Source organism: Tinamus guttatus, unplaced genomic scaffold, assembly GCF_059628265.1.
Source record: "Tinamus guttatus ecotype Peru unplaced genomic scaffold, ASM5962826v1 Tinamus_guttatus_pri_ptg000182l, whole genome shotgun sequence".
NCBI classification, from domain to species: Eukaryota; Metazoa; Chordata; class Aves; order Tinamiformes; family Tinamidae; genus Tinamus; species Tinamus guttatus.
In genome coordinates this window covers 315,950-388,038 of record NW_028288716.1, presented here as the reverse complement: position 1 = coordinate 388,038, position 72,089 = coordinate 315,950, and the positions used below count along the sequence as shown (strand labels likewise).

At 37.7% G+C, this 72,089-nt stretch overlaps 3 protein-coding genes across 4 annotated transcripts; 1 reads left to right on the top strand and 2 right to left on the bottom strand.

The window, feature by feature from the left end:
* Positions 1 to 13,831: 13,831 nt before the first annotated feature.
* Positions 13,832 to 17,346, bottom strand: FGF6 (fibroblast growth factor 6). Its single transcript, XM_010221323.2, is given in 7 exon segments — positions 13,832 to 13,954; positions 13,957 to 14,031; positions 16,033 to 16,085; positions 16,088 to 16,126; positions 17,010 to 17,193; positions 17,195 to 17,247; positions 17,250 to 17,346. Coding segments are annotated over 7 exon segments (624 nt in total).
* A 12,526-nt stretch (positions 17,347 to 29,872) lies between these two features.
* On the bottom strand, positions 29,873 to 51,890 carry FERRY3 (FERRY endosomal RAB5 effector complex subunit 3). Of its 2 annotated transcripts, none has more exons than XM_010221324.2 (14): positions 51,724 to 51,890; positions 50,955 to 51,149; positions 50,502 to 50,647; positions 48,965 to 49,146; positions 46,412 to 46,511; positions 46,207 to 46,328; positions 42,827 to 42,933; positions 41,838 to 42,035; positions 39,214 to 39,342; positions 38,070 to 38,138; positions 36,131 to 36,333; positions 32,290 to 32,347; positions 31,005 to 31,072; positions 29,873 to 30,106 (listed from the first exon to the last, which is right to left on the bottom strand). In XM_010221324.2, exons 1-14 carry the CDS (start codon positions 51,764 to 51,766, stop codon positions 30,014 to 30,016), a joined length of 1,713 nt encoding a protein of 570 aa, XP_010219626.2. In that variant the 5' UTR covers positions 51,767 to 51,890; the 3' UTR covers positions 29,873 to 30,013. The 2 variants fall into 2 exon arrangements, with proteins under 2 accessions (XP_010219626.2, XP_010219627.2); XM_010221325.2 differs by having other exon boundaries at positions 39,235 to 39,342; positions 51,724 to 51,889.
* Positions 51,891 to 52,771: 881 nt separating this feature from the next.
* Positions 52,772 to 60,441, top strand: RAD51AP1 (RAD51 associated protein 1). The gene is made up of 8 exons (XM_088523354.1): positions 52,772 to 53,091; positions 53,346 to 53,395; positions 54,730 to 54,856; positions 55,648 to 55,757; positions 56,744 to 56,818; positions 57,810 to 57,965; positions 58,877 to 58,990; positions 60,236 to 60,441. The coding sequence occupies exons 1-8, from the start codon at positions 52,772 to 52,774 to the stop codon at positions 60,361 to 60,363; spliced, it is 1,080 nt and encodes a 359-aa protein (XP_088379480.1). The 3' UTR covers positions 60,364 to 60,441.
* The last annotated feature ends 11,648 nt before the right edge of the window (positions 60,442 to 72,089 follow it).

Below are 72,089 nucleotides of genomic sequence, written 5' to 3'. Positions count from 1 at the left end.
TTTTTTAAATACTTTAGTGGTGAAAATACATTAGTGGGTTTTTTTTTCAGTCTGTTATTAGAATCCAAGAATTTATATTTTCTTGTGTGTTTTGCTCCCTTCCATGCAGGGATCATGCATCATGTATACAGATACCTCAGAAGCATATATAGGATAGCATGTCCTCTTGGAAGTTGTCATCTGGAGTTTTGCTGGTATGATATTTTGTATTCATCATGATTTTTGTCTGTGCTTACCTTTCTGCATTCATTTAATTTCTCTCTGGTGTCTTAGCCACAGAGATCTCTAATGTTTTTGAAAAATTTATTCAGTCATCTCAACACATGCTGTTGTGACCAGCTGTCTCTCTCTATTTTTATGTGGTAGACAAGCAAAGACTACTTTCAGGTGATTAAGTTGTTGGGCATTTTCAAAAGTTTCTCGTGAGGTTGGTAACATTCCAGTGCTCTTATATCCTTATGCTATTGCAGCAGCGGCAACAATATTTTTGTAACTTTTACCATGTATATTGATATTTATTTTTTGTTTGCATCATTCTTAGATGTTTGACCAATCAAGACTCTTTTTTTCAGTCCCAAAAGAATTGTGCTTGTTTTAGAGGGAAGAAAATGAACAGAATTTAAAGATCGAAAATGTTTCAGCAATCTTAGAATTTATGCTTTTCTTTAAATGCCACCTTAATTCAAATAAATAATTCAGGGAAGCAGATTCTGAAGAACCTCTTAAGCAAACCTGTTCTGAAGAACCTCTTAAGCAAACAGGACAGAAGGTGGGTGCTGTGAGCAGCTGGGACACATGTCCCACCCTGAGCTTGAGGCATGCTGGTGGAAAAGGACAGGATTGCCCTGCCCTTAGCAAGGGGAACTGAATACAGACCTTTCGGCCATAAGAGTTGCCACATGTCCACATTTCCCAGGTTCCACTGTGGAGCCACGGCTCAGCCAGGGTCAGGCAACACAAGACACAGGGCTTTTCTTAGCATCCTGCAAAGGCGGTGGGAATCACTGACAGCCTAAAGACAGCATAGAGGGTGGCTTGCTGTTACCACTAATGAAGAGAAAGGTATGAATCAAACAGCCTACTTTGCAGGCTGAAATGTATTTTAGAAAATGGTTGGTGTTCTGCACTTTCCCAGACCCAGTTACCCTTTTCCTGTCAGGCCCTCACCCTTTACCTGCTCCTTCTGCCTTCATCCTCTTTGCTTCAGGGACAGGAGAGGTCTGGCCGAGCTGGTGGATCTAGGAATCAGTGGTGCCAATCAATAATACCATGTGGGCTGCAAGTGCTAGTCCAAGGCATGCAGTGACCAGTGGACACAAAATACCAAATATCTGTAAGTGAACATAATCAATTTCTTTGTCCAGTGAAGTAAATATGCAGTTAGAAGTTTTGTAATTTAATTAAAAAGATCATTTAACTAAAAATTATACTCAAAACTGTACACCAAGGGAACTAAATTATGATAACCGGAGGCACCTGAGTTCCGACATTTCCCACATTTTGAATATTTTACCTTTCAGCCTGAGGCTGAAATGCCTGATTTTTTGACCATAACTTTCAGTTTCAAATCTGTCAAACCCTGAGGCTGGCAGCTGCCTGTCGCCTGCTATGCAGTGGCTCACAAGGTACCTCCCTTCATTCATTGCTAACACTTCAGTCTGCAACCGACAGGGCAAGTGCAAGCTTTTTGAACACATGTAAATTACTACTACAAGAAATTCACTCTTAGTTACCTTTTGCAGACTCTTTAAAAGTGCTTTATGCACCTTCCAAAATTTGCAGGTCATTCCTATGACTTTCCTACTCCATATAATGAGGTTGCTCTCCATGATCCTCTGACAAGTAAAAAGGCACATCGCTCAGTGTTTGACTATTTTTCAACACGTAGACACACATGTAGGGCTGTTGCCTAATAAAGCATTCTGACCTATATTTAAACAGGTGTGTGGCTAGTCATTTTACAGAACCGTTCTGGCTAAAGACAGGGAGTTGTTCACCTATCATGAGCAGGGAGATGTTCACCCCATGGCAGGGAGCTATGTGAGCATGGAAAAGATATTGCTTCTGCTGTTACAAGGTAGCCAGAATGACCCCCTGAAAGCCTCCTGCTTTCTGCTTTCTGCTGTTTCAAAGATCACAAGAGAATATGGCTTAACAAATACTAAGCAGGTTCCTTTTTCACACTTTCCTCTGCACTGCATCTCTTCTAAGAGCTCAGAGACTCAGGGGCACGTTTCCTTTCTTCCTTCTTCCTTAAAATCACTGTAATAGCTGGCTCTGGGACAATCACGGCTTCAGTGTTGGAAGTACAAGGGTGGAGTGTCTCTCTAGTAGTTATTCTTGGAATAATGACACATCAGGATAGTGATATGTACTGTGGATGCCCTGTGTGCATGTGTGTGCATGAACCTTTGCCAACACTTTACCCAGTGTTGTTAAACACATCCTGTGTGACCTTATTTGGACATCCCATCCTTGTCACACTGCCCACGACTTAAGCAAACATCCTGGCTGGGCTCACCTACGTGAAAGAAATGAAGTAAACACAGCCCACTGCATCTGAGACCACAGGGTGTAGTAGCGGTTTCTTCAGCTTGCCAAATGAATGATCTTGGGTCTTCTATTTTTTCCCTTCACCTTTTCTCCATGTAGTAGATGTTTTGGGAAGCCATTTCCAGTTTTAAAGTGATAAATTAGCTAGGCAGGCAGACAGTGATTATTGCTGGAGTAGCTCTTGGACACCTATCCTTGTATAATGCAGAATATAGTCTTCCTGAGACATGCTTGTCTTTTCTTCTTGGGACTTTACTTTCCATGCAGAAGGGAAACTGAATTTGCATTTTCGTAGGTGTTGTGGAATAAAGAATGGTCACAATCTCTTATGGGAGCTGCTGATACTTCCTATTTTCAAGGAAGTGTCCCCTGGGGACAGAAAGACTCCTTGGCTGGGAAGGAGCTTGGTGATGGGTAGATGAGAGGATGGATGTGGGCCTGGGATGACAGAAATGAAAAGAACTAGCAGAAATCTGGGGCTGGATCCTGGCGTAAGAGCATGTGGGAAGCAAGTAGTCAAGGCAGGAGATGAAGGTGTGAGAGGGTACACCAAGAAAGCAAAGGAAATAGGCAGAAAATGGACCCATCAATCAGTTGTATCAGCTGTAATACAGCAGCTTGTACACAAGCAAACTTTGAGGGCCAAGCACTTTTTGTGCTTGAAGGTCACAAGTGGCTGCACTAAGCTCATTTTCTTAGTATATTCTAGTAGTAAGTTCTCAGATAATCTGTGGTTTTAAAAATGCATGTTTAAAACATAAATTTTAGTTTTTCAGTGTGCAAATTGTAATTTCATATCATGTAGTGTAACACTGAAGGAGAATTTCAAGCAACTTCTGTTCCTACACGGGTATTTGTATCATCTCTCAGGCTTTTTAACTACAAAACTAGACACCACAAGTCAAGCCCATTCGCTCACATGGAGATCTCTGTATGCTTTTGTTGAATATCTTTGGTTGTTTTTGCTACTGTTGTTTTGCTGTTTCTGCTGCTGTTAGGATCCTGGTCTGAACACTTCAGTTCAAATCACTCTGTATAACACAAAATCCACATGCCCAATAGTAAGAACCTATATCTATCCCATGTTTCACTGTATGACCTATTCTTCCCTCCATTGTTCCTTCCATTGTTCTCTATATACTTTAATGCCACTTAATGTTCTTGTATAACATTTCACTCAAGGCAGTAATGCTCAGCTGAAGAAGCCTGATCATGTGAAAGTCTCAATCAAATTTTGAGCTGAACCACCAAACAGTGGAAAACTAACTTACCTGATAAACCGAACTGGCTATTTTGCCCTCATAGGTGTGAAGTGAATTATGGACTACATACTGTCTCTAAAGAAATCCAGCAGAGGTCACTCTAGGATATAGAACTTACCAGGGCTGGCAAGAAAACTGTAGGGCATCCTGAGATGTGAGAAGCTTCTGAAGAAATAAACGTGTGCTGGGGGAGAGACAGCATGACTTTGAGTCTACAAGATACTGTGATAACAGCAGCTTTGGAAGGGTTCATTTTGGCCACATTATAGGCCAAAGCCTAGTGTTTTGGTATTTGTGAAGCATTTTGAATGTTTTGCTCTCAGAGTATCTGTTGCCTTTCAGCCCTTTTCAGTTCTTGCTCAACCCGGAGAAAAAAAAAAAGAAAATGAAAAAAGCTTCTTTTTTTATTATTAAGATTTGAAAGAGAAATATTTGGTTATTTGGGTTTAAAGGTTAAAGGAGATTTATATTTCTTGATGCTGTTAGGATTAGGGTTTAAGGTTAGGTTAGGTTAGAGTTTGAGTTAGGCTAAGAGTTAAGGTTAGTGTTAGGGTTAAAGTTTAGAGTTTAGGATTCAGCATTAGGTTTTAGGTTTAGAGTTATGGTTAGAATCATAGAATTGTTGGATCATTATGATTGAAAAAGACCTCTAACATCATGAAGTCCAACCTTAAACCATAACCGTCATCTCTGCTAAACCATGTCCCTAAGTGCCTCATCTACACTTTTCTTGAACACTGCCTGTGATAGTTACTCCACCACTTCCCTGGGCAGCATGTTCCAATGCTTCGCCACTCCTTCCATGTAGAAATTTTTCCTAATATCTAGTGTGAACCTCCCCTGACACAACCTAAGGCCATTTCCTCTTGTCCTATTGGTAGTTATTCTAGAGAAGAGACCGACCCCTAACTCACTACAACCTCCTTTCAGGTAGTTGTAGAGAACAATAAAGTCACCCCTGAGCCTCCTCTATTCCTGACTAAATAATCCTGGCTCCCTCAGATGATCCTCGTAAGGTTTGCGCTTCAACCCCTTCACCAGCTTTGTTGCCTTTCTTTGGGCACGCTGCAGTGCCTCAATGTCTTTCGTGTACTGAGGGGCCCAAAACTGAACACGAAATTTGAGGTGCAGCCTCATCAACACCCAGTACAGGGGGATGATCCTTAGTCCTGCTCAGTACACTATTCCTGATACAAGCCAAGATGTCATTGGCCTTCTTGGCCCTCTGGGCACATTGATGTCTCATGTTCAGTCTGCTGCCAACCAATACCCTCAGATCCTTTTCTTTCATGCAGCTCTCCTGCCACTCTGCCCTCAAGCCTGTAGTGCTGCATGGCTTTGTTGTGACCAAAGTGCAGGACCCGGGCCCAGCACTTGACCTTGTTGAACCTCATTCAATTGGTCTTGCCTGTCCAGATCTCTGTAGAGACTTTCTACCCTCAAGCAGATCAAGTCTTTCTCCCAGCTTCATTTTCTATGCAAATTTGCTGAGCATGCACTCAATCCCCTCATCCAGATCATCGATAAAGATATTAAAGAGGACCAACATCAACACTGACCGCTAGGGAACACTGCTCATGACAGGTCACCAGTTGGATTTAACTCCACTCACCACTTCATCTTGTAGATGGGCATCACATTGGCAAGTCTCCAGTGGTCTTGGACCTTCCCCCATTGACCAAGACCTCTGATAGATGAGGGAGAGTAGCTTGGCAATCACTTCCACCAACTCCCTTGTCTGGCTCCATAGACTTGTCAGTGTCCAAGTGGAGTAGCAGCTCACTGTTTTTTCCTCCTGAATTGTGGGGGGTTTCTTCTGCTCACTATAGGTGGCTTCCAGCCTGGGGGCCCAAGTACCCTGAGGATAAATGATCTGTGTATCAAAGACAGAAGCAAAGAAGGCATTAAGTACCTCAGCCTTATCCTTATTCTTGGTGGCAGCGTTCCCCCCTGCTTCCAATAAAGGATGGAGATTCTGCTTGGCCCTCCTGTTCTTGTTAATGTATTCTAGAAGCATTTTTTTTGTTGTCTTTTACAACAGTGGCCAGACTGAGTTCCAGACCAGCTCAGGACTCTCCCACTCAATGCCCTAAACAGTCTGAAGTCTACTCTCCAGAAGTCCAACATTAACGATTTTGCTGACACCCCTCCTGAGTTCACCAAGAATCGAAAACGCTGTCATTTCATGGTTACTATGCCCAAGATGGCCTCAAACCACCATATCTCCCACCAGTCCTTCTCTGTTGGCAAAGAGCAGATCCAGCGGGGCTCTTCCCCTGGTAGGCTTACTTACCAGTTGTGACAGGAAGTTATCTTCCATGCACTTCACGGACCTCCTAGACTGCTCCTCCCTGACGTGTTGGTATTTCTAACAGACTGATATCTGGAAGATTGAAGTTTCCCACAAGAACAAGGGCTGCCAATTGTGAGACTTCTGCCAGATGCTTGAAGAATTCCTTGTCAGTCTCTTCATCCTGGTTGGGTGGTCTATAGCAGATTCCCAACAGGATCAGCCTTGTTGGTGTTCCCCCAAGCAGAAGTGCTCGCCTTTTCCATTACACACTTGAAGCTCCAGAGTTAGGGATAGGGACGGGGTTAGTTTTGGATTAAGTTTAGTATGGGGGTTTAGGGGTAGTCTGAGAGATTAGGGGTTAGGATTTGGGTTAGGTAAGGGACGGTTTAGAGTTATTTTTAGGGTCTAGGGTTAGGGTTATAGTTATGATTTAGGTTAGAATTAGGAGTTAGGGTTTAGCATTAGGGTTAGAGTTAGGGTTTGGATTCAGGTTAGGGCTTATGGTTAGGGCTAGGATTAGAGTTTAGTGTTGGGTTAGGGTTAGGGATAAGGTTTAAGAATATGGTTAGGGTTTGTTTGTGGTTACTGTTAGTTTTAGCTTAGGGTTATGTTTAGTATTCAGTAAGGGTAGGGGTAGGTCAGGGTTAGGGGTAAGACCAGTTTTAGGGTTTAGGGTGTAAGGGTTAGGATTTAGGGTGTAGAGTTAGGATTGGATACATTTAGGGGTTAGGTTTAGGATTAGAGTTAGGGTTAGATTTGGGATGGGTTAGGGTTAGTCATGCTATTTAGATTTAGGGCTGGGGTAGGGTTTAGGGTTGCAGTCCTATCTCAGTTATCTAAAAACGAGAAAATATTCTTATTTCTCCCTTCATTCATGTACCTTAACAAGGAAGCCTGAAGCCCTGCTTCTTCTGTTGAATCATTTGTGAATCCAGACCCAATTACAGAATCACAGAATGATTAAAGTTGGAAGGGATCTTTTAAGATCATCTAGTCCAATCCCAGCTGCACAAGCAGGATCACCTAGACCACATTGCACAGGATTGCATCCAGGCAGGTTTGGAATATCTCAAGAGACTCTACAACATCTCTAGGCAACTTGTTCCAGTACTGTCACCCTCACAGTAGAGACATTTTTCCTCATATTCAGGCAGAACTTCCTGTGCTTCAGTTTGTGCACGTTACCTCTTGCCTCATTGCTGGCCACCACTGAAAATAGTCTGGCCTCATCCTCTTTGTGCCCTCCTTTAAGGTATTTATACACACTGATAAGGTCTCTGCTCACCCTTCATTTTTAAGGCTAAACAGACCCAGCTCTGTCAGTCTCTTCTCATAGGACAGAGATCCAGTCCCCTGATAATCTTCATAACTTTACACTTGATTCTCTCTCTCGCGAGATTCTCTCTCTCACTTTTCACTGGGAAGCCCAGAACTGGACACAGTACTCCAGGTGCAACCTCACGAAGGCTGAGTAGAGGTGAAGGATCTCCTCCCTCAACCTGCTGGTAACACTCTTCTTAATGAACCCCAGGATACCATTAGCCTTCTTGGCAACAAGGGCACATTGCTGGCACATGGTCAACTTCTTGTCCAGCAGGACTGCCAGGTCTGTAGGGCTGCCCTCCAGCCAGTCAACCCCAGCCAGTACTGGTGCATGGGGTTATTCCTCCCTAGGTGCAGGACCCTCCACTTGCCTTTGTTGAACTTCATGAGGTTCTTCTCTGCCTATTCTCTCCATTCATGCCAACTATCCCACTACGTCTGTGTGATTGCAGTGAGATCATGGCCCTGTGACAGATCTCCAATTCCTCCTGCTTATTTTCCATGTGGTGTGCATTGGTTTACAGTCATTTCAAGGTGGTAATTGAGCTACAGCTTTCCCAGAAGGGGCGCAAGAGTACCTTCCATAATGATCTCATATGCTCTTCCCCAGCTTTATGCATTGTGATCAAGGCATTGAGACTTGAATCAAGTTACACTGACCGTCCTGTCCCTGTAACTCTCCCCTTCCCCAATTTTTTACTTTAAAGCCCTTCTAACCAGGCTGGCCAACCTATTGGCAAAGACACCTGTACCCGGCTTACTGAGGTGGCTCCCATCTCTCCCCATTAGTTGTCAGTCTTTAAACAGGATCCCATGGTAACAGAAACCGAAACACAGCCAATTGTCCTGGCTGCAGGGCAGCCAACTGTTAAATTGGAAAATCGATCTCCTCCTCCTTTAATTCCTTCCCCCTCACTGCCAGGTTTGAGGAGAAAACAACCTGGACTCCTAGACCCTTCATCTGTATCCCTAGAGTTCTGAAATCCTGTTTGATGGTCTTCAGTTTCCCATGGGAATCATTAATGCCCACATGGAAGAGCTGCAGTGGGTAATAGTGTGGAGCTTTGGCTCCATGACATCCCTTATTCACGCACTTGGCCAGTAACAAAACTCTCTGGGCAAGACAGGCTGGCACATCTGCTTGTATCTGCTTGTATCTGCAGCAGGGACCCACGCACAACAAGCACATACCGTTTCTTCCGGGTGTTCCTGCATGGACAGGTTCTGTAAGCCATGTTGCTTCCCTTGAAGCCATGCCATGTACTTTGTCAGCCAGGATGGGACTAAACCTATTCCTCAACAACAGGTCATCAAGAGGAGGAAGGCCCTTACTCCTGCTGTGAGAAACAATGAGTTGCCAACCTTTATCTACTTTGCAACCATGTACAAGCTGAGATGTCACAAGGCACAGAGCTCTCTGGTGACTGCACGGTAGCAGGAGGCTGAGATTCCTGTAGCTGAATGGTCTCTAAGAATATCCTGTCTATCTCCTCATCTTGCCATATACTACACAGCCTGCTGACTTCCTCCTGTAATTCCTTTACCTGCTGATGCAACTCTTTGTCCAGAGAGCAGCGATGACAGGAAGGCTGACTGTCAGCCAAGGCCTCGTGGAGAGGCACCAAGCACTGCTTGAGACCTGTAGAGCTACATCTGCTGTCAGAGGGTCAATCTGTGTCAAAGACTCTAACAGAGCTTATGTAGAAGCTCAAGCACCTACTGGGGACTGTGCTCTACTGCATGTTGTAGCAATAAAAAAAAAAAAAAAAAAAAAAACTTCCTGTTCCTTCTGCACGAACTGCTGCATTTACTGTGCTCTATGCCACTCTCTAGTACTAACTTACAGGGTGATTGACCCACCCTTGACAATGGACATATGGATCAAACACCCCCAATTCCTCAGGGTCATGAGGAACCAAAAAAGCTCATTAACAGTAGCTCTACCCAGCTAGAGCTACTCCCAGAAGTCATCCTTGACTAGCTCCCCTTTCCTGTTACCAGCAATCACCCTCTGTTTCCTCAGGGTCTTCCACTAAGGTCATCAAATTTCAAAGTTCTAAGCAGAGCCCAGGCACAGCTGCTCAAACTGCTGCACTCCAAGGCATAACAGTTTTTTATAGGGTCACTTTCCCAAGAAGAATGCCCTCTGTAATTAAATGTCAGGAATCTGTATCTTTCCTCCATTGTGTCAACAAATGAGGAAATGAAAAAAAAAAAAGACAACACAGAAGAGATTTGTTTATTTATTTATTTCTATTTATTTATTATTTATTTTATTTATATATTTATTTATTTATTGTTTATCTATTTTAATGAGTACAATTTATGTGGCCAGTACTGAGCAGCATTCTCAAGTCACTGATATACCTTTAGATCATGGTCTCCAAATGTCTGCCAAAGATACTGAATATCCTCTGCTTTCCTCAGCAACAGTGGGAATGAAACTTAGCTTTTATCTATTTATGTATTTATTTTAATTATCCTGTTTTAGCCAGGCAGAATAAGATTCCTGAAGGGCTTGCTCATCTTGCCAACCTCATTAGGTAATGAGCAAACCCAGTGGACAGCCAGGAAATCAGTGGTGAGGATCATAACAACATGATTGCTATTCTTTCATCAGGAAGGGCCCAGTCTGCATGTCTCAGGGTTTGTCAACTTGCTGAGTAGGCTTTGAAATTGTGCTTAACACTTTGTTAAATCACTGTATGGTGAGTGGACAGTCTACTTATAGAAAACCCCTCTTGCTGGGCTGTAATTGGCTCTTCCTGACAGCGCATTCATTTTACACTCAGTTTTTCATAGACACAGGTATTGGAAAAAAATCTGTCTGGTATCTTCATTTGCATTTTTGTCAGTTGCTGATTTTATTTTTTTATCTTTTTTTTTTTTTCACTGTTCTCCCTTTTTTTCTCTCCACGTTCTCTGTTCTCCATTCTCTGGATGCTTTTTTTCTGGGACATCTTTTCCCACCAAAAGAAATACTGTTGACTCCACCTTTCCCATGAGGAACCTTTGAGCTGCTCATGGGGTTTTGTTCTTATCCAGGCCAATTCAGATACTATCGTAATCAAGTCCAGAAAGCATGCTTGACTGAGGGGATTGGCCCAACTTCTGCAAGGCTGAGGTTAACCAACATACAACAGGATCAAAAACCTTTGATTCTGTAGCGTTTTCCTGAGCTATGAAAATCTCTCACCCAGCTTGGCCCAGCTGTCAGCTTCTATTAACTAATGCTACATTGTTTTCTGACATAAACTTTCTTGATTTAAACAAGTAGGGTAAATATTTCTAAAAACAAAATGCTTTCAGGTATCATTTTTCAAATTTCTCCATTTACATGTTCTAAAAAACGCAAATACCTTACCCGAAAGATTTTTGCTTCATTGAAAGTCATTTTTTCCTGGGTGAAATGATTTGGCTATATTTTTCATGAAATCCTGGAACATTATCTTCTATTCTACTGCCATTCTACTGCTATTTTATACCAAATAGAATCATTTATTTTAGAATGAAATTAGTAAGAAGGGATGTCTGAAGCCCTGTAGGTCAATTCAAAGCCATCTTCAAAACTAGAACTGATTGCTCAGTGTCTTGTCCAGCTGAATTTTTTAAATTTCAACTAGAAAACTGTACTGAAGTTTCCAGATTCTGCATATTCAAGCAACTATGTATCACTGATTTTTAAAAGTGAATCAATGCTATAATGTACAAAACAGTATTCCCCAGAATACTTTTCTAAACCCTGGATTACAAAAGTTAACATATGTCTGCAAGGTTGGATATTTTCAAGTTTAATGTCTGCCTAAAGCCTGACTTTCTTGGTAAGTTTGAAAAGAATGTCTAGTTTTTTTTTTTTGTTTCCTCAGGAAATAGAGGAAATGGCTGAAGCTTTAGTATCAGAGTTCTAGACAAGCAGAGCTGGCTCAGTCTCTAGTAGAGGCTACAAGAGGCTAACTCTTGTATGATTTTAGAGATTTTGCTGGTGCTGTACAAGTACTTGTACAATGTACTTGTTTATATGTATGCGAAGGTCCCCTGTATGTGCTTTTCTGTTCCCCCCCAGCTCCCTCCCACCCCGAAATGTATTTTCAGGAGGTGGCATACTGCCCCCTGGCAACAACCATCTCTAGGCTGTCAGTGCCACAAAAAGTGCTTTTTTTGTGGAAGACAAGCCCAAGACTCTATCACTTTGTCATCACTTAGAATCCCACAGCAGTATTTGTAATAGCATAGTGCTCACTGAGCTCATGGAAGAAAATGAATTCTTAACATACCTTAAAATTGCTGTAAAATTGGCTTTTATTTTGAAAAATGCTGTTTCATTTGACTTTCCCACTCAAGGTGTTCCACTCTGCTAAACAGCATTTCCTGCCATTGGTATTTCCTGGAATAGTTTTAGCAGGGCAAGCAATGAACCGTGAAATTTTATGTCTTTTAAAGGGTGTCTTGTGGTTTTAAAGAGTTTCAAAGTATAGACTTTGATGAGTAGGATCAGGGTTTATGTTTGTAAAAAACTTGGCAAATCTCTGCATTGGAAAATGTTTAGTAAAAGCAAAGTCATTTCATGATCAATTAATGTGCTAGTGATATGAAAAGTCACTCATCAGAGTTATTTGATTTCCAAATATTTTAAGTTCATAGAATCATAGAATGCTTAGGGTTGGAAGGGACCTCTAGAGATCATCTAGTCCAACCCCCCTGCATACGCAGGGACACCTAGAGCACGTGGCACAGGACTGCATCCAAGCGGGTTTTGAAGATCTCCAGAGAAGGAGTTCTGTGACTTCACAATTAAAATTTGGGGTCTGCTGTACAAGGATGTGACAGATACTCACATAAGGAGGAATGTAAAGCCAATCATAACTAAGGAATGGTTTTATCCTTGTATTCAGGACCATGAGACTATGAGGCCCATTTTTTTGTCTCTGAGATCTAGCTGATAAATGACAAAATAGTCACCAGAGGGCAATAATATTAACTACAAATAAAAGAGTACAATAATCAGCCTCAGGAGATCAGACTCATTTCCTTCTTTTCTATGAAACTTCCAGTTTCTCCACAACAAGCATGACTCTCTCTTGACTTCCTAGGGAAGAAATCTGAAGTTACCAATAGGTCCTCTGGTTCAAGAGGTGAATAAAAATGCTTTTTTTTTCTTTTCCCAATATAGCCACTCTGAAGCAAATGAAAAAACAACTGTTAATAGGGATTTGGAGTTAAAACACTGCTAAAAGGTGTATAAAAGTTTATTTAATAAATTATTAACATTAAACTATAGTGCACAGTATACACACACACACATATATAAAAGCAATTTCACAAACAATGGATGGGACTGTTTTGTGTTTCTGGCAAATTTACGGTTTCAAATGTGAGTCAATACTGACTCACAATACGAGGTATATTTTTGTGTCGAGAAACTAATGAGAACTTTGGCACTATTTTATATGCAACATAAAATTTTGGAATTGAAATAGCTAATGAAGTATACAGGAGACTCTTCTTTTACGGTGTATGCATCTCGGCATCCTTGAGGGTTACTTTAGAGCCTGATTCCATTCCAACAAAGACTAATTTCTAATGGTGGATTTGTCTGTGGATAAAGATCCTTATAAATTGGTATCAACTCCATTGCAGTATCCCGTATGAGCAATATGAGGAACATAGCCTGGTATGGGGCATTCACTGCCATGCTTTCAAAGCTTGTAGATGAAATATGCTTCGAAGGGCCCACCGAGGAATTATTTGCAATGTTCCGTATTTTGCCTTGTATTGTGATACTCCTCTACTTTCATGAATGTGTCTTTATATAGACATAGAGCGATTTTTTGAATGAAATTTCACTTAAGAATTTACAACACCATGCCCAAATTTCTTTATGTAGTTTCTAAATAACTTACATGCAGTTTACAAATGGGAAAGTAATTTTTCTTTTTCTTTTCTGAGCTAGCTCAGCAAGGTTATCCTGAATAAACTCAGCTGGGGTGAACTGCTGAGATAATGTCATCTGAAGACTTGGCCTATGATATGTAAACAACTCTCTGTGAAGGGTTATTGTCTGAAGTCAATGTCAATGATTGGTTAGATAATTATCCACAGCCATTCAATGACTTCCAAATACTTTTTTCCCTTTGCAGTCTAGCTTGCATTTTTATCAGTTCAGAATCAAAGCAGCACACAGCCAAATAAAATTTGTACTGAATAGAAGCAGGACAGTATTGGATATGCTATGTGATGGATCCAGTACAAATATTCTTATCCAAATATATACATACATATTTTATAAACATATATATATATATACTTTCAATGAACAGTATAAATATTTCACCTGTGAGATTATTCCCATGTACAAAATGGAACAGTTTTTCCTAGGATTTATCTTTTGTTTTGCTTATGTTCACATTCTGGGCAAAAAGTGTGTCACTGTCATGGGAGGAGAAACCTTGTTTCTTCTCTTCACTCTCCTATGTTTGCCGAGAGCTATGTAATTCATATTTGATGACTGATATTGATTTGATATTCAGCATTTGATTTATATGCATTGTAGTTATTGGGCAACGAGGTTTCCTTGAATTTACATTTGTCTTGAAAAACAGCCTGCGGCATATGGAGAGGGGAAAAATGATAAATCAGGTACAATAAATATTTCAGAAAAAAAAATGACTTTTGTAGTATTTTTACAGAAGGAGAGGTTGTCATAGAGTGTAACAGATGGTACCATAGTATTTGTGCCCAACAATAAATCTCCTTCCTCAGTGCTAATTTGATGTCAGATGAACTCAGATGCTACCTGTCCACATACTGGACTGTGCACTTCCTATGACTGAGCAAGTTAATTTCTCATGAATCATGTATCTCTCCATTTTCTTTGAAAGCAAAGATTTATGTCAGCATCACACCTTTTTGCCCAAGTAACACAGGTTTATTCATGCCTCCACTCTGCAAGACAGTCCTGTAATTTATAGAATAATAATATACTTGTTAAAACCTTTGGTTCTCTTACAAACAACTTTCAGGGAGAGCTATCTACTTGAACAACACTTCTGAATAAGACCTCATATTAGTACTATATCTTTCTTGTATTTAACCAATAGTGAGATACTTTATTTGACAACAGGTTCTAAGCCAGGAAAACTGATATATTTTTCTGTGTGTCACATCACGTTAACTCATGGAGAGGGAGCTAACTGGGAGAGAAGGTGCAAAAACAGGAGACAAGCACAGAACACTGATGAAAGGGGCTGCTCTAGTTGCATTAGAGGGAAATCAATTTTATTCCCTGTCATCAGAGGCCTGTCATATAAATGTCAGCAAAGCTGTTGTATTTCTACATCTTTGTAATACTGCCATTCAATGTTTATAACAGTTTAAGTTAGGACATTTCATTGTGCAAGGGAAAATGAGTATCTATTAGAGCTTTCTAAAATGTCTTTAAAAGTAAGAAAGACTAAATTGAAACTGGCAAAAAAAAATGTAAAGGAGCTCAGGGGACAAGACCCCATATTTCTTTAGAAAGATCAAAATCAAGGAAAGCATTTGGGCTTGGGCTTGGGTCTTTCAAATTAGGTATGAATGAAAGAATTCTCCTAGACTGGAGTCTGAAAATGTCCTACCTTCATCATCTGTGAAAACAGGAATCAGTAATGGTCACAGGTCCTTCACAACATTGTCTATTTAATTAAGAAATAAGCACATTATTTCTAACAAGCAACTTAAATGCTTTTCTGACATTATATCTGTTTCAAAAAAAAGTGGTTGTTTATTGGCAAAAAGCAAGACAAATTTAGTCAGTTCCATTAATTGTTTTGAGATAAACTGTTTTCACTTGCTGCCAGAGCCAGCCTCTTTCAAACACGTTTCCTAACAAGTGCTGTTTTCTACTCATTGTCAAGACTAGAAACATTGCTGAAGACTCCAAATTAAATTACATTCAGGCAGCCTAGCTAATACTTCTCAGACAAAGATGATGGTAATGATGTTTCAGTATCACCCGGCCAATATTGTTAGTAACTATTACTGTTTTTTTCACTCTTAAAATATCCTCCAGTGCATATGTGGCCACTGTAGGACAATGTAGGGCAGTTACTTATTCTGCATGGTGCAGTTTTTTTTTGTTGGCAGCGACATACGTTCATTATTTTATTAATGCGAGCTAGCAGAGATATGTCTAACTGCTCCTCTCCCACACACTTGGGTATGTGCACACATATACGCACACAAATTGCCTGTTAGATTTACAGAGTACATTATTTCTCTTCATGTGTAATACAATGTTGGCATTAACAAAATGGATCTTTACTAGAGTGTGTTTGCGAGAGTTAGCCCTTTGAAGATGAGAGAAGCTGTCTAATTAATCATCTGAACTATTTGCAGAATACATTCCGAGGATGCTCCAGTACCACCTTTTTGGAAAATTTTGCAATAACAGACCTTCAACAGCCATGTCACTTGCTACATTGAATAGCACTATGACAGCAGTTTGGGCAGGCTCACTGTAATTGAAGGGCTATTTTCTCTGCTTGAAACTAGAGATTTCCAGGAAAGGGAAAAAATTAAACAACTAGGGAGCTTTGAAAAATTCTTTGCACTTGTACTCACCATTACATATAGCTTCCCGTTCATTGCAATGAAGAGAATACTTTTCACACCAGAGTAACAATACCTTTCTTTACAGTGGATGTTTCAAAGAGACCTAAAAGGTCAAGAAGTTCAATGACAGTGTTTTTACAGAATTTACAGCAAATCAAAGGCAATTTACATATAACGGATTCAGTTTAAAACCCTAGTGAGCATACCTTTTTTATTTGTTATAATTCTCTCTCTAGTCCAGAGCAATAAAAGTACACAGAGAAGATCTTATTTTTTCCTACATGCTATAGGATTTTAGAATAAATTCTCTGGAATCATATTCACTTGCTATGGATCCTTTTGCTCTCTGATCTATCAAATATTGCTGGGCTCTCTGATTCCTATCATCTAATATGTTGTAATTATAGTGTGTTATTGAAATCTAAAGAGGCATGCCTTGCATTTTGAAATCCCCTATGATATCTTAGCTGCAAATGATATGTATATATACTGTTTTATATGTTGTCTTCAGGAAATTCAAAAAGATAGGGCTAATGCTTGGCTTTTAATCTTACAGAGCAGTACCCTCAGAACAAGCAAACCAGGAATAGAACACCAAAGTACTACAATTCAAATAGAAAGTAGACTAGAATTAAAAAATCATCCTTTGGCCCTGAGAGCACAATGAGACCTTTGAGAATTTAAAAGGCAAATGATAAGGCGAGGAGTGTAGTAAATGGAAATGCAGCAGAGAAAATTTGTAACCTGGTTTATCTTTTCTTATATGTGCAGTAAAACAGAGTAAAAATAAATTGGTATTTATCCAGGCATCTGTGACACATTTCAGCCTAGAAGGTACTAAAGTTTATTGATCTTGGAGACCTCTAAAGGGCAACAGATATAGCAGAGATTAATAATATCAAGTAATAACACTTGCATTCTACAAAGGGTAATTACTAGAGTTCACAGCCAATTAAGTGTCTATTCCATTTGTGGAAGCAACTCACTGTATGGGTTTTCATTGTGAACTCCACTTATCCTTCCATCTGGGAGGATTTGAAGGTGAAACCCGATGCCCACGTTGCAGTAAAGCCTTAACTGCCTCTTGATTCCTACCAAATAGTTACCTTCCCAGTTCACATCTGACTTCTCCCCTGACTTCCCAGCAATGGACCTGGACAACAGAGATAGATTGCCATTCTCTTTCCAGCAATGTGCTATTAGTTTTGTTTACCACTTGGATCAAGCAATCCCAACTAGAAAAAGGAGAACAAAGGCAAGAAATGTCCAGTGAATGCTGGCTTCGCAAGACATAGTGATAAAAAGTCTTTGTGCAGTGGCCATCCAGTTCAATTCCTGGGCAGGTGGTCAGAATTAATGTCCCTAAAAATATCACCTTTTTTTTTCCTCCGTTCATTATGGTGGCCGAAACTTATTTTTGGAAAGCAAACAGAGATTATTGACTTGAAACTAAAGCCTGAGAGCAGTTCAGCTGGAGGCAGAGACAGAACACAAGGACTCAGACTGGTGGGGAATATGTTTTGTAGATCCCACTTGCTGGTGGGCAGCCTTAGGTATATTTGACTGACCCATCTTTATAGTGTGGGAGCTGTCCCCACACCCCACATCATCACTCTGACATCAACAGCTCACCAAAGGTAAGCTTGCCACAGCCGTAACAGTAACTCGCTCTCCTCTTTGGTTGACTGAGGTTTGATGAATGCTGTTATTCAAGAACAGGCGGAAATGAGGTTTCATTGGCTGCTGATGCAAAGGGACCAAAACAGTCGGCTACTCAGAGGTCTCACAGATGGCTTCCTTATTTACAGAAGAATGTGTAAAGACAGTTATGGACCTCACCAGTGAACAATGAAAACTTTGCCAGTCATTTCCTTGGCAGAATTATCACCGACTGTATATGAAGATAGTTCAATATTTGGGGAGAATTTTCTTTAAGTGGCTCTGGTCTTTTGAACACTTTTGCAGATAAACAATTGTGTTTGTTTTTGCAAGATGGGGGCTTAGGTAATGAACCAAAGAACTAGAAGCCGGAAAATGGTCACTCTTCCCTACTGTTTCACTATTTCATTTGCTTAAGTCTCAGTGCTTACATTCTGTAATAATGTATGTGCATCTTCATTTTTATCTCTTGCAATTTCCTGAGAGTGACCACCTCATTTCCCCTCATTTTACATGATGCTATTTTAGCTTCTTCAGAGCAGTCTTAATTAGTTTTTTGTCTTAATTAGTTTCAAAGAACTGTATTAATACATTAAGAGGAGAAAAATGGCTGTGTTTTATGCAGATCTTATTGTTAATAAGTCTGGCAGCTTTTCAAACTACTGACCTTGCATGATGTATTCCAGCAGAAGGTTCTGCACATTAATAAGGAGAGTACGTGTAAGCATAATTGAACCGAACAAAGCAAGCAAGACAAGAGTTTCATATGAACAGGGATGTAACATGATGCTTTGGATGCTTACATGCTCACAAGCACAGTGAGTGAAGAGGAGGCAATAGCAGCCTTGAGGGAGATGAATAATTAGATTCAGTGATTTATAAAATATTGCTTAATCTGTCGAGAGCAGCTTGGCTATAAAGAAAAATGGTGAACCACTGCACCAGGTCTTGGCCTGTGTGAAGTGGCCATGTTAAAGCCTCTCTGTCTTTGCTGAAGCAGTGCTGCAGTTATCTTTTGCTCACAAAGAAAAACTTCAGATCCCTTTGTCTGCTGCCTTTTGCTTTACCTTATGATTTTTCAGCTATGCCAAGTGAATATGTAATTGTTAGAAAGGAATAATACTAATATTTTACACACTTAGCACAGCTGCAGTGTCTTTGTAAGAGGCCAGGATCAATGAGTAACAAGGCCCGGGACCACAGTTTTACGGATGAAGTATTGATTTCCTCAATTGAGTCACAAGATCTGCTCATTTCCAATCCATGTGATTATTAAAAAAAAAAATGCTTATCTTCTCAGAGCCATCACTGTCTTTAAAATATGCATTGTAACGTTTACTTTCTAACTGCCTTCCTTTCCCCTTAGGGAATGTTTAAAGTTTAATGCAGTTTGTTCATAATCAGTCTTTTTTTCCTCCTGTTATCGCACAAGTGAGGCAGATTTGTCACCACAGAGATACTCATGAGTTCAGTGGGAAGGAGATCAGGAAAGCTAGCAACTTAGAAAATTGTTTAAAATAAATAATCACTTTCTCATTCCAAACAAGGGTTATCCTCGAGTTTTAACATGTGAATTTCCTACAGGCAGGCACAAATGACAGAACAGTTCTCTTGTAGTTTTTGGCGGGAAGAGAGAACAAGGATCCACTCCCAAAGGAAACCAGGGAGGTGTTAGGAATACATGAATACCGTTTTGCTTGAGAAAAAAAATCTTGGTTTATTTCTTCCATGTTCGGTTTATACTCATATTCCAAAGATGATATGTCAGGCACAGACATGCTAGACATGCCCCTCTTTTTTTTTTTTTTTCCCCTCATTTGTTATCACAGAAGCTAGTTCACAGCACACGAGATATCTTCGCTGTGTTTGCATACAGACAGGGTTATGGCAAGTCTTACTCTTTACCACACAGCCACAAATTATTTCTTGAAGCAGAACTGTTCTTAATATACCATCACGTAACAGAGCAGAACCTTCATCCTTTATAGATTCATGCAAAAGATCTGGCCTAGGTTTAAGCCTGTTTAAAGCTTGGCATAGAATGACAGGAAGCCCTCCAGCAAAAGGAAGCGTGGTCCAACTTCTCTCCCACTCTAAGGACTGGCAGAAGGTAGGTCACCTAGTCTGCATAATTGGTTGGTGCTGAATAGAAAAAAGGACAGCCAAAGCAGCTTGTGAGTTCATCAGTTTCCATAAGACAGAGTAATAGATCCATTGCAAACCTCCTGATTCCCAAGGCAGCACTCTGCAGACCAGCCCACACAGTGTCTCTCATCACCTTCTCACCTGTTCCCACTCTGCAAGGCCAAAGTCTGGGCCCAAAATGTTGAACTTAAAAAAAGAAAAAGGAGAATTGTTAGCTGCCAGTCTCTGCTCTCCACAGAGATCTGTTCAATGTTGTTTGCTAGAAGAGTGGAAAGTCATGTAACAAGTTTAGTTAGATATTAGTTATGTTCAGAGTTTCTCATTAGAGCAGCATCAGGGACACTGCAGTAACAGGGACACAACTAACAAGTGCTGCATTCAGGTAGCATCATTATTAGGAAAACAATTTTGTTGTTGTCGATGGTGGTATTTTTGGTCAGGACGCCATGTGTCTAGATCTCTGTGTTTCTCTGGAAGAGAGCCAGGAGATTTTCTGAAATACACTGTTAAATGTTAAAGATTGACAATTTCTAACATCATGCTAATGGACAATGCCATGGTCAGTATGGGGGTGCTAAGCAGAAAAAGTTGAATGAAAAAATATCTGACAAAGACTAATCAGATGTGTTAAATTGCTTTTATTCAGGTATGTGTTTATTTTGCAGATAACAACTTTCTTAAAATAGTGAATTCAGCAGTGAGGCAACAAGCAACATTTTGGAGACAGTCTGGGAATGACAGCTTGGTAAGGGGAATTATATGGTGCTCTATTGCACTGCTAACAAACCCAGCAACTATCCATGTTCCTCTTGCCTAAGCAGAAGACCAGCAGACCTTCCAAGACTTTAGCTGGGATGGAAGGTTGAAACTGCAGTGACAGGGAGGAAAATATTTTTTAAAAAAGTTTTATTGCTGATGAAACCTTCTATAAAATAAGATTTTCTGATTTCGTGATTTTTAACTTGAGAGGCATTTCTCAGAGCACTTGCCAGGTAACTGAGTCTTTCTTGTTCTGTGTAATGTTAGGTCAGGTGAAGGCTTTCTCTTGCATCTTGACACAAGCAAAGTTGGCTCCAACACTTTTGTCCCTTCACTGATGCTTTTTCAGTTCTCAATCTCTTGGTCTGGGTACCTCATATTTGAAAGGAGAAGTCTGAATCCCAGAGATTTACAAAAAATAATTCAGTCATCTGACCTCTTTCCTGGTTTTGTCAACACTAAAGGTCTGAAGCTAGAGACCCAGCTTTCGTAGTAGGTATGAGTTGCTATTAATTTTCGTAGGAAAGATACTGTCTTTTGTCCCTCTCCTACCCCACATCCATTCCCAACTCTGTTGACTGGGAAGGAGAAGATAGAAAGATGTTGGGTTGATGTCTCCCAGACTCCTGACCACAGCTGTTTGTAGGTGGGAGTAAAACTATTCAGATCACCTACTCCACAGGGATTAAAGTCTCATCATTAAGTAGAAGAGAAGACTTGCACCCAAGTCTAGCAGACATTTATAGCACACAACTGGATTGCCTGCAAGGTTAGGAAAGGCAGATCTTCTTTGTGTGTTGTCTTGTAGTCACCAGAGCTGAGGACTTCAAAGCTGTGTAAGGCAGATAGATGTGTAATCTTTGCTGTTATGTTCCTCATCTACAGGGGAAGGCTGAAGAAGTTACTAGGAAGTGTGAGCCATAGCAAGGGTCAATATGCAGAGTCTTCTTCTGGGGAAAGAGTGCTCAGGGCATTCGGGGTAGGAAACAGCTCTATATTCAGAAACTTGTGTGAGAGTGCCTGTGTATCTGGGTTAGTCCTGTGCACTGGGAGTTTAAGCTCAGTGCAGTCAGCGAGATTCTAATTTATGCAGTCAAAGAGCCAAGTGACTGATCCAGGCAACCAGATAGCAGGTGTCGTTTTTGACATGAGCTGAAACATTGTCTGGGCAGCTACCTTCATTGACAAGGTCTACACGTAATGAGAGCAGAGACAGATAGAGACACTTAAATGGAACTATCTTTCCCTTGAAGGGAATCCGTGCCCTAGCTCCCAGCAGCATCCCTGGCAATGGAGCAGTGAACAGACTGCAGATAAAGGTATGTGTGCTGGTTACCAATCAAGGCATGTTGTGTGGGTTTCAGCCATATTGACAGGGAGAATGTCTGGATTACCAACATATTTCCATGTATCTGGGATGCAGGAGCTGAATAGTCACATTTTTATTTCCCCTGCAAAGACAAGTCTCAATTGGACAGGGTCAGGCTGTGATGGGCACATAGCAGTAAGAAATAAAAACTTTTAATTCTTTCATGTAACTTCTCTTGACATCATTTTCCCTACTATAATGCACTTGCCATAGCATGGGCCTAGTTTAAGACTGCTTTGCAGCTATTTCAAGCATCCTTTCACTAGAATGAATATTCCATGTCAGATTTAAGAACAGTTCGTCTTATGCACATGAGACTGGTGGTACAGAGGCAAGTATGGAGCAAAACTGAAATTTCCTTTTTGATCGGATAAACAGTGAGCATATGTTCGCAACTGGAATGTGTGCTCAGCTTTCTTTAGTGGAGTTTCAGCACTGACCTTTTGCTGCATTCTTCCTGTTCTACTAAAATGGTCCTGCGTAAGCAAAATGATGTGAACCTCATGCAACTCCAGATGTCTTCTCCAGCCTACCAATTCTCCTACTGTTACAGAAAGTATGAAGTTTGGAAATGTTGTAATTTAATGTATAACAATCTATCATGAAAATAATGTTGTGAAAAATAATTGTGCTTCCACCCTGATAAACCAAAACTAGCCATAGAAGTGCATGTAAATGGATCCTGTATTGCTGTACTTCATTCCTGTATTCTGCTGTTTCTGAATCGTGTTGCTATCTCCAGCTTTCCCCATTCTTACGTCATCTTGGTTCCTCTGTTTCTCATCTTTGTTATTGCTCTGCTTTATTTTTCTAAGTGGTTGACAAGTCTGCTTTATGTATGATTCCAGTGTAAAAAATAAGATTATTTGTGCAGTAGGTAGGTGTTCTTTCATGATTTGGCAGGCTGGGATGACTGGGAAGAATGCTGATTACAGAGAGCAGTTGCATTCATAGAACTACTTGTCATAACAACTACTGGCATGGAAAAGAAGATAGAGTAACACAAGCCATTTTGTGCCCTTATATAGTTGCACTGCGTGTTGGCCAAGACTTTCCAAGATTGCTTGTGATTCTAAGGGCCCATATTTCCAAGATGCTTTAAACTTTAAACTTTCACACTCAGAAATGAAGGCTCCATGTGTCATTTGGACAGACAGGAGATAGAAAAAAGGTTTCTAGGAATTGTCCAGAAAGACTGATCTTCCAGATCACTCTTTAAGTGTGTCTAAGTATAGCATTAATTAAAGGTTACTTGAAAGCATCTTAGTATTGGTTTCAGTCATCTTGTTGAACTCCATAGGTTAATTTTATCTATCTGCTTTGTTCAGTTGCTCAGCAGAGATTTTTATCTTCGCAATGTATTTCTATTCACAGAATCACAGAATGGTTGAGGTTGGAAGGGACCAAATTGCAGAATAATTTCCTTTTACTTTGGCAAAACCACAGGACCTACCATTTAAGTTATTACTGCAACATGAAAAACTCAAGGTAATTCTGAAAAAAAGAATTTAGCTTCTGTTTTGCATCCTCTTACCTTTGACTTTTGAAGGTATGTGTTTTTAGTCCTCAGACAATAGATTACATAGAAACATTTCAGCATAATTACCTACTGGTCTTCGATATTAAAAAGAACAAATAAGTTATATGTTCAGTTATGAAAAGGGAAATACTGGCAACATAAGGGAAAACTATTCGTTCTGACTAAAATGGTACTGAATTCTGGACATTGTAAATACCGTACTGGTCTGCCAGACTGTGTCTTTCTCAAATAGGCTACTACATCTATTATTCCAGCTTTTCCTATCTATTCCCAATAATAGCTCTATCTATTCTAACAGTTTTCTAACAGTGTTCCAACTTTTTGTTCTTGTGTTGCAGAAAAGTAAATAATGAGGTAAGATGACATAAACTGTCCTTTCTGTTTGATCTGCACCTGGCAACTGTACAGAACAGTAGCATAAAAATGGCAATTTATGGAATAAAGCCACATGTGGAATCCTGTTTGTGTTATAAGAAGCTATTTGTGATGAAGAGGAAAATGATGTGATAGGCTTAAGGTTTTTTATTTGTATATGTAGTGCAGTGTTGCTTGGAAGGATGACATAACTCAAAAATATTCTGTAGAACAGTTTGAATAGTTGATCTTGCCACTAAGAAAAGTGAGGAAGGCCTGCCCTTGTTCAGATATTTTGACCTGCTCATAGTGGCTGATGTAACCTGCAGGTGTCCTTTACAGAATCTGAACTGAGGTTATTAGAAGAAAATAATCAAAAATAATCTTGGTTTGTCAAGGACATACCTAACTGAGCTTCAGATTATTGCTTTCAGTTACATGATCTGTGTTAGTTTGCTTAGATGATGACTGACAATAAACGGGAGGAGAAGAATGCAAATTGTTGAGAAACAGATCTGTGGACCTTGTTCTGATCAGACTACTTTTACCCTATCAAAATTCCAGAAGCTTCACTGTACACATCACTGCTTGAGGAGTGAAGAACCAAATCAGAGATGTTTTCTTCTGAAATTGTTCAGTATATGTCCAAATAGAATATAAATTAATGAAGCACAGTTGGAAGATGTTATTTTATAACTTTTCCCTCTGTATGAGAGACAAGTGAAGCCAGCATAGAAGAGAATTAGGGAGAAGAATTAATCTAAGGAAGAAATTATGAATAACATTAAGTCCTGATTTTTAAACCTGCTGTGAGCTTCATGTTCATTTATGTGAGCTCAGTTCATTTAATCTGTACATTGTGTTTCCCTGTTATCAGATTTAAGACTAATCATGCTTGTATAGCATTTTTCATCAACAGTATCCTATGTGCCATAATTAGTATTATTTCTTGTCTGTATTATAACCAAAGTAAAAGTGCAGTGCTATTCCCTGGTATTCAGACCAGATCAGAAATGTAAAAGGATGGTTATCCCCTTCTTGTACCTTTGCATCATTTAGGTATGGGATGTAAAAGTTGCACAAAAAATAAATTTCTTACTTCATCCCTTGTACTAGATGTAGAATTCAGCATGAGATCACAGAAGAACATATCATGCAAATGTACAAGCACATATTCCTGGCTACATAAATATTCTAAAGGAATGTTTAAACTTTAAGTTGTGTTTTTTCCACAATGTTCAGAAGTAGAACAAAGGAAACATATACCATGAGGAGCAGCACTCAGTTACAAGACAAATCAATCATCAGTAGCAACATAATGATTAACTAAATAACCTGGTAAAAGTTGGTACACTTCAGAGAAAAAAGGGATCTGCCTGTAGGAATAAGATGGTATTATATATGTGAAGATGTCATCACAAAAGTATATGCTGTCTTGCTCTTTGCTTAAGCTGCTTGTTAGCAGAATTGCTTTGAAAAGCTGTGCTACACAGAAACCAAAGAGGTTTAGCAATTACGGTTAGCATAGTCAAGCAGATGGGATATGGTGATCTTGCATAAGCAGTGCTCCCCTTTATGTTCTCCTGCTGGCAAATGAAACTTGCAACAGAATGGAACAAATTTTAACAGAAAGGAACAAATGTTCCTTTTAACAGAACAAATGCAGCTTCAACAAGAAGACTCCTGGGTCAGCACAAGTCTACAACTTGACAAAAAACGTGTGTTTGAATTCCCTAAGATAGAAAGACAAGTTGAACCTTGGTCTTCTATCTTCAGTGCTCAAAGTGGTAGGCTTTTATGTTGAACTGAGTCTCTTTGTATAGTAGGAACATTTTAGACTCTCAGAATATCTACCAGACTGAGCCTAGAGGCTCAGTGCAATGAAAAACACCTAATTTGTAAGTGTTGTGCTAGCTCATTAAATAATCCATAGGGGCAACAGACACTCTGCATTCATCCTGTAAGTCAAAAGCCAGATTTGGACAAAATCTTGCCCAACCAATTGGAACTAGTCCTATTTTCCATATATTGACAGCAACTTCTCACATCATGTCCAACTGGTGGTATAGTGGTTGAGAGATATTTGAAATGTGGATACAGCAGTACGGGTCTGTCAAACTGAGCAGTCTGCAGACACTATGTTCTTTTAAGCAAAGATAGTCCAATGCTGCTCTATTTTGAAAGGTTCTGCAACTAGTTGCTTGGAGTTGAGGATCTGCAAGGTTTAGGCTTTCACAGGTGGTGTTAGCCAATGTTTCAACTTGTAGTGCCAATGCTATGGTAGCATTGTGGTTTTATACAGAAGCATTGACTCATTTTGTCAATACGCTATTTCTGTGCTCATACAAACTTTGTTTCGAGCAATGAGTTTTTGGCCTACCATGGAATTGGTCCTTCTTTAAATATTGGACAGATACTAGGCATGGACAAGGTACATTGTAGCCCTAGCCATAGGGGAGTCCTATATGTATACAATACAAATATCATGTTTGGTGTATTTTAACAAATGATCTTCCCTAGGGAGAGGGAGAGAGTTGGTTATACCCCAAGGCAATGTCCTACAGGGAACTCCTGCTCCATTTTCATAGTGTTGTATGAGTAACTCCTCCTGATTCAGCCCAGTCTTGGACTGCCTTGGCAGTAAAGTGTCCACCGTTATCACTCCTTTGGTATAGATAGAATGCTGAACCGTTTTTGTAGCACCCCTACAGTGGTATTTCCATTAGCAGTTCAGATGGCTGTGGCTCAGATCAACCTAGAAACTATATCTCCTCTACTTACCTTTTACCATTTGAGGACTTTAGAGGTTCTACGTAATTATTTGCCATGTCTGCCACAATTGTTTTCCCCTATTTAAATCCTTCTCTCCTGTATGTCCTCTCAGGGTGTGTAGACATTTGGCTACTCTTACCTAGTTCATTTAATCTCTAACCAGCTCTCTTATCACTGTCAATTTATCAACTATTCCATTCCGCAGTAAATTGCAGTAAAGATTCCATTTGAATGATGGGCTTTTACCCATCCTTTACCCATACCCAATCAGCATTTTCAATCACCAGTTATTGGGGAATGTATTTTCGGGCTTGTCCATTGTCAATTTGCTTTTCCAGAGCATCATTAAGCCTATCTAAAAACTTCATATATGATTCATTTGCATCTTGTCTTATATTTACAAAAGGCTGTCTTTGTTTACCAGCCTCCAGGATGACTTTAAGAGCACGGAGAGCAAGTGTCTTAACTTGCTGTAAGCCCTCGGTGGGAATTCCTGCTTGTTCTGTTGTAGCACTGTTATTGCCCCGCCCCCCCTCCATTAACATGTCCACAGTAAAGAACTTATTTTTGCCAGCCGCTGGTTTTCCTCCTCCTGTGCTCGAGCAAGCTGTCTCATTTTCGACTCCCACATTATATATTGTATATCAATCATAGTCAGGCAAAAAGACGTTTTAAAATCATGAGGAGTAAATACAGATGTGTGGCAAAGTGATTGTATAAGGTGGGTGGTATACGAAGCGCCAAGGCCATGATCCGTCACTGTGCATCGTATATACTTAATAAGCTTAAACAACGAACCTTCCCAGCACGGATTCTGACCCGCTGCATGTTCCCACATCCCCCACCTGTTGTGCTCCTTGTTTTACTGAAGCCCATTTATCATGCAGATCCGGGGGTTATAAACCTGTCTCCCTCTCAGGGTCAATAAGACCCGGGTCAAAGGGATTATCGTCCGAATCATCAGGCAGCAGTATCGGTTACTAATATATAACGATATTAAAAAGGGTACTTTCTATCATACTGATTCTTTATCTTTGTACACTGCCTTTGTATGTTTTCATACAGCAGTATGTTTTCACTTTGTCTGACAGTAGGGAACAATTTGCTGAAAATAAACTTTTTTCTAGTTTTTCTCCTCATATTTATCTTAGAGTACATAAGTATTTATTGATGAAGAGTATCAGCCTCATTGCTGGGGTGTGTAACCCACCAGATGAGCAAACTGGAGCGGTTGAACCAGATTACAGACTGAGACTGGCTACTCCCTACAGAGGTATGGGACTCATTAAGGGATGCTGGGGAAAAAAAAAAAAAAAGAAAGAGATTGTATGTAGTTTATTACAGGATGTTTAGGAGAAAGGCAAATGCAGGAAAATGGTAGAATCAAAGTGGATTGAAGAAGAACAAGCATGGGAAAATAGAGGGAAATGGAAAAGAAGCCAACTGCTAAAAACAGTTTGCTGATGAGTACACTTATCTGAACATGCCCTGTGCCTAGTCACTGTACCTGCCCTGTCTTCTTATTGAACTCAATTTCTAACTTGTTTTCCTGGACTCTCTGTTCTGTATGCATATTTCTGCATGGAAGTTTAAGTGCCAGCCATGGGCCAAGGGCCCTAAAGTCAGCATGAGGTAAGTTAAGTGCTACAGCGTTGGACATGTACATGGCATGAATGCTCCAGCAGTGGCTAACCAGCATTAAGAAAGAAGTCTGCTAACTTCCTCCCCTAACTCCTTTACCTGTTGACACAACTCCTCAACCAAAGAATAGCAGGGGAGGTGATTGTCAGCCCAGGATTTAGAGAGGCCCCAAGCACTGCCTGAAGCCCAAGACCTGTGGAGCCACATGTGCTGTCAGAGGGTCAGTCTGCTTTGAAGCCTCTAACGCACCTGATGTAGTGACTCCAGCATCTACTGGCGACCATGCTCTGCATCATCGTGACCATTTCAAAAAAAGATCCTCTCTTGCACCCTTCTGCATATTCTTTGCGCAAACTGCTGTATCTGCTGCCTCTGTTAGCTGCACAGCAAAAGATGTTTTGTTGATTTCACAGGGACTTTATAGACATTATGAACTGAATTAATATTCTGGTTCTTTATAAAAATTTTAAAGATCTAACTTTACAATTTCCCCAGAACAGAAATTTATAATCTTCACATTTATCAAAGTAAACAAAAATCACATTGAAAGAAGACAGCAAATCATTTGATTTTTAGTACACTTCCAAGAACTGCAGTTTGAAGCACAAAATTTTGACAATATATAGAAAGAGATTACAGATTCTAAGCCTGCTCTGCCAGGATCCCCAAGCTTCCTACAGAACAGGACTGTGGAGTGCAGAAATCCACTTGGGACCTCTGCTATCTCAGCTGCTTGGCTGCAGACCTGACTGTTTTGGCAGGGCAGGGAGACCCTGAGAACTGCAATTAGAATTTTTCCTGTAGTCAGTCTCCAGGTTGAAGGATTGTTACCTGGGTCTACATCTGACTTTAAGAAGCATGAAAGTACAGGCCAGCAAATTTGCTTCTTCCCCTTTCCTCCAGGTTGTGGACTTTTAGTTTCCTTTCTTTCTGAATGGATTAAAGTTTGTCTTAAGATGTTTTATAGAAGCATCTAATTAAACATATCGGAATTTTTTTCACTGAACCACTTAGCCATAAAAGATACAGACATTGGGCAACAAAATATCATAGAATCACAGAGTTCAGAACACTATAGCATTCCTACCGAGTTGTCCATTCGACAGACTTGTCAACAACAATTATCAAAATAAAGCTTAAAATAGCATACTAAAACTAGCAAAAAAAAAAAAAAGATTATAATCGTTGTTACAACCATATTACTTTTGGTGATTTACAAAACACAGGAGGTTAATGCATTTTTGCATTTTGTAACATTAAGGGTAAGGTAGTGGGGTTTATTTGCTCGCCACTGTGACCTTGGAAAGACAACTGCAACAAATTATGTCTAAGTTATTCTAAGGAGACATTAGACAGTCTTTTTTTAAAAAAAAAAAAAAACGCTGGATAAATTCAGAAAATGCTTTTAAAAAAAATCTCAAAAGCACACTCCCACTAACAGAAGATCCTATTCCTATTACAAGTACTTAAATTACGGCAATCGTTTATGTTTCTGTAATTAAAAATTAGTTAAATTCAAAATCTTCCAGAAAAAAGTGAGGAATTCCACATTAACACTGCACTAAAATAGACTGCAAGAGGCAAAAATCAAATGCCAACATCCAAATAGAGATAGCATACATGTTTTATTATATTATTCTTAAAATTGCAACACATTGTCATCAATCACAGCCATCAACCTGCAGAACATCTGCAGAATCTCGCTAATCTCATCCTTTTACAACATGGTTCACCTCATTGTTGCACAAAATTCAGTGTTTAGAGGTGAGAGTCAATGTTGAGGATACTCGGAAGATCTGTGGAAGCATATTACTCAGCTGGTAAAACATTTCCTCAGAAATTGTCTGGAAAAAAAAAGTAAAAATACATCTTTGACTTTTTGCTGCAGTTTGAGGGAACTTTCTAAGCTTTGTTTCATGATATTTATTAGTGTTTCTGCTTTTCAAAGGCCAGCAATACTGTTTAAAAAAATACAAATTATATTAATATTTAACACACTTAGAGAAAGACTGACCTAGAAATCCTGCTGGTAAATTTATGTGTATATGCGTGTATCTATCTCCAGTAGGCTTCCCATTCTAGTAATTGATTATTTCTATCTAGCATGATAGTGCTGTTTACTGTTACCTACATGACTTCTGCTCTATGAATTCCCAAATTAGCTTCAAGTTCAATACTTAGTTTACTCTTGGCTTCTCCCTTGCTCAGTGGTTTACTGCTTTCAGAACAAATAAACACAACTTAGTACTGGTCACCATTGGAAAACTTTCTGTTTCTGAAGATCAGCTATAATCATGAATTCAATTATTTCAGTGTCTTAATTATAATTAAGTTGAAACTACTAATGTCATTAATGATTTTGTGGAAGCACGATTGATCTCAATGTACTATAGCTTTCCATAATGCCAGATAATATGACCAATTAAAGCCTAAAATTAAGTATTGCAATCACATCTCTTCAGAGGAAATAATATCAAAAAGTATTTTTTCAAAAGTTATGTATTCATTGCTAGGTAGATTTCCAATTTGAATTTTTGGTACCCTCAGAAGATTCTACAGAATATTCAAAATATCTACAATTCTTTTGTTCCTGTTTTATAGTTATGGAACCAAAAGCTCAATGATAAGTTCACATACCAAATGCAGGGTGTAACAAATAAATCAAACCTATGATGTGCTCTGAAATTTGAGTTCTTGTTTTGGTAAGTCTCCTAGATTAGATATCAACTTGGTTTAACCTACCTGTGGTACCAGGAATTGTACAGTCCGAGAAATTCCTCCATCCCATGAGGCCATTTCCATCATGAAACCTAAAATCCCAGCATTTTTATTATGTATTACATATATTTGTTTTCTTTCAATGACACTACTGTCAAGCAAAAATAGTGTTTTCATATACAATTAGAATTTTAACCACTTTTTAATTAGCAATGTAATTAATCACAGAAATCACACTTGCCAACCTGACTGAAGTCTGATCTTACTGGAGAATCTAATGTTAGGGAGAAAATCAGTAAAATGTTGAGGAAGCAGAATATCCAGTCCTACTGGACAACAATTTGCTGTCCAGCACAAGTCAGAGGTTTCTCTGCAAGTGACTCTTACAAGTTCTTTCAATAGCTTACTTTCATTGGGAAACAGCTTTCTCCTTTAGCTCTGATCTGATCAAATCCACATGAGGTACAGCAAGTCTGAACATGCTTTTGCCAAATGTATACTGACACTCTAGCAGCAATAATACTGATTCTTCATTTGGCATTTCTGTGTTAAGCATTCCCAAACTATAGTCAATGAACTACAAGGTCCCTAACTATAGTCAACTACAAGGTTCACAGGCATACACTAATGACAAATACAAATATTTGTAAAAATGCTTCTTGTTTAACAAAAGCAACTACATGGATATTACTCTACTATGCATCACAAAAGGAAGAAACTACTGAATAGCTGGTAGAAAGTACATAATTCAATTAACATCTTAGATGCTATAAATATTGTTCAGAGTATTTAAGTGTAGAACACAGGAATGCAGTAAATAATAAAACAACTTGTGGAGTTAGAAAAATCAAACTGGATCATGAGAATTTCTGAGCAAAGAGATGAATTAGCATTTTCAAAAAAAATGGAGGGATCATTCGCTGTTTGAGAAAATGCAAATATAAAGGACTGAGAAGGATACAGGAGAGAACTAGCAGATCCTGTCCTTCTTCAGAGATTGATGAAAAGAATGGTAAGGACTTTTTTTCCTCCTTCCAATAACTATTTTATGAGTTGTAAAGGTACTTTCAAAATATTTTCAGTCATCATTATGATTGTCTAAAATTATTTCCCGATGCTTAAAGCAGGTCCATAATAGTTAATATACTAATATACCAATATTAACAGTTAATACTAAAAAAGATATATTAGATTGCGTGTTTTAACAAACAGTAATCTCATGTAAAAAATACTTTTGGGGTAAAGTGTATGGTTGAGATGTCTTCAAGTGCAACACAGAAATACAACTCAAGCATTGACACTAACATACCTTTGACACACTTGAAGACAAGCTCTGCCCTCCTCAAGCACCATGGAATAGTCATTTCCTAAAAATAAATAAATAAATAAATAAATACCCCCAGCATTTCCATAGATCTCTAGATCCAACCCAAAAGGAGTAGCAGGATAATTAGTAAAAAATGTTGCTGTAAGACAATGTGTTCCTATCAAGTTATTCAAGCAGCATGACAGGTGAGGAAAAGGGAGTCAGTTTTACAGTGTCAGAACAATCTGTGCATTTTTTAAGCTGAGATTTTGAAAGAAATATTACTGACGGACAGTACCATTAATATATTTGGAAATTAGTCTATTTAACTCCTCTGTGGAAGATCAAAATCAACACTTTCCAATTTGAATACAGAAATATGCATGAGAAAACAAAATTGTCATTCTATGTACCTTTTCAAATTTACACTTTAAACAACCTTCCATTCAATAAAGCCAGCGTTTGTTGTGGAATATATGAAACAGTGTGCATGCTGTCATTTTCGAAGGATTTCAGGCTTTAAAAAAAATGTATTTGGGAAACTCACCTAAGAACACCGATAGACAAAACTTATACTCTTGTTAGGGCTACATTAAACAATTATTGAAAGCCACAGTTTTTACTTAAGTGGAATTATCTCCTGCCATCCCTGAAATATCTTTTCTAAACTATCTTTTCTAAAAAAAACATTTTTAGATTTTAGGTAAATCATGAATCAATTCTGCTTTTATGTTATACAATACATAAATTAGACAGAACAATGTTGGACAACTATTTTTTTCATTTCTAAGCTTTCAGAAGCAATACTAGGTCTTTGTTATGATTTACCTGCCTACATGTGCTTTCTGTCACATTCGAGGTAGGAGTGACTTTTTAAAAATCTGGCTTAGGTTAAAAAACACTGTCTAAAAACAAAGATCTTGTTATGCTGAAGTCAACTTAGGAGCACACTGAGTTATAAAGGGAAATTATTCCCCTTATTGAAACAGCAGGATATGACACTGTGCCTTCAATGGGAACATAGATGTTAAGTGTTGTGGGCACTCAGGAAAATAACAGTTTCAAGGCAGAATGCCACTGAATACAAGAACTGAAAATGACACACTAATGATTCCTTTCTAAGTTCTCATAATTTTTCACATGTTGTCAAGAGTTTTTTTCTGCTATGCTAAAGAATAGTTGTGAAAAAGATCAAGGATCAGTTAGCTATCAATTCTAAATACAATACTGCGTATAGGAAAAAGAAAAAGTACTCTTTCTATAATGAGTTTTAGTTGATGGCCGCCTATCAAGCACAGTAGGTGCTTGGGATCTTTGAGTTTTGTTCATTAGCAGAGATCTCACTTAACTCCTTTTCAGGATGCAGAGATTTGCTCTCAAGTTAACATTTCTTCTGCTCATCCAAAAGGAGGCCAAGTTGCCCAGTTAGTAAGATATGCTGCGTGCCTTTTTTATTTATCTAAAGTTGTGGCAGACTCACTCCGCAGGGTTGTCACTTTTATAAAGCTAAGTGCATCCTTAAGTGGGTCCTGCGAGCTCTAGCATTTTTAGTGATCTCATACTATTGCAGCCCTTTTATTTCCTAGCTCAGTTTACAAGAGATTCAGAACAACAATCAGATAGTAAAATCTTAAAGTTTTTATTCATTTGGCCTGAGCTTGAATGTGTACATTTTTTGCTTTTTTAAACCTCAGACCCAGTTTTCATCCTTCTTTAAACTTAATGATCAGGTTGAACACGGAAGTCGGGGTTTATTTGTTGTTCTCTAGTGAGAATAACTAAGGGAAACAAGTCCCATTTTTTCTCATAAAAAACCAAAACACTAACTTTATATGGGGTCTCAATACCACTGAAACATAATGGCTTGATTGAATTTCATGAACTCATTACTACTGTGAACTTATGAACAACATTTTTCCACTATAAAATATTATTTTGGGAATAAATGACCCAATCTTTGGGAAAATAAAGAAAATTCATGATGAATGCCTGTTGTAATGAAGCATGCAAACATCTCTGCAGCTGTGCTACTGGTTAACCACTTTACAAAAACGTTTTTATGTAGGTGGTAAACGCAGACTGAAAATTTGGTCAGCTGAAGGCACCAAGTTCAGATTAACTTTCAGAAATTTGGTATTATTCACTTCTCATTCAACAAAAAATTTTTGTCTTTCAATGAGGTCAGTCAGCTGCAAAGCATGCTAATAAGCTGTGCAGCTAATGCAATTATCAGAAAGGTCATTTTCTGCTTTGTCTGCAAATATCTAAGCAAAACAATTTGCATAAAGTAAATTGTTTTATCAGAATCTTTTAATAATCTAGCACCAGACAATCATATAACTCTTCAGTTTCAAATGTCTGAACAATATGTGCACCCTCTTATAGCACAATGAAGACTTTTTCTTGGGCTTTATTTCTATTTTGAAATATTTAAGGGCTATAACTTTGTAAAGCACTGTAACTGGATTCCAAGAATAAATCAAGCTGCAGCTGTGCAAGTTGATTACTTGCATTTTTGGCCAAGAAAGGTGTTGGTACTAGAGATGAAAAACTACTGCTATTATCTGTTGGTAAAAGTTTCCATTTAAGTATATTCTTTGAAATCCTCATTATTATCTATTTCTAACTTTTGCATTTCTTGCCTAATAAAGGACTTGGATCTTGCAAAATGCAACTACTTTTGCAACTTTATTCAGATCAAATTCTATTCAAAAAAATAAGATAAAAACAAAGACTCATTCCACCTGTTAGAAGTGGTCCACTGGTGAGTTTTTTGTTTCCATGAGTCAAACATATTCAACAAAGAAAATGCAATGATGAAATTCACAATTGAAAAAAAAATCAAAGAGGTATTTGAAAAAACAGACTATAATTGAACATACGCAAGGTTACAATTAGAGGTAGTATTATCTTATTCTTCTCATTTCATTAAGTTTGTAGATTTGTCAGTTAACTAACTGAAGCATATGGCTGGTTGTTCACCCCACCGCAACTCCTTTTCTTGCAGTTTGTTCTGAGTCAAATCTGATGAGTAAGATTTTCCAGAGTAAGATTTTCCACAGTGTAAAATTTCTACAGACTAAAAAGTTACAGTTAGAGATGAGTCCTGCACATTAGTGTCCTACTGAAGAGGACAGAACACAAAGGATCAGCACGGTAGGTAAGCAAACCTGCACTTTCAGAGAGTCTCTGCATATGCTGTTTCTTGCCCAGCCAATATTTGAGGGGCTTAAATATTGAGAGACAGAGACAGAAATTTAAAATGAATTAATAAGCAGTGAAAAAGGAGACTGTGCACAATAAATTTGGTCTCAGGTGCAAGAGTTGCGTTTGTGGATACAGGGCTCAAACTCTGTAAGAAATCAGGCTTTTTTAGTCCTGTTGCTCAGAAAACTTAGTTCTAACCTATTTTTTCCTAGCTAGCAAGAGTGAAAATTGGGGATGTGACATCACTGTTGTATCAGCAACTCTAAAGCCATAGTTTCTAAGCAAGACCTGCTTGCAAATAGGCTCATCTTTTAAACTTTCCTCCCTGCATTCCCATCACTAATATTTGTGCAACTCTGCAGTGAGCTGGATGAAGACAGTGAAGTGCCCAGAATAAATACTGTGAATAAAAACTGGAGGGAAAAAAAAAGAAGAGGTTCAGGTGGATAAAACATTTTCTTTAACAGGTTTAGTTCCTTAATTCAGCTCTCCACACACATATCAGTGACAGTACAAAGATGCGGCAGAAGCCCCATTTGGCTTAAACCAGCAAGAAGCATAGCCCTCCTAAATACAAACTTTAGTTTTTTTTCAATTTAGAAAAAAAAAGAAAGTGGGTATTCATTTATTTACTTACTTCTGACATATCATGCACCAGTAGGAGAGGAATGCTAACTGTAGTAATGTCATGTGTGCAACAAACTTTGAGAATATTTCTGAGTCCCATGATTGCAGGATCCCGAGCAGTTATATTACCAGATCTTACATTGTCATCCACACACAGATGAAAAGCAACGTGAATTTCAGAAAGATTTGAATGGCGTGTGATGTAGAATTCTCCTACAGAATAATATAAACCAAGAAGGGAAGATATCATGGTGGTGATCTATATCAAAATACAACTGTTATGCAAATAATACAGGCAGTAAGAATTACAACTCCCAGTCATTCTAAGTAGACTACAGTTCTCTGGTGTATACTGTTCTCTTATCTAGTTAGACAAAAGGTAGACACAGCTACACAATGAAGATCAGAGCAGACAAGTACGGAGATAAAATTCAGGAAACAACTAATCCGAAATTCTTAGAACGTTCCTGTTCTACATTTATCTTCCATGCAGTTCCCTGCGATGATGGGTTTCACTATCATCACTCGTGGTATACCAAGACAAAACAGTGTCAGTACAGGCGGATATGATCTATATATGGTAGGAAACAGACAAAAACAAAAACAGAGGCGGTGTAATACTCAAAATATATAACAAAAGCAACAAACTGCAGACAGATGTGGGAGGTGGAAACACCAAAAATGGATGGGCCAGAGTAAAGGATGCAAAAACCCTGTGGGAAAAGATAAACGGTTATATAACAACCGAAATACATCCCATAAGAAACAGGTATTTCTCATAAGAATGACAAGTAATTCATAAGAACAGGGAAAATTACTGAAATGCTTTCAAGATGTGCACATGAAATCTTGTCAGAAGACATTCTTACACCAAATATTTTGTTACAAAAGGTAAATCGCAAGATGCAGTGAAATATGGGTCTTTCCAGCTTACCTTTCCATTGGAGACAGCATCTCTATACTAAAGACAACAGAGAAGCAGGTATGCTATATCTCTACAGTTTTAGTCAACAGACCAGTATCGTACTTCAAATTCACTTTCGCTGGCAATTTAAATTAAGACACTTTGCACAGAAATAGCTGAAGCAAAAACACAAACTCCTTTCTGCTATCTGCTAAGGGGGCAGTAAACCCCAGCAATGACCATCTAAAAGTAGTTACACACAAGTTGATTTGTAATTTACTTATGTTAACAAGATCTAAAGCAACCACAAAAACGTTTTTAAGAAGCCACCATATTCAACCACAACTTCCCACTACTGGGCATTCATCTTCAAATTCCACAGAAGCTTTTCTTATTAAAATGACAATATATACAATATGTTGTCATTACAATGTCATTACAAAGAAATACACAATATTTCTTCTTCTAAAGGAACAGTTAGCTTAACACAAGTTAAATATATTTTAAATATATTTTATTAAATATAATAAATATTAATAATATATACAATATATAATATACTATGTAACTGATAACATATAATATTATTATATATTATATATAATACATAATATGTAATAGTATATTATTAAATATAAAATTAAATTTATTTTGAAATGCTTTACAGACTCCGAATAGTAGTGTCATCGAAATGGTTATGTTCCCCTCCCCCCCTCCAAAAGCTACTATTTAATTTCCATCTTCCTTCCAATGTATTGGAAGATCTTTTCCCCCTTCAAATTTCAAAAACAAATTTTAGGCACAGAGAAGTTAACTGATTTGCCCCAGGTCGCGTGATGAGATGGTGGTAAAGCTGGGAACAGAAACCAGATGTTCTGACACCTAGCTCCCTGCCTTACCCACAAGAGCATCCTTCTATCCTTCTTCTCTGGTTGAGGTCAACTCAGATTTAGTCTATAATTTATGTTCTGAATTTAAAACTAAAAATATGCATTTTAAACACAATTTTTATGAGAGGAGGAAGGAAAAAAGCAGTGGAACTCACCTGGCAAAATATTTGACTGATTTCGTTCAATATTCTTGGATTTATCTTCATTCTCTCTGTTTTTTTTTCCTGTATATAAACATATAGTACAATTATTAAACACCTACGTATTAATTATGCTATGGCATACAACTTCATACTGCAATGATATGTAGATTTAATTTTTATCATAAAGCTGGAGAAAATGACAGAGGAACAGGAAGTATTTTTGTTTTCTCTGACGGACACTGAATTGAGTCTTATTTCAAATAATTAGCTTTCTAATTAAAACATGCTATGATACTTCTTCATTCAGACAAAAGAAAATGCCATCTACTTGAACATAACACTAAACTTTTCTAATTACATCCACAGCTACCTCATATTTTACTTAAAAGGCAAGGTATCTATTTGTTTACATTTTTTTCTACAATTATAAGGAAAATTATTACGAAATTTACATAAAACCAGCATTACAAAAACAACTTTCAGAATTTTTTTGAGACTACAGCAACGTGCAAGTACCTAGGAAAACTTGTTTCTCTATGTACTGTTGTGAATCTATTCATATTACTGACGTATTAAAACTACAGAAGTAGGTCTCTGCAAGAAAAAGTTTTATGATGTACAAGTACTACCTTAGCATGTGATCCGAAAATTTCACAGGTATATGTAAATATAACAGGAAAGTAAACCATTTATAAGGATTTGGCCACTACTAAAAACTATTTGCATTTTAGTACTCATATGCAAGGAGAGGAAGAAGTCCTTATTCTTCTGCAAATTTTAAAGTTTTACATGGAAAGAAAAATAATCAAGTTAACTTATATCTGTATGTTGCTACAGACAAAGTTTAAACTGCAGCATAGGATAAGCAAAACAGTCCTAAATATTTTCCATGCTGCCACAGTGGTATCAGAAGCTAGTTTCTTTTTATTTGATTTTTAATAAGTAGGTCTGTTATGTCAGCAAACAGATCATGTGAAGAGGCAATCTGCAAACAGAGAATTTCATGCAAATTTATGTGATTTCTTTTTCAGTTTCCTTATCTATGAAATGGAATGTTCTGATATTACAGATTAAGTGAAATCACCTTGCCTATAGCCAAAAAGGTTCAACTGACCACTATTCTATTTCAAGAAAAGTATTTTTGGTTGTCACTGACCATGATGCCTTTTTGACTTACTGCTACGCTGTGCTCTGGCCTTAAGTACAACCTTCTGGATAATTTCAAGCTGTTCTTGAATTCCAGGAAAGTGGAAATCTGTGCATTCTTGGCAAACAGTTGCAAAATCTATGGAGGGAAAAAAAATCCACATCATAAGCTCTGCTTGTTAACATTACATAATTCTGTCCTACTTTTCAAGCAACGCCGGTTATAATGACAAAGAAAACAAACCAATCAACACCCTACTGTATTACACTTCAAATCCTGAACAGTCTCTAGCAGAGCTAGAACAATTTTTGAAGTGACTGGACTATTGGAAAGAAATTGTCAAATAGTGCTGTTAATCTTCAGGCATAACCATCTACATAGACCATACAACCAAGTATGTGCATTAACTTATTATCTTGTGCTTTAAAAAGGATGTGGTCCACTAATAGAAGTCTTTCAATCTGAGATGCTTTATTAAAACACATATAATAGATATTTTCAAAAGCAACTATTGCATTCCTACTTGTTCTGCAATATGAAAGCTATTAATTAAATGAATAAATAGCAAATCTGGAAAGCTGGAAACACACACATTTCCTTTTAGTTCTCAAAATACAGACCTGAAAGCTAAAGAAAAATACTATCAGCTGGAAAGAGCTGCAAGTTCCTTCTCCTTATAAGGAAGTCCAAGGTTAGATTTTGAAAAATTACACTGATAATTAGGATCTTATCATACTGTCTCTGTGACTAGTGTTCTGGTGCCTCAACATCCAACTTTGTTTCCATGCAAGCCAATGGAAGCCAAAACAAGCCATTAGGAAGAGGTTAGACTGCACAATTGCTACTTACTTCCCATTTGGGGGTACCTGCTCTAATCTTCCATAAAGTATTTAAAGTATTCCTATTGCCTATCAGATGAACATCATACAGTCCTCTGAACAGGTTGCTACTGGGGCAGGTGAATTATAGAGAAAGTTTTAAAATACTTTGTCTTTCTAAGTAAAAATAATATAGATAAATGCTAGGTAAGAAGTCTGTATTATAAAAATTTGCATGCAAAAAACTTTATAATAAATTCTGGTGTCCAAAACTGAGGAAAGCAGCAGCTCATATTTCAAAAGATTATGTCTTTCCAGGTATCAATAAGTGCAAAAATCATCATACTTGAAACAAAAATTTTTTGTTTGGTTGCATATAGATTATAATTAACCCTACTGTAGCTTATCATTTGGTTATAGTATACCTGCTCAAAATCTGAGTTATATAAGGAATATGAAGGGCTACTGAAAAAGATTGTTGTGCCAGGCAATGTATAAAAATAATATATACATAAAAATATATACATATATATATATACACACACACGCGTATATTGTGGATATATATGTATATATGAGAGAAACTACTCATCTAGGTTGGAAAAACAGCCTGAATAGAAGTAGAATGTTGCATGATCATATATCAGACTTCAATTTTCTGCTCAAGGCTGTTTCCTAGAGATGTCTATTGGCCCCAAGTAGTATCAAGATCCATTTCAAAAACATCATCTTGAAAGACATACAGACTGCCCAGAAACACTTCAAGATGCAGGCTCTCCTTTTCTCTCAAATATAGGCTCTCGTTTCTCTCATAGGTATTTACTACTGCCCTCTGCCAAAATCTCACATTCTCACCACACAGCTGACAGAAGCAGCAGGAAGAGGGGAAACTGCCCAGACCCCAGTTGCTGCCTGCAGTCGTTCAGGGTCTTAATGCAACCTTTTCTGACATTTCTGTCCTGGGGTGGACAGCTGTAGAAGGTGCCAAAATTTGCCAAAATCCCTCTAGAACTCAAAGTTTGAATGTTAAATTTTGGAGATCATGATATATGTTTTCATTTCCCTTATTTCCCTGTGGTTGTAAGATCTATTTGGTGGCTGCTATGCCTCAGTTTGACAATATTATTTATTAACAGTATTACTAGTATGTCTTAGATTCATGAACCTAGATTTAGGAAAAAAATTTAGAATAAAAGCAACCTGAAAACCATAAACAACACACATGCAAATATAACTTTTACTGCTAGTCTTCCCTTTACAATCCTGTTTCTACACTGTATCAGAGTAACTCATGCTAACTTCCAGCCCCACCACCATTTTTTCCAAGACTAGGCAACTACAATGCCTATTGTTCACTTTTATGGAAGGCACAGTGCTGGAGATTTCAAAAACACATGATATTTTAAGACATGTACTAGTAATTTGAAGTCTTAGCTTTGAGAATTGAACCTTTGCAAATAGATTTCAGTATGCTAGACTGACATTAGACTTACAAGGCCCCATGAAAAGCAAGCTGTTTTAAGAGAGGCAAATCAACATCACAAGTGCACTTTTCAGTGCGAAAGTCAGGATAGAGGTCAGGAAGATAATAATAGCCTTCAGGTTACTTAACACAGCTCTATCCCCATTCTATCCTTATCTCTTCTAATACATCTTACCTTGTTTTTATTACTTTTTTGTAGTATCATATACAAAACATGAGGGTCTTCAGTAAATTTTAATTTTACCGGGAATACTTTTTGTGAGAGAAGGCAGCAAATATTACAGAGTGATATTTGTGTTCGCTGACATGATATACCCCAACAGAGGACTCACCTCTTTTGATGCCACTATATGAACTGATGCGGTTATCAACTAGTAAAACTAGGCCACAGAGAGAAGTTGAATAGAGCGACATTGCAGTTTGAAGCCTGTGAAGTTTTACTCCACTTCGATGATTACGCTTATGTTTACAGAAGTCTAACATATCAGCTCTTAGTAATCTTAAATTATGCATGGTCTTCAACTGAGCTCCTGTGCAAAAAGCAAATGATAAAATCAGTGAAATATAAATGATTTTAATATATACAGTAAGGCAGGAAACTCAAATTGTTATTTAAATATTTTTGTCAGAGATCAGAATGTTTCCCCAAGTCCTGTGAAAAAAGACTATAAGGGAAATAAAGCTCATAATGCTCAAAGTTCTTAACCAGATTTTAAATTTTTAATATGAGAAATTAAGAAGAAATAGTAAGAATGCAATATTTTCACACACTGTCACAAAGTGAGTCAAGACCTGTGCATGAAATGATTCTTTTTCTCCCTATAAGGCAATGAAAGAAATAGTTGTGCAGGCAACTCAAGGCAACAAAAGAAGTCTCTACTGCATAAACGTAAAGTAATTATTACAAACATTTGTTCCCTGGTAATTTATCTTGGGAATTCAGTTTAACTCCCACTTTTTCTTATCAACCTTATCAAAGGTAAAACTTTTTTTATTAATCACTGCATGTTTTGATGTTAGCATTCTTTTCCACACTAATCATCCTGTTAAGAGTGGATAAAAATTTGTTTGCAGAATATTCTCCACTAAGTATTTTTCAGTTGGCTAAACACTGTTTAATATTGCATACGTAGTACTGTACTGCTCCTAAATGAGGAGAGTGAAGAAAGCAATTAAAATGCATACTATATATATGCAGACAATTTTAATATTATAAACAACATATAGCTTAAATACATCATGTATGACTTAACATTAGGCATTAGCTTAAATTGATTAGCATTTGTTATTATCTGGTTTTAGTATAGATTTATTTACTTACCTAAGTGAATAGTAAAACTTTCTTCCAACAGTCTTTGCTCTTCATAAATTCTTCCATTTACTTCTATAGATTCTCTCAACTGACTGGGCTGAACTTTAATTTCATCACTAAAATAAAAAAAAAAAAAGCATAAACATTTCAGTAAGTTTCTCATCAGATCATCAACAATTTATAAGTGATCCAAAGTCTGCTTCATTAGTCTATGGAAGCCAAAAGGCTAAGTCTGAACGAATTCCATTAATCTGAGATCTGGCATTTCTAGCATGCAACACTCCATCTGAACGTGAGCAGACCCCACTTACAATATAAGTCTTCCCTGACTCATACTATGAATATTGTGAGATTGAGCAACAAACAACAGAACACCTTATTACAAAATAATAAGAAGAAAATAGGAGTGAAAAACCAAAAAAACATAGGCCCCTTCTTGGCCTATTTAAAACATCCCAAACCTTAGTTATAAAGTTGCTAGATTTAAGATTTTCGCCCTGAAATAGGAAGCAAGAGGAGACAAACTGAACTCTACAGTGTTAAAAAACTAACAGGAAAGATTTTAGATATCTATTCTGCTTGTTTTGTCTGCTAATAAATGACACTGCAAGTAACATTTCTGTTATATGAAAGAACAAGAAATTCTCTCCATTTTTTTCCTCTTTGTTTTGAAATTGTCGGTAATCTTCAGAGTTTGAAAAGGAATGTGTTATTTTAAGCAATTTCACTAACAGCAAATTCTTTGTGATCAGACTGACACACACTTTTTAAAACCAAACAAGAAAATACAAATGAACAAGCAAAAAAGAATCCAGCCGATCAAACAAAAATAAACAAAAACTTTTAAGCATCTAGCTATCCTACCACAGCCTTTCTGCATATTGTTTTCAGATGCATGAGGGGCCTGCAGTTGTCAGGACTCAGCATAGACCATTTAAAATGAATACAGATGGCCGATTCCAACATTCCAAAATGTATTTAAATCAAAACATCCTATCAGTTTTTCAGAAATATTTGCCTCTGAATCACTAGCTGTCTGTTTCTTCTAGATTTCAGTTCTACTAAATCCACTTTATTTTCATTTTATACACCGTAGTGAGAAAGCTATATAAAAGAAAGAGCATCTCAACAAGTTTACCTTCTTTTCTCTCTTCCCTCATATTCCATATCTTCGGCTTCCTTCTCTCCAAAGGAAAGCATGAAATCATAGAATCATTATGGTTGGAAAAGAGCTCTAAGATCATCATGTCCAACCATAAACCCATCACCACCATGCCTGTTCAAGCCATGTCCCTAAGAGCCTCATCTACACATTTCTTGGAACACTATCAGGGACTCCACCACTTCCCGGGACAGCCGGCTCCAATGCTTCACTACTTTTTTCATGTAGAAAATATTCCTAATATCTAACTTGAACCTCCTTTGGCACAACTTGAGGCCATTTCTTCTTGTCTTATTGGTAGTTATTCTGGAGAAGAGACCAACCCCCAGCTGACTACAACCTCCTTTCAGGTAGCTGTAGAGAGCAATAAAGTCTCCCCAACCTTCCTCTTCTCCAGACTAAATAATCGCAACTCCCTCAAACACTCCTCAAAAGGATTGTGCTCCAGCCCCTTCACCAGCTTCATTGCCCTTCTTTGAACACGCTTCAATATTTTTCATGTAGTGAAGGGCCCAAAACTGAACACAGTATTCGAGGTGCGGTCTCACCAGCGTCAAGTATAGGGGGATGATCACTTCCCTAGTCCTGCTGGCTGCACTATTCTTGATACAAGTCAGGATGCTGATGGCCTTCTTGGCCCCCTGGGCACACTGCAGGCTCACATTCAGCCAGCCGCCAATCAACATCCCCAGATCCTTTTTTACCAGACAGCTCTCCAGACACGCTGCCCCAAACCTGTAGAATTGCATGGGGTTGTTGTGAACTAAAGTGCAGGACCCGGTACTTGGTCTTGTTGAACCACATACAGTTGAACCTCAGCCCATCGTTCCAGCCTGTCCAGGTCCCTCTGTGGAGACTTTCTACCCCCAAGCAGATCCACTCTTCCTCCCAGCTTGGTGTCATCTGCAAATTTGCTGACGGCGCACTCAGTCCCCTCATCCAGATCGTCGATAAAGATATTAAAGAGGACCAGTCCTAACACTGACACCAGGGGAATATGGCTCGTGATAGGTCACCAGCTGGATTTAACTCCATTCACCAGCACTCTCTGGGCTGGAACAGTCAGACAGTTTCTCACCCAGCAAAGAGTACACCTGTGTAAGCCATGAGCTTCTCCAGGAGAAGGCGGTGGGAGACTGCCTCAAAGGCCTTACTGAAGTCTGAGTAGACCATGTCCACAGCCTTTCCTTCATCCATTAGGTGGGTCACTTGATCGTAGAAGAAGATCAGGTTGGTCAAGCAGGACTTGCCTTTCATGAATCCATGTTGGCTGGCTCTGGTTGCCACGCACATGCTCGGTGATCACCAAGAAAAACTGCTCCATAACTTTCCATGATACTGAGGTCAGGCTGACAGGATTCCCTGGATCCTCCATCCAACCCTTCTTGTTAGATGGGCATCACATTGGCAAAACTCCAGTCATCTGGGACCTCCTCTGTTGACTAAGACTGTTGACAGAAGATGGAGAGTGGCTTGGCAAGCACTTTCATCAGCTCACTCAGAACCTTCGGGTGGATCCCATGTGGTCCTATAGACTTGTAAGTATCCAAATCCTTCATCACTTTCTGTTATGTTCCATGGCTGCACCCTTTCGCCACTGGCATCTACCTTGTTCAAGGTCTTTCCCATTGATTCCTTCCCACACCCACCTTAACATTCTATTCAAATACACTCTTCTACTAATACAAGACATTATAAAGCATCTGGTTCTACTTTCTAACTTTCAAAGAACAGCAAAAGAAGTGATTATTAAATTCTTATTTCCCTAGTATTTCCTCAGTTAAGACACTTCAAACATTTAGGACAAGTCGCACTAAAAAAAGATTCAGTGATTATTAATTTTAAGCTTATTAATTCAAAATTTGAGATGATTGTTACAGTTGACTAAACTGCAACTATTCTGCATAGCCTCCTTAATTGATGACAGAAAGCACTGTGAAACATAGGAGAAAATAACAAAACAAAAACAAAACAAACAATCAAAAACAGAAATCCACACAGCTCAAGAATAATAATAACGCATTAGTACAACTTTTACAGAGTGGATATAATGTTGTACAAATTATGCACAATGAAGAACTTTCCAAAAGTATATATTTAATTTATTGCCTTTCATTCTCTATAAATTTTATCTTGATTAAATAGCTATTCTTAAAGTAAGAGTATATAAAAGCAAGTCCTGTAAATTAGCATAGATTGAAGTGAAGTTCACAGCAGAATTAAATACCTGACTGAGATACCGTTGGGATTCTTTAGGTCCTGATGCAGTTTCATCACCCACTCCTGATATTCCTGCTTCTGGATTGCAGTAGACTGTTTTAATTCATTGGTCCATTTGTTTTCCAAATCCTAAAAAGATAAATTGAGCATTTTGGAGGCTGGTTAAGATATTTATTTGTATGATCTATTTTGGTTTACTGAACTTAGTTTACCTGCTGAGATTCAAAATGCTGAGCTGCTAACGAATTTACATCTTGGTCTGTGAGTGACCTCCCTAGCTCCTGCATCACCTTATCCATTTCTATTCCTTGTCTGAAAGAGAAGTTAATACAGATTACAAGAAGCAACGCTTTCGCAAACTGGCAGAAGAATGCAAACTGTTGTTGATACAGTCATACTGGTATATGACGATCCGTTGTATTGTTCAATTTCTCAATACTCATCAGAGGCTGAGGTACAAAACTGAACACAGAGCTGAAAGATACCTTTGTGGTATTTTGTCCATCTGCTCTTTTAAAGGCAGAATCCACATGCTCGTTAGTGCGTTCCAAGAAATACTCACAAGAATTTAATACAGTCGCTCCAGACACTATTCTAGTGCTTACTATTCTTACCATTAGAAGGGTTTTTGCTAATATCTGGTCCAAATTTTCCTTGCTGAAGTTCAGTTACACTCTTTCATGTCCTGTCTATTGTCCTGTTAGGACATGGAAAAGAAATAATCAACAGCTCCTCTTAGCAGAAGCAGCCCTTTACATTGAGTAGACCGGAGCAAGGATCCAGAAGAGGAACACGGCCTGCAAGTGGAGCCGTGGGGACTGTAAAACAGTGCAATAAGTGAACAGCATTTTATAAAAGCTATCTAGTCAGGCACTTAATGCTACTATTATTATGGATTTGTCATTATTTTACTCCTTCGAGGAGTTAATGATTTGATCCAGGAAAACAATTTAAAAGTCACTGGACACAAATCTATCACTTTTTCAGTCCCAGTACATGAAGAATATTTTTCCTTTACTGAAAGGCAGTTTCATATTAGTCTCTCAATGATCAGGTCTTTATATATTTTTAATTTAAAATAACTATTTACATTTCTAAAAAGCATGTTTTAGAATCCAGGAAAACCACCAAATCAAACTCCTAGATACTAAAGCTTGTTAAAGAACACAGACATGAAGAGTAATACAAGGTTTTATCCCTGAACCCTGGTAGATACCATAATCTAGATAAAACAGTTGTTTTGAAATAGTCTTTTTGTTTTGGATCTGTTTAGTCCTTGGATTTTTTTTCTTCCAGTGAAGAGGATAGAGACACGTAACTAGCAGGAAGTGGACAAAACACACTACTTTTTTTAATAGGTAAGCTTCCAACTGAAACTATATTTGATAACAAAACTAAAGGATTGCCCTGCTATCATCAGTTCATCTAATAATTTGTCCCTCCTGAAACTTCTTGAATTCCTGGCTTCACTCTGACATTCACCATGTTCTCCAGCAAGGAATCACTTTTAGTGTAGCATAGCCCTGATTTAGCAAAGAATATCCAAAAAAAAAAAAAAAAAAGAAAGTTGAAGGTCAGGGCTTTCAAATAGGCTTGAGGGTGACAGTGCACTGGAACAGGTTGCCAAGAGAGGTTGTGGAGTCTCCTTCTCTGGAGATCTTCAAAACCTGCTTGAATGCAGTCCTGTGCCACGTGCTCTAGGTGACCCTGTGTGTGCAGGAGTGTTGGACGACATGACCTGTAGAGGTCCCTTCCAACCTTAAGCATTCTATGATTCTATGAAATAGGCTTCTGTGTAAAGAAAACAAGACCTACAACTCACCCGGCATAGCCTCGAGTTCATCCTTGATTGATGGAGATTCATGATTTTGTCAAGTACATACAATAATTTTCACTGGAGAAAATACACAGCTATATGCCATTAGAACTCTGCTAACACTCTAACTGCCCTTAATACCAAGCACTCTTTCTTCTACATGCACAGCTGAGCCAAAATTACAATAAGCAGCAAGCTTTTTATGCTATCACAAATAACCAGCAATTTTTATCTCCAAATCAGAGCTACGTAAAATTCACTTTGGAAGAACACTGGAAAGAAGCTATAGAAGAAGATATCCACTATAATTTCTGATTTTAAGCTCACATTGTAGGAGGAATACTGTCACCTGCAGCATCAAAAAAGCAAAAACAACAAAACAAACAAAAAAAATTGTACGTGCCTCTCCGTGTGGACAAAGCAGCCACCTGCAGGTTTTCCAACTAGGGATCTCCAAAGCTCAAGTTCCTACTTAGCAGTTTCTGAATTTAAATTGATTCAAATCCTGTGCTTATCTTTCCATTATGTGGAACTTAATTCCACAATTTTTCATTCATTTTACTTTTTGCTAAAGGCACAAGAGCTACGGCACACAGATTTGAGTTTTCTTTTTTTTTTTTTTTAAATATCCTTAGACATTTGCTATTGCTATACCACTTATGTGGACAGAACAATGGAAATCAAACCTGATGTTACTTAGATAATCTTAGGTTTTATTATTTTAGTGACTTAGAAGGATACAAGACAGCTGACCCCAATGACAGAGGCTACATGACTAATTTTAAAGAGAGAAACACAATGTTAAAACAGAGCTTATAATACCAAATAGAGTGGACTTACATTGTCACATGGGATGTATGTACATCCAGTGGTGTGCACCCACATTTAAGACATTCAAGACATTACAAAGACATTAAAAGTAGACATTAACATGAATTAAAAAGAATACCTTTCTCGCAGCTTTTTTAGTTCCACATCTCTCTCACTTATTAATTCTGAGATACTAACAAAATAACTGTGTTCCAGGTTTAACAGTGTTTCAGAAGCTGGAGAATGTATCAGATCATGATAAACATTTGCAAAATCTTCATCCCAACTGATTTCTTCAGGTTTTGCATATTCTAATGTTGTCTAAAAATTATAAGAGACTTTAATGTATATGGTATGACTAAAAGAATTCCTAATAAAGGTAAGGCAAAATCAACTGCGCATTCACAATACTGCAGATCCTTCAAAATGCATGAATTACATTCCTCCTAATTAGAGGTCTTTACATTCTATTTAATGAACCTTGCAATACTGCAAGGCACCTTTTCCGGCTTATTAGCGGGCCGTCCGCTATGTCCAATCCGGTATAATGATGGACGCGACATTTGGGACGAGATGGAATAGTCCCACGTCCAAGACACAGCCAAGGTGGGACAAGAGCAAAATTCAGCGAGACAGAAAGACTGAGCAAGCTCGGTCGTCTGTGCGAAGAATTTTGATCTTGTTGACAGACTAGATGTTACAAGTCTAGAGAGGTGCAGGCAGACAAACCAGATGACCCACGTCCTTTCGGGCACAGGCAACAGACATGCCAAGCCCCCTAATAAGCTTTTATCATTTACTCCCTTTTCTTCCCACAGTCTTTCTCTTTCAAACCAGTAGTAAAAGCATTACACATTTTGACACCAGTGAGGAATTAACCATTTTCAAATATCACCAACTTTGAACAAACAATTATTTTAGCTCTTCCTATTTTTAAGTACTTAAAGTGCTGTCAAGAATTTCTCAATCATAAGATAATAGTCCCATCCAATCAGTTTTTAAAAGAACCCAAAACATTATCTGTGCAAAAAATAGTATTTTAGAAAGAAGGGATAAACCTCAGATGACACTAAAAATTATTGGAAAACACTGACTTAATAAAAACAATTTTTAGTGAATTATAAATGGCTCAAAGATGACAGTTTTGTTAGGATCATTTCGGTTTAAAAGGGCTTGCTTCCCAACTAATTCAGCTGAAGAACTGAAATGGTACCACTGAAACATAGGACAGAAATATCAAGACATTGTCTAACACTAACATTGCATAAACGCAGGAGATGAGCTACAAGATTTGTTCCAAACACTCACTTTCTCCTTGAAATCTTCACAGCTACCTTTTGCATTTGCTGGATAGCTAAAGCAAAGCACCTTCAGGCATATGCAAGTCTGCATCAAATCAAGTCAGCATATTGTGTTCAGCTAAAATATCCTTATGACGTGCATTAAAGAAACTCAAACAAAAGAGTACCATTTTACCATTTTTTCTTTTTATTCTAATACATCACAAGCTTTAGATTTATTTTTGTTTCACTATCATTAGCCAGTTTCTTCTCTGTTTTGTACCTTTTGACTCCATTACTTTCTTAAATTGCTAAAGAGATACATTCAGTAAAAAGTCAACTAAAAACATGGAAGATGAAGATTCAGTGATTAAGACTTTTCAGTCTTAATCTTACCTCTTTATAAGCTTTAGCCCAAGTATCTGCCAACTGGTTTACATCTACTTCCCCTGATTTGACAGCTTCCAGAGACATGTCAGCTTCTTTATCATAATCCTTTATAGTTTCCTCTTCTATGAACTTATTAAGTGACTGCTTCAGGTCTACTTTAACAAAAAGAAAATGTTTCATCAACAAAACAATTTCATTAGAAATATCAATAACCATCTAGCAAACATACAAAGTTTTTCTGAGAACCTTCTACTGGGGCAACTCTCTTATTAGTACGAACAGTCTTTTTCACTAATATTCTGCTGTTAAAAACTAAGGATGGTTCTTGCAAATAACTTCCCATTTTTAAAACACGTTATAAGATAATTTATGTATACATATATGCTTATACACATATATATATATGCATATATATATATATATATATACAAATATATATTTTACAAAATCAATTCTTACCGTTTTCTATAACACATGGTAAATGATGCAAAACCATTAGATGTCCATGCAGGTGACTAACATTCTCCTGCATGGGGAATTCAAGAGGCACTGTAAGTAATAAATGTTGATTTCCAGCATTAAATTTGTATACAAAGTCTCTCTCCCCAGTGCAGGTCCTTTCTTTGTTAGATTTCATCTTCTTGAGATTATTTCCTGCATTAGCAATGAGAACACGTGAAAAACCTCTTTTTTTTTTCATTTTTCTTTTGTTTTAAAGGCTCTGTTACTTTTTTCTGGCAAAAAAAAAACTTAAGAATGAAATTTTTCATAAATATTCATCTAAATCTTGATTTTCAAGTGCATAGGTAGGAATTAACATATGAATACCAGTTTCCACAACACTGAGAGCTTCCAAACAGTAATCAAATGTATCAATACATGCATTTAGCTAGCTAGCCTTACAAATTGCAGTTATAAGCCTCCTGACTTAAATGTAGCACCAGAACAGAAGGAATCACAATAATAAACTATTCTTAAAACAGACCCTGCACCTGTTGATATGCATGTCACAAAATCTTATTAAGACTTTGTTTCATGCTTTGTACAGGCACACACTTTTCAGAGATCTGGGGGGAGTGGAAGCTGGTAATAATTTTTTTTTGTATAAGATTTTGTAACTTTGTGACTTGCTTTGGGATGATACTTTTAAAATATCCAAATAAAAATAAGCAAAAAGAAAAGCAAGATACCTGTCTACAGCCTCAGTTTACGCTATGGGAACACTTACCTGTAGCAGTAATTCTTCTGTCCTCCAGCTTATTCACACTCATCTTTTTTTGAACATTATGTGCAAAACTGGACACATTATTCCACCTGAAACCTCTCTCATGCTATAATCTACTGTTCAAAGAGATTAAAATCAGAAAGTAAAAGAAGAAAGTATACTTTCTGCAGACAAACTCATGGGGACCTTTTTGGTTTTTTTTTTGTTTTGAATACACCTATATTTTAGGAAAAGACTGATGAACAACAACAACAAATACTCAAGGAAATAAAAGCTAAAACAAAGCCACTGCATGTCCTGATACAAAGAGAAACTCGATTTCAATAGCTAATGAACATCTTCATATGCTGTTTCCTCACAAAACAGGTTTAATGGGGAAGAAAAAACACAGTATAGGGCAATACTTCCCCTTCCCCCTCCAGTGCAATCGAGCATCTCACCTGTCCCTGAGAATAGGACAAATGCTTTTTACGATACGCTGAAGTCCACCACACCAGGTTCGGCAGCCCTCTAAAAGAAAACCTGCATCTACTCTCGTTATCAAAAAGAGAATGCTGATGATAAGCACTAAAAGAAGAATCTCCTCGCTCTCCCTCACCTCCTTCACAGAGGCACCCGAAGCCCCACCCCAACAATCCCGTGGTCGGGGATTTCAGGCCAAGGAGGAGGCCCGAAAATCGAAGGGTACCACCACACCTCTACGCAACGACGCCGGGGCTCAGGGACTCGCCTGGACGGGGCCACGCCGCCAGGGCCAGGCGATGAGGTTCAGCGGCCGTTAGCGGCAGCCCACCGCAGGTCATAGGGTGGGAGTCACTCTCCGTGCGGCGAAAGGCGGGGGTGGACTTCCCTTTCTACCAGGCTCACCTGAACGCTGTGCATGGCAGTGGAAGCGGCCGGCACCGCGTTGCGCTCCCGTCCAGCCGCCAGACGAAACACGGGAGGCGGACCTTCTCCTGCTCTTCCTGTCGAAGCTACGCGTCTGCAGACGCAGATTCGGGTGTGAGGAGTCTGCCGCCTCACTCTCTCCCAGCCGCTCGCTTAGTGGCGAATGTGCCGAGCTGGCTACGAGACTAAGTCCTTGCTGCTGTTTCCGGAGCCGAACAGGGAGTGGGCAGCAGCGGCATGCTCGGACGCGGCGCTGGAGAAAGAGGAGTGGGCACTGCCTGAGAGAGCTGTGGGGCCGCCACGCGGAGCGGGGCGCAGGGACGATGGCGCAGCCGGTGCGGAGGTGCGTGTGGCGACCCCGCGCAGCGCGGAAGGGGTTGTGGGGATCGCCCTCCCCAGGAAGCGCAGGGGCTCGGCAGCGCCGAGAGACGTTTCCTCGAAAGGCTTCAGTGCGCGTCCAACGGACGTTGCCTCAGGGGGTCCGTTAGAGCCGGCAGAGCTAGCGAGGCTGGGCACTGGACTGCGATGTTCCCGTTTCATCTGAACACTGGGGCTAATGGCAGTGCAAAGTAGGAAGCAACTTAAGAGCTATGTGGAAAGAACATTTAAGTAACAGTAAATTATGCAAAGATTATAGCATACTGTTCTCTCTCTTTTTGTTCTCATAATTTTCCCCAAATTGAGCAAATCAAGATTCTGAATCGGAGAGGACTAACAGTGTGTATTCTTTTCTACAGGAAGAAGAAAATTGTTGACTATTCAGAGTTTGGGGATTTGGATAATGATTGTAAGTCGGTTGTTATTAGCCATACTAAAAAAGGTAAACACTAAAGCACAACCACCGAACCTATGGGTGGATAGTCTTTCTTTTTAATGATTTTGATTTTAATGACAGGACTGCCATGGTTTTTGCTGAAAGTAGTTTAGGCTCATTGTTATAAACCCTAATTCAAAAAGGATATGATGGCTGTAAGCCAGAGTATAAGAAAAATATGTTATGGCACTGGTGAATATATTGTGTCTTGTTATCACGGAAAAATTAATGTCTTTCCCTTTTTCAGTTTTCAGTGATTATTGCTTGTCTGATGTCCTCCTGATGATCAGTTTACAGGGTTGTAATTCAGAATATAATGTATTTTTGAATCATCTGTACGTCAATACACTTTCTTCCATAGCTCTGTATTATGGTGATTCTGGAGCTTATAAAGACACAGAGGTTAAATTTCAGTTTTAGTGAAATAAAAAATGGACTGTTGAAAGTAATTTTCATTAATGCTCTCCTTTGTCTCTCCATGTGACACATTTACTGTAATCAGTTTGGTTACTTTCTTTTTTCTTTTTCCTGTATTGTTTGCAGGATAAAGGGAAGAGTTTGAGTTGAGTCAATAGTGTTGAAAGTCCTTTCTGAGTCATGTGCATAATCCAGTTTGTGAGTGAGCATTTTTAATATTACAGAAGAGTCCAGTCCCTTTTCTTCATATTGCTCAGATGCTTTTTTTTTTTTTAAAGAAGTGTTAATGATTTGCATAATTTCTGCTTTAAGGAGTGCTGGAATTTATTTTGTTTGTCCTCATTTTGCAATGTGATCAGCAATGTTTTCAGTCAGAAGAAAGGCAGGTCTCGAGTCTTCTGTTTTTCCATGAAAATTGGAGAACTATGTTGCATTTGGTAAGAAATAGTATGAAAATGGTAAGAAAAGGAGAAGAACTACTTTTTTTTTTTTTTTTTTTTTAAGAGTAAGAGTCATTTAGAGGACCATTTCACCCATCACAGTGATTACTGTTAAAATGATCATTGTTCATTGTATCAAAAGATGAACTTTCAATTCTTGGAAATTTGGTAAAACATTGGAGATTGAAGCTTTATTGCCATATTGGTAATAAAAAACAAAATTGTCATCTCTTAAAAGAATATGTAAAAGAAATGGTGTTAATTTTTCATTTAAAACATTTTAAAAACATTGGATTATTCTTTAAAAATACAAATAATTTGAAATGAATCTATGTATGTGCAACTGTTTGGTCTGTTTTCAGTGTATGGTGAAATTAATTGGATGACTTTTTGCCATAGAAGAGTATTATGGAGAAAACTAGTTAAAGCTTGTTACTGTTTCTTCAGCAGATGAAGATTTTGCATATGTAGCTGTACCCAGAACGCAGCTCAAAGAACTGAAGAGGGACAAAAAAGAGAATCAGAAAAAGCCACACAAAAAATTGACTCTATCACATAAGGAGATACCCAGTAAAAGGTGGGAGATGCTGAGCTATGGCTAACCATGTGTGAAGCAGAAACTGGATTTCAACAGCAATCCTTTTCTTTCATTTATTTCCTAGAATTTTAAACAGCCAAGAGAACTAACATGTTGATGTAATAACAATTTCAGATGTATTGGTAGACTTGTGAATCAAAGGTATTGTATTTACACCAGAGTCAAGAAAACTTGCCCAAATATAGTAGTGAGCGATCACTTGCCTTTAAGAGCTCCAGAAAGCTCCAGAAAGCTCCAGAATACTGCCTGCCAATGTACAGAAGCAGGTTTATAATTAAATTATGAAAGGTGATATCATATCTTGATATTTCTACAGTACAAAACAATATTGTACAATTTGGATTATGTCAAATCTCCTTAGGATCTCAACCTGAGAAAGATAATTCTGTCTGATTAAAAAAAAAAAAGTTTGATAGAAAATATGTCTTCAATGGAAAAAATGTAATATTTAGATAGTAATTTTTTGAGTAAATATTCCATTTCAGGGCAGTATTTAAAGCAAATGTAAAAACATTTTTCAGTACCACATATTATTTAATGTGTGTACAGTGCTTCATAATCATAATACTTTTCAATATGGTATTTTTCAATTATTAGTCTATTAGAGTGCCTAAGACTTTCCAGGAAGTAATTAATAGTATGGTATCTTATAAAGTACATATTGCCTGCTAGTTTTTGTAAAGGCATTTGAATTTATAGTTAAGCAAGTCAGAAATAGCTCTGCAGCACTCATTTCATAGTTTTGTTATGTAGCCTATTTACTATTTCAGGATATCCTTGGATGACAAACTTTATCGAAGAGATTTGGAAGTTGCTTTAGCCTTATCTGTCAAAGAAACATCTGCAAATGTCCGTGGGGTACAAAACTCAAAAGAAAAAGGTTGTTTTACAGTTCAGTATAAGCTTCTCCTTGGTCACGTAACTCAATTTATCATAACTCATACTAACACTCACTTCCTATGCTTTGCGAATTTAAATAAGTACTTTATATGGGTTCAATTTCAATATATTTATTTATTTAAATTTAGATCTGTTTATTTAAAGAAATTACAGATTTTTTTTTCATTCTCTAAAATATATACTTCAGAGTTTCCAAAGCATGTAATGTATTGAATGATGTTTATTATTCTGAAATTCCTAGGTGGATAAAGTTTTCTGATAAATGAAAACTTTCCTTCATAGAACCTGATTTTCATAGCCATTTGTGTAGCCAGTCTTCCAGTTTAAGTCAAAATTAGTTGGAATTTAGTTGGAACTTTAATAGGAGTGGAGGTGAATGGGATTCAGTTTCATATAATAAATACAAATTTAAACTTTAGAGAATTTGACATCACTTACATGAGACTCAGATTATCACACTGTATGTTTTGCGTACTAAAGATTTTTCCTTGATTTAACCTTTTCAGGAAAATAAAAGAATTGTAGTTTTTTGTCGTTTTTTTGGGGTATAATTTAGCATTTGCTTCCAAATTATGAAGAAAGGGGAAAAGATAAGTGGAAAAAAAAAAAGGGGGGGCAAATAATCCTTATTGTAATTGCATTCGTGCTTAGTAAATTGATAAAGAGCCATGCAGCCTTTGTTTATTTGTAGTGAGTTTGGCCATAACATAATTTAGTTTACAATATTTAAAAAATATTGAAAGTAATGTATTTTTTCAATGTGTATGATTAGGAAATAAGAATTTCTAGGCCTGTCTTCTTCTGCTAGTGGTTTTCATATGAGAAAAATAACTTTTCTGTAAGATGCGCAAAAATGTATGGTTTTGTTGACTTTCTTCATTTTTTATTATCTTCCCTTTTTAATAGAGATAGTATTATAATCCTAACATTTTTTTCCTTTTTATTCTTATTCAGGGCCTATAACAGGTAAGAATATCAAATCAGAAAACGTGCATGGGAGACCCTGTTTTTCCAACTGTGTTACAGAGAGTGAACTTTTAGGTAAGTTGTTTTCATATCTCATCTTTTCAAGGAAGTGTCTGTACATTTGCATTTAAATGCATGTTTCTTGTTTCCATAAATTTCTGTTTTCAATTAGAGGGAAAAAGAATCTTTATTTTAAACTCTGCTTAGTTTTGAAGAATGCTTTTTAATTAAAACAATATTCCCACTCGGAAAAAATGTTTCTCAATTGGAAAACCAATACTTCGCAAAAAGCAATCGACTTGTGATGTTGACACAATGAGTCAAAACAATGACTTTAGAAAAGTGTTCAATGTTAGGAATTTTAGTGTCTGCATTGTCTAAACTTGTTAGAGAAGAAGGTAGCCTGCCTTCCTCCTCTGTTAGTTCTCAAAACTCAGAAAAAACTGCTGCATCAGATTGGAGGTCAGTTTAGTCTCGTGTTCTGCTTCTGGCAGTGGCCTGTTACTGAATGCCTAGAAAGTAAGATAAAGGTCTCTCTTCTGTTCGCCATGTGAGTTCAGTAATTATTTTGTACCTTACTGCAAGGGTTACTGGAAATTATTTCTAAATGATCAGTGAAAGAAAATATCTGAGCATAATCCAAGTAATCCCATTGATAGAAAAACATTTATTAGGATTGGCTAATGTCTGTTTTTCGCTAATGATAAATGTTTTAAGTCTTTACCATTATTCCACTCTATACATTCATGTCTAAAACTATGTAAAAATCAAAAATGCCAAATGATTTAGATTTTTTCATATTGTGCTTATAGATATTTTGATCGCAAAGTAAACTCTTAAATGCATTATTGTATGCAGTTTGTATGTGGGTGTTGAGTTACTAAAATAAAGAGAAAATCCTAAATATATATTTTGTATTGCAATCATTTCTTTCGCTTTTATTATATTATATTTTTAAGTGCTCATTCTTTATGTTCAGCATGTGATTAGAAAACACCACAGTCATATTAAGATATATTACCTGTAAAGGTGATGTGAAGCTTGAGACCCCCTTTCTTTGCTGTAGGTGAGGACTCAGAAGAAGATTCAGTTTATAGTCAAGATGACGATGAAGACTTTGCTCTGAAAAAGAGGAAAGCTAAAGGAAATAAAAAGGAAACTAAGCAAAAGCTGCAGGCTGAAAGAGAAAAGGAAAGTCCCAAACCCAGTATTAAAACTAGAAGTAAGTTTGTATTATGAATTTGAAATCGTCTTTTTTATAGTAAAAGTACCTTTTCGTTCTGCACGGTAGTCACTTTTTTGATATATATCATACTTTATTTTTAAATATGGAAAATTATCGTGGCAAAAAGACCCGAAGAAATAAATAAAAATGGCTGATAAACTGTCTGTTCTTAAGAATAATTTAAAAAGAGATGATATGCAGAGTAAAGAAAAATTCAAAGGAGAAAAAGTTCTGAAAGAAGAAAAGGCCTTTTAGTGTACAGTGCAAGCAGAGGAACTATATTTAGTTTTTAAGAAAAAAACACTGATTAAAGGATTTTTTTAAAGTTTGTTATAATCTCAGGGCCTGTTTTTGCTGTCCAATCTGTGGATTTTGAAATCCAAGAATGCTAAAAAATGCTAGGGCTGCTAAACACTTCTGAAAAAAATTAAGTATGTATACATTTTAGAGTTAATTGTCACTCTATTGCAAAGCCAAATTACTTTCAACTAGGTAGATTAAGAAAATTATTTTCCTAGGGTTACTCATGTTTCTGACTAGATAATATGTTCTAATTTAGGTCTGAGTTTGCAGTCTGTACCTTAGTTTAAATTCAGCTTTAGTTATAAGAGCCTTTGTGGATATGACAGAAGATTCTTCCTGCTTAGATTTACTATCTGTTGTGTCACTACCAAAAATTGTTGTGATGCTTATTTTCAAACCAGGAATGAAATATCAGGTGTAACAGCTGTAACCAAACAGGCTGTTTGGTGACACTCTAGTAAATGTACTTTCATTCCAATCAGTTCTAAGAGGTTGTGCTGTACTGTTGTGCAGTGTGATGATTTCTTTCTTAAAGGTTAATTTTTCTGAGGCCAGTCTTATTTTCCAGCTGAGTATTACCTGTACTTTCTACTTCACAATAACAGAGCTAAAATCTGAGACAGCACAAAAGATGATGTCGAGTTGTTCAGAACCAATTGGAAAACCTGTATGCACATCATGTCCTGCAACATCCAAGAAACCTAAATGGATACCACCAGGTATATGCAATAGTTTAACTATGTGCAGGTACAGTGGTTGACTTCAGTTTGTAGAAAGCTCCCTCTGAATATACAAACAAAAAGTGTTTCAGTACAACTACTGCCCTTTTATCATTCAACTTATTCCTCTCACCTTAGAATTCTTTGAAGGTATTGCTGTGGGGTTTTTTTATTTGTTTTTGTTTTCTAGCATCCTTATTTCCTGTTTGTTGAGAGGATAATAATCTATCTAAGGATAGATCTATCATATGGGGAAAGACTAAGCCAGCTAGGCCTGTTTAGCCTGGAGAAGAGAAGACTGAGAAGGGATCTTATAAGTATGTATAAATACCTGATGGGAGAATGTAAGGAGGATGGGGCCAAATTCTTCTTGGTGGTCAGTGACAGGGCAAGTGGTAATGGCTATAAATTAAATCACAGAAAGTTCTGTTTCGATATGAGGAAGAACCTCTTTACTGTGATGGTGACAGAGGACTGGAACAGGCTGTCCAGTGAGGTTGTGAAATCTCCTTTGCAGATTTTCAAAACCGGTGCAGCCCTGTGCCACATGCTCTAGGTGTCCCTGCTTGAGCAGGGGGTTGGACTAGATGATCTCTAGGAGTTCCCTTCCAACCTCAACCATTCTGTGAATCTGTGATTTTTCAGTGTATGGAACAAATCTTAATCAAGAGGTTGTTTTGTGGTCACTTCTCTAGATAACTTTATCTCTAGTGCATGGTGCTAGTGCATTACTTATTCTAAAAAAATATAAATAAATATTATGTAAAATATATTTTTGTGGTATTTAAACGTGATGGTTCTGAGTCCTGTTAGTTTTTATAATTTCCTTCCTATTTACCCACGTTTTCTGCAAACGTTTCTTTTCTGTTTGCCTCCCCTTGTTTGCTTTCTTTCCCCCTTGATATTGTGGTCCCTTCTCTCATTCTGTAGGGAATAGAAAAAAACTGCATGCCAGATTGCATTTTGAGAACAGTTGTTCTGTAGTTGTCCAGCACTGTATATTGGTATCACTCCAGTGTGTTGTTGGTTACTAAAACAATATTCAATATTTCAATACTCTCTGCATGGGCTAAATAGCCTGCTTGTATGCTGATTTTCATAGGCTTCTGTGCTGTGTTATTAGGACCGTTTTGCAATGCCTTTGGAATATTTTATGAACGCTACAAAAAGATAGCAATTGTATGTTTATTTTTTCTCTGTTTTTTTTTTTTTTACACCTTATTTTTGTTTTTAAATTAATTTCAGCTGCATCAGGAAGCAATAATAACTCAGTGAAATATGTTTCCATTAAGTCACCTACACAGTGTCTTAGGCTTGGCCTATCTAGACTAGCAAGAGTCAAGCCACTGCATCCAAGTACAGCTAGCAGTTGAATGGTCAGTGACAAGATGCTACTTGAAGAAATAGAAAAAGACTTCCAAGAAGTGGAAAAGACTTTGGGAATGTTTTTACTGCCTGTTCATTTTCTGCTCTGCATTTATAAGCAGATGGCATTATCTGTTTAGTGGCATTATCTGTTTGTGGGGCAATCATTTTTGTCCATGTCTGAGAGCATAATGAATTTTTATTCTGAAAAGTGTTAGGCATTCTTAAGTGCTCCTGAATAGTTACTTACTCCTGGTGACTTTTGGGTCACAATATTTTGATGGATTATTCTCGGAGACATGTTTGTGATCATTTTAGCTCTCTGATACCTAGACACTTGCACTGTGTCAAGTCATCACTTTCCACTCTCGTGGAAATATTGTCTCTACTTTTCCTCAAATGTAGTTAATATTTGCATATCTTGTACTTGGGTTTTATTAATTTTTATGTATTATATTTATATACATGAATGCTATTTAGAACGTATTTTTGGAAAAAAAAAAGTAAAATAAATGTGAGATTAATCATGATAGTTGTTTTTGAAAGTCATTTCTAAGTTTTAGCTATAGTCTTGCAAATAATTTTACATGTGAATGCTATTGGAAGTCAACATCAATCCAATCTCAGGTTGTTGTTCTGTTTTTTTTGAATCTCTTTTTCACTTTGACATAGATTTTTGTCTGCATTTTCTGGTCCTTATGAAATGTGAATTGGTTTATCTTTCCAGAAGAAACATAGGAAAATAATGTGCTAAGGGTTAGCTCTTCTTCCATTGGGCCTGTCAAGAATATAAAAACAAATTACAGTGTAATGAGTAAAAAGACCATTGAAGTCTGCTCCCTTAGTATTCTAAAAGTACACTTAAAAACTAAAGTTGCTGCTTCTGCAAACATTTGTTTTGCTGGTGGAATATCTAAAAGGCTGTCTGTAGCCTTCGTTAGAGAGTTTGAATTGGCTTCATTAGAGAGTTAATGTTTATATTGGGAGAGCTAACACTATCGATGCTTCTTTGGAAGAAAAAGAGAAAAGAAAGCAAATGCTATACGTTTTTGTGTCTTAAAGGATTGATTATGCAGTTATACTGAGCTAAACTGATAAATGTATTGTGCTTGCACCAAGTCCTCAAAGATTTCGTAGCATGTCAGAAAATATGCTAATACTTGCAGTTCAGTTTGATTTTATTTGATTGGTGTCAGTGCTGTGGAACTGTGGAAAGCAACATGTAATTTGATTCCAGAGAGCTCACTGATAAAAATCATCAAATATTCTACACTATTATTTGTGGAGGGGGACCTGTAAAACAGGATTGGATTAGATGAACAGTAATGTCTGGATTAAATTACAAAAGTGAACAATTTTATGGAGACAGATTTTACATGTGTGGAATTTTGTCATTATGGGAAGAGAAAGAAGCAGTGAAAACAGTTGTGATTTCATCTTCTTCAATAACTCTTACTTACAAATGAAAAAAAAAATAGAAGAACCCAGCCTAACATAATAGTGGTTGGCATTTTTTTTGTGTTTATTCTTTGGTGTACATATGTTAGAACTCATTTATGACATTCTTACTGTATGGAATGAAAAATGGGTATTAGAAACCAGTATTAGAATACTCTACTGAATATTAGAAAGAAGGCAAATTGATGAATTGTACTGTGCCCTGTCAATCTAGTATTTTAACTAGGATAATCCTTATTTAAATATTTGTGAAGGAGAGCTAAGATGATAATATAAAATGAAAACTTAATGAAAAGTTAGGAAATATTTGCATTTTTTAAGTCACAGGAATATTTTATCAGTTTCTGCATAAATGGTAAGCAAGTGGGTTTTAGAATCCTAGAGTATGTTGTTTTCTGCAAAAAGAATCAATTCATCTTTCGGTTTTTTGTAAGAGGCTTTGTGGTTTATTTTTTTAAAAAGTTATATTTTTAAGTCTCCATGATCTGGGACCTGTGCTGGAGTTCTTTCTTGAAAGGAGAGTCTTGCAAGGTCTCAGGCCAAGACTTCTTCTTCATCGAGATAATTAACTTATTTGCCTACCACCTTTGCCTTTGGCTTTTCGATGTATTTAGAAGGTACATTTCAGTGTGCGCCCCACTAAATTTAAACCAGCTTATCTAATTAAGTTCCTGTTAGTCCATGTCCAATTCCCACTTCCCTTGTGACTCCTGATGTGCTTCAATTTGTGAGTCCAGGAATAACTAACCATATTTTGTGTTCTCGAAGTAGTCCTAAGAACGCTTTTTGATGCTTTTGCATATGCTGTTTGAGCTCTGATTGAGTTCTTCATTTGCCCAGTCTGTTTCCTAGAAGTATGGTCTTGATGGCTTTGTACAGCTGAAGAACTGTTTGGAAAAACGCTGCGTATCGCATTCCTGTTTGAATTCCATTATTATTTGCTCAGACATTAAGAAGTATATCCTAAAGTTTTGATTACCTTACTTTTGATTACATCCTTAGTACACAATGCTTTAGATTTCTCATATGTAAAATTGCATTCATGATTCTTATCTTTTCAGCCCTTTTACAATTGGAAAGCGTTATTGATTTTGTTATTCTTGGAGAGGATTAAATCCTAACCATGAAAAGTGCCATTAATAAACTTTAAAAAACCCGCTTCTTACCAAATAATTCCAATTTTAGAAACTGGACTTAATCATATCCCAACATTTTGCACTCTCTTGTAAATCATAACTTCTCAAGAACTCAAAAATCAAGCAGCTGGGTTTTCAATTTCCAACAAACTTAAAAAGGTGTTTCATTTGGTTGGATCTTTTTCTAAGTAGAAGTATGCAAAACATTACATCACCCATTCCTTTTGAACTGATTAAGCAATATTGCCCTACTTTATAGGCTTTTTTACGGCAGATAGAGCAGAAATGGCTTGCAACACAGTATCAGTGTTTTCTGACACCTCTATTCAATTTCTTTGGGAAATTTCAGTATTCATCTTCCCTCCATCAGCCTGCACTGGTAATATTTCATTTTCTGCCCTCACAAGGCTAGACACACAGAATTCAGTTTATGGTTTGTCTATATGTTGTGTCATTATGTAAACCAGCATGAAATGACTGTGAAGGAAGAATAGAATGTCTTCAAATCAAATTAAGGTATCTGTTTGTCACAACTGTAAGAGCCTTTCCAAGATGCATTGCAGTGCAGGAGATGCACAGTAAAAGGTATAAAGAGTGGAATTAATCTAATTTTAGGGATATAAAGTTTTGTGATATCTAATCAATGTTACTTGCATAGGTTTCTTCTCAATTTAACTAAAAAAAAAAGAATTTGCTTATCTTGAACATTTAATACTAAGATGGAACAAGTCATCTTCTGACTCTAACTGCTGCTTTGTTGGGTAACTTGCTTAACTTTCATTTGCCCCATTGCTCCCCCTTTACAAATGGGAAAATTAATGCTACTCTACTTCACAGATAGATTGGCATTTTAGTAGCAGTGAATTACAAAACATATTTCTTGAGCTTCAAATTTATAGCTGTCTGTTTGTTTTAATGTATCATGACTGAAATTTAGGAGCAGTCCTGGCAGGTTTCTCTCACTTGCAGAATATTGTTGAGGAATGTAGAAGAAAACTTCACATAGCTTCTTTTGTTGTGAAAAATTAGTTCATCCTCTTCAGGTGCGAGAGGAAAAAAAAGAAATCCTAAAGATTGTTCTTATTCTTGCATGTCTTCAAACATGGAAAAAATTACAAGAATGGAGTAAGTAAAATGTGGAGAATGAAAAACATTATGAGGAACATGCCATTCCTTCAGTGTATGAGCAGTATAACATTTTCTGTCTCGGATACATCTGGAAGATGGTAGGGAGATAGGGATAAAATGATCAGTGCTCCCTCACACATATAAAACACCCAAAAAGGTAAGAGAAAGGCAGGATGGCAGCTAAGCTCTGTCTCACTCATTGTACCCAAAGGAGAACACCATTATGTCAGAGAGCAGAGCAGCTTCTACCTGTTGACAACAAGAAACAGACACTAAATGCCACAGTTTGACCCTCAGTAAATGAAAATGTCCAATAAGAAAGCATTTCTTGAGGTAATAATTAATCTTCCTTTTCTAAGCTGAAAACTTGTGAACAGATTTTACTCACTATATATCAAGGTCATTGTAATAGCAAATTTTGAAATTTGCTAAATTCAAATGTAAATGAAAAAATGTAAATTCAAATTCCACATCTGGAGTACTGTGTCCAGTCCAGGGCCCCACAGTACAAGAGGGATGTGGAGCTGCTGGAGAGAGTCCAGCGTAGGGCTACAAGGATAATCAGGGGCCTGGAACATCTGTCCTATGAGGAGAGACTGAGGGAGCTGGGCCTGTTCAGCCTGGAGAAGAGAAGGCTGAGAGGAGACTTGATCATGTAAGTAAGCACCTCTCAAGGGAGGCAGTGAGGAGGATGGTGCTGGCCTCTTTTCAGTGGTGGCCACCGACAGAACTAGATGAAACGGCCGGAAACGGAAGCATCAAAAGTTCCACAGGAACTTAAGGAAAAAATTCTCAACAGTGAGGGTGACAGAGCACTGGAACAGGCTGCCCAGAGAGGTTGTGGAGTCTCCTTCTCTGGAGATCTTCAAAACTCGCTTGGATGCAGTCCTGTGCCACGTGCTCTAGGTGACCCTGAGTGTGCAGGGGGTTGGACTAGATGACCTCTAGAGGTCCCTTCCAACCTTAAGCATTCTATGATTCTAAACTGTATTTAAACACTCGGTAATTACTCCAAGTAATTACACTGATTACAATCTGTGCTTTCTTAGTGAAATATTCTTTTGCTCTTACACTTGTGAAAGAAAGCAAAGGTAGTGTGATATAAAATAATTCCAAGTCCTTTTTGTCTCAGACAACCCTATCCTGTTGCACCCTTTGGACCTTTTTGAAGATCTTCTAAGTGATAGGCAACTTAAAATCTATTTTACGAGAGTACTTCCCTTTGTGGTCACAAAAAACAGATGTGCAACTCAGAATTTAATCCTACAGGAACTGCAGTACTCAATCTCTAAGGGTAGATGCAGCCCTCAGAAGGGAAGAATAGGCAGCTTTGTCACAAGATTGAAACAATGCTCCCTGATTTGACTGGAAAGCTAAAAACTCTTGTCTTCTCCTTTCTCCTCTAATAAATAATTTCTTCATTTTTTCCTGATGAAAAAAATTGTCAATTCTCTTGTCTTCACCAGCATGAAAAGTACTAGACTGTTATAGCCAATTAGCTAGCCATATCTAATCACTAATATGAAAACTGTTCCAGACTGCTGGGAGGCAGGGCCACGTGTACCTGAAAACAGATATATATTTTTCTTTTTTAAAAAAAAAGCAAAAACACCTGTCAGGGCCCTTAGCACATCTCCAATGTTGCCTTAAATAGTGACATCTTACAGAGGTGGAGTAGGCTTCAAATGTCTCCTAATTTGTACTGTGTGTTGGCAGCAGAAGTTGGTCCCGTGCCTTTTCCAGCGTTACCTGTGGCTTATGTAAGGATAATACTTAGTATCCTCTTTAGAACTAACTGTGAGACTCTTGCTAGCACTGGAATATTACTTTCCTAAAGAAACGCAAGCAAACTTGTGTTTACATTTAAAAAAATCTCTCTCTTTTTCACAGTTGCTTTTAATATTCCTCTTCATTTGTTCAAGTTGTAAGAATCTTCATTGTCTCAATGAAGAAAAAAAGCTCCTGTAATTAGAAGTCATTTCAGGTCACACAGAAAACACTATTAGATGGTGCTGATTTTTTTTTCCCCAGAGGAATAAAACAAAGTTTTAAATGAAAACACATTATGACACATAAAATTTGAATTCAAATATTCAAAATATTCAAATATTCAAAAATAATGAACTGTTTTTCCTTTTTCATTTCCCAATTCAGTTCCAGTCTGTTTGTCCAAAGCAACTTGATATATTTGTCATGACTTCATAAATAGTTTTGATTAGCTTTTATATGCATGTTTTGCAGATTAAATTACCAGACAGAAAAAAGATTCACTCAACACTTGTGGTGGCAAAAGTATCTTTTTTTAACCTTTCTTCTATATAGTTTTGGATAACTTTGATATTAGACAAATCAGAAGAAAATTCTCCCCAACTTATGTAGAGATTTGTAACAGAATTATTAGGACTGGTATGACCGCAGTATGAGTGGAAATGTATATATGTATTAGCCCTAAGAGAAAAAGCAGAGGTTGAAAGAATGGCCTGTATTGATAACTACTCCCCAGTAAAGCTGAAGAATGTGTTGTTTATGTCACAAACCATAAACCTGACACTCTGATAGCGTCACAGCACACTGAAGGGTCCATCAGTGAAAAATCTGCAAACTCACAGCCAGAGGGTAGCAGTAATACACATGCCATCCCTTTTCCTGTTATCCTCAAAGCAGAGCAAGCATATATTCCAAACATGCAATAAAGAGGCCTCGAGCAGTTACTTTGCCTAAGATTTACGGAGACTAAAGTCAGAAAGTTCTGAAGTGAAGGACCATGCCCAAAGAGCTGGTGACTCTTGGAGGTATAAAAGCCCTGTCCAAAGACATCATTACTAACGAAGAACCACAGAGATGTGAGGTGGGCTCAGTAGCCAACTTGTCCTTGGTGCCATTCACAAGTGATCTTGGCACTTGGTGCTTGTGAGTATATTTGCTTAGAGAAAACCAGGAGTGACCCATTTAGTTAACTGAGAATCCCAATTTGTAGATCTCATTTTGCCTCTACATGATACATTACATTTTATTTTTAGATGCATTTGCCAAGAAGTGAGGCTTAGGTGACGGCTGGCTTGTCTTCAGCTCATTGGCATGCCTATCTTCTACTTGATGTCGAGTAGAAGAGAGATCCTATTAGTGTAAGCAGTGAGGGAAAAGCTGCTGCTTTCTCCTTTTGCTACTGCAACCGTTTTTTGGCTTTAGTCAGTTGTCTCTTTGCACAATCAAGCATTATGAAACCCTGGCTAGACATACATCTTTATGCACTATTTGAGTGTGTACTGGTCCCTTGCCCAAAGGGCAGAGCAAGCAAAGGCAGGTAGGGGATGTGAGATATGGAAGGAGCTGGGGATATTGCAGAGGAAATAACTGGGTTGAGAGGCTTTATGATTAGAATGGGTATCATGGTATGTGACCAATAGGGGAAGTGGAGGGAAAATAACGATGCTGGGGTGAATGGAAGTTGTAACAGCCGGCACTGATGCAACTGGTTATAGGATCAAGGATGCAGAACTGTAAGAAATCAAGCAGTGAGAACATAACTGTTCATAGAGCAAATGCTTATATTTCTTCTCCATTTGAAATTTCCGAAAAAATGTCTGTAAAAACTAATTATAATGCATGCTGCTAAGTCCATCTGCCTTCCAGGATTATAACATATTTTTCAAAAATTACACTCTAATGCCTTTCTTAGGAACCTAGGTAAGTATCATTGCAGTAAGTTACACCCACAGTAACTGACAGAGCCCAGAAAAGACCATGAGGATTGTTAACTCTTGTGCCTTGTTCTTCCACATGTTCTTCCACCTGAAGTTAGTTTGTCTGAGGTCAATAAAGAGATTATTTCTTTTCATTGAAGACATTAAGATAACTCATTTCATCAAGATACCACAATCTTAAAAAAAAATGAATCCAGATAACACAAAGATGCAGTTGAGTGTGAGGCGTTACCTGTACATTGGTTTCAGATAATTCACTAATTTTTAAATGCCATCTTATGTTGGAACAGATTGATATGTGCAAATTTAGTACATGGTTATTGGTAGCTCTTCAATCCCCTAACCAAAAGTCATATGCACACCAAATACAACTCAGAACAATATGTGACAATGGTGAGGTTTGTGCTTGCACCTACTGTAGCTTAATCAGGAAATAGAGTACTTCCCATTTTATAACAACAACAATAAAAAAGCACTTTCCTTTACTTGAGGGTAAAATTGAGCCACAGCGGTGCAGTGGTATCCATCTGTAGTAAATTAAAAAAAAAGAGAGAGAGATTAGCAATTGCTTTGCTGGATCAAGGTACCTAAAAAGCTCTCAGAACAAAGTACAAGAAAACTAGAGCAAAATTTTTGGAGCTATCCCTCCTGCTTTTTTTCTTTGCTTTGATTTCACATTGTACAATGTACACATAATATTTTATGAACTCTGTAACATTGGCATGAATAAATAGGGAATCATCTGTCCTGAAGCAACGGTGGTAACTAAAAGTAAAAATCATTTGCTATGCTAGCTTTTGCATACCATGAAGTATGTATATGTATCAAACCTTTATTTCAGATATATCCTATATATTTCGCAGAATCACAGAGTGGTTGAGGTTGGAAGAGAATTCTAGAGATTGCCTAGTCCACCCCACCCTGCTCGAGCAGGAACACCCAAAGCACGTTGCACAGGATTGCATCTAGGTGGGTTTTGAATATCTCCAAAGAAGAAGACTTTCTATATATATATACTCAGACATTCCTGAAGAAGATAAATAAGTAAATATTTGTTAGACTGAACTGATTAAAGTCAGCAGGATTTTTCAGTCTCCAAAGAGAATTGACAGAGAAGCTGAGAGGGTGGTCATGTTGCTTTCCTTTTTGTTTCTTTTTTTTATCAGAAAGGTCATAATTAAGTGATTGCTAGGCCTAGTGCATTTTTTGGTACAAAAAGACAACCATTTTAAACAGTTCAGTTTTGTTCCTATTCTATATCACAACAGAAGTGTCAAAACTATGAGAAATAGGTTCTTTTGGTTGTCCTCACTCATGAACACTGACAGAAGTATCTGTTTCTAATAAGCTGTTCATTTCCATCATTAATTCCTCACTTTGGGGAGGCATAGATATGTTGTCCAGGCTGTCTATTGTCACTGCAGGCATGAATCAGTTGCTTAAACACAGACATAAATTTCCATTTTAGATGTCCTAGTATGCCGAAGACACCCACATAGGACTAACAGAAATAAGACAGTACTTTCAGGAAACTCATGCCCTCCTAGATTCTGTGGATGTTAACCTCAAACTAAATCCTACCCTAAAGGTCTCATTACGCAAGTTTTGGGGGTGTCTTTTCACCTGGCAGGAAGGGACAATAAGAAATAAATGAGAATTTTGGATAGTTTTACTAAAAGAATGAGAAGAAATTTAAAAGATGGAGAAAAGCTACACTTTCGATTTACTTAAGTGAACAGCAAAATAGATGTTTGATCTAAATCAGGCTAGACTCCATCCGTCATTGATTATAAAGGAAATCCAAATAAAGCCCTTAGACTGGGTTTCCAAATTTGATGGCTCAAGTTGTCCAAGATGAACATTGACATTTCTTTATCCTTTTCAAAAACAAGACTCTGACTTTTTATTGCAAAATGGAATATTTTATTTAACATTAACCTAGAAAACAAGCAAAGGTGTTAAATAACCTCAACACAAAGTCATGTATTATGAAAAACAGATTGCTTCAGCTTGTTATAACAAGAATCCCATTACTTCCTGTTTTGCACTGAAGTAAGTAATTGTTCATCTGGGGGAGAGCTGGGGTTTAGCTGATTATGCGATCCTCCTCTTTCTTTTCACACTTAGCTCCTATATGAGCATTTAGTTTTCTAAAAGAAGGCTTTCTATTTTCTTTCCCTTATCTAGATTCTCTAGCATTTTATAACCTTCTTTGGTAGGATAATTGCCAATTTGTGGTATCTTCCTTATCTTCCTGTTCCTGGATATCTCTCGCATATCTCTCAGCCTGATACCTGTGGTATCATGCTGATACCACATCCTGCTCCATCAACAAAAACATATACTCTAGTCTTTGTCACAGAACTAAACCCTCTCTCCTTGTAGTCACTGGGTAGCCACTCCTTCCAGCAGCATCTCTGTTGCATCTCTAATCTCCATAGTACCCTCCATGTCAGAAGGTGGGTTTTTTTTATTTTTGTTTTTTTTTTTTCTCCTGCTGAATAGAGCATGCAACAATAAATATTTCTCACCTCAGGTATTCTGCAAAGCATCCTAATGCAGCCATGTACTTTCCCTTTACTTTCTCCCTCTCCTGTCATATTTAATTTTATCTTTATGTAACTCTCTAGAAGATCCAAAACAAAGTCAGTTTTGATAGCTCCATGTTGTTCTAGCCTTGAAATATCACCTTAAATTACCATAGCCCTCAGTCCTTCCTAGTACCCCCAGAAGAATGTCTCTAGGGCAAATAATATTTTAAATGTTGCTATTGTGTTACTTAATTTACAAAAGGAATCAAAAATACACTTCCTGAATACAGCAAGACTGTAGATAGTAATCTGGGATTCAGGAAGTCTGTATACACTCTTTAAGCTTGATCCCTGAAAATCAGATGTCCCTCCTGCATTACTCATCATTTTGGGAGCACACTCAGTAGATTAATATAAGCCATTCCCTGGCAGAACTGGTTAGATACCCACTAGGACCCTTTGTTTTTCACATCATTTCTATGAAAGGTCTTAGTGAGGTGGTGTTCTTTCCTCCTTCCACACATTCCCACCAAGGGTGTACTGTAGCCCAACCTCGATGCAGAATTACTCAACCACACCTCGCCACTCCTACTACTGGAGCCCTCTAACCCAACAGACTTATTAACAGTCATCAAAACAGGCAATGGAGTAGCACATCAAGGGTTCATTGCAGCATTTCAGACACAAGGACAAGTTAGTCAGAACACATTTTCCTTTGTGAGCAAAGCTAGCCAGTATTTAGCAGCTAACGGTTTTCCTGGGTAGAAAGTAAAAGCTTTGCTGATTTTATTTTTTTTTGGGTACACAGCACAAGACATCTCATAAAAAAATTTTATAAAGAATACAGGGATGGCCTTGTACCCATCTCACTGGGGCAGGCTGCCAGGATATATTTTATAAAGTGTTTATTTTTCCACCTGTTAAATTGGATGCAGGAGAGAAACCATTTTCCACTCCTCCTTTCTGGCAACAGGCCCAGTCTTACACACTTCTATATAAGCTGATCCCCATGTACCAGTTGCCCACGGGATCAGCAAGGCACAGAACATACAACAGTGCTGAGGATGTTAGTAGATCTTTTCACAAGAATCAAGGGTATGCTCCTCTTCTTGTTCATTCCATGGCTTTGTTCTGGTCAGGCCACACCTGCATTGCTGCGTTTTTCCAGCTTTTTGGATCCTTCCAACATAGTCCACCTCCGCTGGGACCACAATGAACAGGAGATGATAACTTTTGAGCTGCAGGTCCGTGCACCTGGCTGGGTGGCATTTGGGTTCAGCCCGCATGGAGAGTTACCTGGATCTGACATTGTAATCGGAGGTGTCTTCCCAAATGGCAGCATATATTTCTCTGTAAGTTTAAAAGACTTCCTCTCCTTCCTCATTTGCTCTAAGTATATTGGTTTGAAAACTATCTGAAGGTATACGTCTAGGGCATTTAGGATGCTTAGTCTGTGTGACCTGAGCATGCTCCAACTGAGCATGCGAAAGGGTCCAGCTGATCATAAAAGTGTCATGTCTGCTATCCCAGCAAGGTGTCTTGGATATCCTAGATGGCACTTGATGCCGGAACCAATGGCAATGACATATGAAGCAATAATCTAACAGGAGGCAGGAGGAAGCTCCCAGGAGTATAACTTCTGCTTCATTCAAATGATAAGTCAGTTCATCCGGAAGTTTGATGTGAAATGCCCACATTTTTCCTTATCAAATCTCTCGATAGGTTAGATATAGTTCACAAAAATGTCAGGCAATTCAGTTTGCCTCGTGCAGATTTT

Coding starts and splice junctions, on each gene's coding strand:
- FERRY3 (XM_010221324.2), bottom strand. CDS start 51,766: ATGAGTGTGAATAAGCTGGAGGACAGAAGAATTACTGCTACAG. Junction 46,329..46,411: donor AGCATTTTGAATCTCAGCAG/GTAAACTAAGTT, acceptor TTATCTTTTTAG/GATTTGGAAAACAAATGGAC. Junction 30,107..31,004: donor TACAATTCCTGGTACCACAG/GTAGGTTAAACC, acceptor TTTTTTTTCCAG/ACAATTTCTGAGGAAATGTT.
- RAD51AP1 (XM_088523354.1), top strand. CDS start 52,772: ATGTGCCGAGCTGGCTACGAGACTAAGTCCTTGCTGCTGTTTCCGGAG. Junction 55,758..56,743: donor ACAAAACTCAAAAGAAAAAG/GTTGTTTTACAG, acceptor GGCCTATAACAG/GTAAGAATATCAAATCAGAA. Junction 56,819..57,809: donor TACAGAGAGTGAACTTTTAG/GTAAGTTGTTTT, acceptor TCTTTGCTGTAG/GTGAGGACTCAGAAGAAGAT.